This window comes from Arvicanthis niloticus, chromosome 2 (genome assembly GCF_011762505.2).
Source record: "Arvicanthis niloticus isolate mArvNil1 chromosome 2, mArvNil1.pat.X, whole genome shotgun sequence".
NCBI lineage: Eukaryota > Metazoa > Chordata > Mammalia > Rodentia > Muridae > Arvicanthis > Arvicanthis niloticus.
This window is the reverse complement of record NC_047659.1, coordinates 143,760,563-143,832,651: the sequence shown is the minus strand read 5'-3', so window position 1 is coordinate 143,832,651 and position 72,089 is coordinate 143,760,563.

Genomic DNA, 72,089 nt, shown 5'->3' with positions numbered 1-72,089 from the left:
CTTAAACTTTATGACGAGGGAGTGCCTCGCAGCTTTCTAGTTGAAGTAATAGAACCTTCTAGAATGTAATCAAACATCTACTCATTCTACTTGGGCTGTTTTATGTTGATCTTTTATAGACTAGACACTTGGAGGCTTTCAGGAAAAGTAGGCAGGGCTGGCACCAGGTCCCGAGGGACCAGTGGGTGTGCCCCAGCAATAAGGCCAGTCAGTCACATTGAGACAGAATGAAACACAGTTTCGAGGAACTTAGCCTGGGTTTCTACTCCAGGCCAACATGGGTACCCGTGCCTGACTCAGACAGCGAGCCTCCAGCCCCTCCACGGCCACTTTATGTGCTCAGCTCCCTCAGGCCGGGACAAACCACATTGACAGAAAATAAATATGGAAGCGAGAAAGAAAGAACACGTCTGCTTTTTCTCACCAAAGTAGCTAATAGGAATTATGAAACAATCTAACGGTTTAATAATTAGATCCAGGGCAACATGCGGTCTTCATTATGACAGCAAACACTTTTTAGTAACATGAGGGAAAACATGAAACTTAAAATAATTCTCGGTAATTTAATTAAGGCTGTGCTTTTCCTTGAGAGCTGCCTTGCCACGGAGGGACAGATGAGAGGCACAGACAACTCAGAAGCAGGTACCGACACCCACAGACACAGCTCCATGCTGTCCATGGGAGCCAGGGGCACACACCCCCATCTGTTGTCCTTGTTTTGTTTGGAGGAGGAGAAATACACACTGATACCCAAATGTGTTAATTTCACGAGCCCAGCGGTGTCTGAGCAGGTCAGAACCCATAACCATTTTCCATTATCCTGCCGCGAGAGGACTTGTATTCTTTCACTTCAGCTCTTTTGAGGTCATTGGACCGTCCATTAATTCTGAGGTTCCATGAAGCGAAATTAGTTTAATTTAGCTCAAATTTAAATTGAAAAACGTGCCCCATGGTAAGGGCAGAAGAGACTGTTGAAAAGGCCAGCCCTTCTCCAGGAATGCATTTGTCCCCTCTTGCCTGTCTCCTACCTCAGAATAAGCCACCGCTATGCCCTTTCCTCCCTCTTTTCCCTTCTTTACCCCTTCCTTATGGACCATTCTCCACCAGCAGGGGGTGCTCTTTCTAAAATGGATTCCTGACTGGCCTCCAGTTCAGCTTTGCCTTTGACCCTGCAGGTCTCTGGGCCCTGGTATGGACCCTCCCGCCTGAGTCTTCCATCCCCTGCTCTTTGTCTCCTGAGATCCAAGGTCTGTTGTTGCTCTGTCTCTTTGATGGAGTGCCCCCGACTCCTGAGCATTTGTATCAGTGGTACCCTTGTTTGCTGGCCCAGTGCTACCCTGTGCCCACAGCAGCTTCTCCTAACTGCCCAGCTGGAGCACTGGCTAGCGGCCCTACAGCATCCTGGGCTGTTTGAGCTGAAGACCCTCACCCCTGCCTGTGTGACCCTTGTGTGTCCCTTCATGTTCTCTGCAGTGTTCCTTCCAGCCTGTCCCTGCAGAGTAACCACGCCTCTATGGACAGGAGCTGTAACCCAGAATCAGCCAGGGCCAAAGGACCCTGTGGACTAGTGGACAGAGCTATTCAGGTCATGTTCAGGAGAAGGGGGCGCAGTTAGCAGGGCAAGGGTGCTAAGAGGAAATCATTACACCCCTGGCTCTTAGTGGGGCTGTAGCATCTGTGAAAGATGCAGCCATTCTCCTGTCACATCCCCATCTGGTCCTCTATCTTTTCCCCCATTTTCTTTCAACCTGCCCTCCCTCTATGTTACCTCCATTGGCCAAACCCAACAGGAAGCCCCACAACAAGAGAAGCCATGGAAAGAACCAAATTGGGCTTCTAGATGGAGGATTGTGGCATGGTGAAGGTGGGCATCAGATTCTGCAGAGATGTCACCTACAATTCCACTGACCAGGTGTGGAAAACAGGAACCTTGGAGGGTGTGGGGCACTTGGTTGTCATCCCAACACTTGGGAGGTGGAAGCAAGAGGATGAGAAGTTCTAAGCCTTTGTTACATAGCAGGTTTGAGGTCACCCTGGGCTACTTGAGACCCTGTCATAAACAAAACCAATATCCCGGGCTTATTGCTTGCAGTGAACACAGTCTGGGGATTTGATCCAGCTATCCCCGAATCTTTGTCACATCTCTACACAGAGGACATTGGGGTTACCCTGCATGCCTGCCTGAGGGCCCCGTTGAAGAAGTTGTGTTCCCTGGGCAGGCAAACACTGAGGAGCTGACTTTGCAAACTGGGGTCTGCGAGGCCTCTTGCAGATCAGAACTGGAATCAGATACTTGGACTGGGAGAAGAGTCAGCTCCAAAGAGCCAGATCATCATAAATCAAGAACACTAAAGCTGCAGATTCTTGGGAGAGTCCCTCATCGGGGCCCCCTGATTGCAGTTTTTGCCTGCCAAGGGAAAGAGGCCCTTCCTGCCCCTCTGCAGCCAGTTGCTCACTGTCTCCTCTCTCTAGGCCTCACAGAAGCTGGCAGCCAACGTGGACACATCTGCCTAATCACACATCACGTCCAAGGTCATCTGACTTTCGGGAAATCTGAGGACAAAGGCTACCCCCACCCCAAGCTGCAGCCTTCCACAGCCCCCCACCCACAGAAGAGCAGGCAGAGACCCCTGAGGCATCTGACCTCTCAAGATCACCAAGTTCATTGCTACAGAGCCCGGCCAAGAGCAAGGGTCAACGTGGCCTGCCAAGTCACAAAGACTGTACTGTGTATATTTTCCAGACTGAGTAGAAGAGATTCAGGTTTTTCCACCCTGACAAAGTGCTGTGGATTATTTGCAAGAAGTCTGGGAAATTCCACAAGTCTGTTTTCAAAGGATGCCCACTTGGCTGCAGAGCATCTTAAATAATAACACCTCATTCAGGTGCGAAGGGAGACACATCCTGCTGACCTGTGCATATTCTACACCCAGTGCAGGGAAAGCTGGAGACCCAAGCAACTCAACTGCAGACCTCAAATTCACCATCCACCCACTGTCCCCAGGCAATCAGCATAATGAAGGATGGAGCTTGCTCTCCCCAAGTCACCTGCCCAAACCTCACACCTGGCTTCCACCAACTCCTGCATCTGCTTTGCATTACTTTAATCCCAGTTTCTTTCAGCCTCAGCAACCTCCCCATCCTCAACTCCTATAATGTGTCTTGGCTCCTGAAAGTGGCCTCCAAGGTCAAATCAAAATTCCAGTTCAGGGACATAAATTGTTCATGTGATGTTGAGGCCCACAGCTGGTTATTTTTCCTGGAATTTGTAGCAGAACTTACTGACACGTTGAAAGGTTCTGGTTGCAGAGTTGGACTGAGCCCCTGGACTGTCTGCTGGTCGCTCCTGTTCGTGTTGACACATAGAAAGCAGGCCCTGATAGAGAAAGCCGATGCTGGGATTATGTGAACTTTCTGTGCCTGGAAACTTCTCAGAAAGATATGAGATGCAACTTGAGAAACACAGTATCAGAAAACCTAAAACCAAAGTTCTTCCATCAAATAATTTAGATTAAAACAGACAACAGCATATGAGATGTTGGCGAAGGACTGACTGGATCATTTTAAACAGGCAATGAAAGTGTCAATCCGAGGGTCCCCTGTGCGCTCACTCGCTCTCCGCATCGCTCAATCTTGTTTTGCTCTTGTATGGAATAATTTCTGGGTAAAGCATTTTAAACACAGAACTGGGTTCAAAAATTAATAAAACAAATCCCCACGTGTCCTCAGGTAAAACCGAGTCCTCGAGTCCTTGGTTTCTACCAAGAAAAAAAAAAAATCTGAGAAAGCCAGTGTGAGGCAGTTCTCTTTTCTTTTCAACATTTATTTTTTTTTTATTAATTTAAAATTGTGTGTGTGTGTGTGTGTGTGTGTGTGTGTGTGTGTAATATATCCATGTGGGTGAAGATGCCCAGGGAGTCCAGAGAGGGTGTGAGGTCCTGGAAGCTGGACTTATAGGTAGTTGTGAGCCATTCAGTATGGGTATGAAAAACTGGACTCAACTGAAACCTGATACTGTTGGTAGTTCTTTACAGCATTCCAAGGATCATCGTTAATAATCTTTTTGGCTAAATCAATAGAATTTTTGAATCAAGGATACTGAATATGGTTTGTTCCCTATCTCTGGACCCTTGTTCTAAGTGAGCCCTCATGTAGTCATCTTTCCCTAGGTAAATGTTATCAGAGGTGACACGGACAAAAACACAGCTCCATCCTGTCACCCACAGTAACCTTGGGAGGTCCCTTAATCTTGACTCAGGTAAAACTGAATCTATGATTTCTACCCAGGAAACAAATTTTACAGAGAGCCAGTGTGAAGGAGAGTTTACTTTTTTTTTTCTTTTCAAGAGTTATTTTTATTATTTTTAAAAATTGTGTAGGTGCTCAGGTCGTCTACAGGAGCGGTCTGTGCCCCCAACTGCTGAGCTTCTTTTCTTGTCATAGTTGGGGTTTTGAATATAAATTTTAAGCTATGAGGGCTGAGAGAAAGGTTTAATGGAAGGAAGACACACCCAGGAGCAGGATGCGGGCCCTCTGAGAGCCCCTCGGCACCATCTTGTATAGGGGTTTCGTGAGTTGGAAGCTGTTATCTTCAAAGGTGACTAAAGCTCCTCATGAGCTCACAGGGTGTTCTCGAGGGCGGTGTCCAGCTGATAAGGTTAGTGTGGATCAGAGGAAGCAGAGAAGCAGGCCATCTGCACTGTAACAAAGTTAACAGTCGTGTTTGAGATTCCCAGAAAATGTCTGGGGGATGGAAGGAGGCTCAAGGTCATATAGATTCAGGCCTTGAGACTGGATCATTGCTGTCTTAACATAAAATATATCTGCATGAAAGGAACGCTGTGTTGGCAGCCTTCACGGAGAACGATAATATCATTGGAATTCCTGCTTCTCAGCTGCCAAGGGACTTCATGTGGACTCTGGGGTGATGGGGTTCCTTTCCCTTCTCATATCCCCACAGTGTCTCCATCTTTCTGTCCTGCTGCCCACAGCATAGAGACAAATGTTTGTTCTTCAAGTGGCCTGCAAGTCAACATCTGGGCCTAGTGGACCACACGGTCTCTCTGTCAAAGCTGTTCAATGCTGTCCTCAAAGTTCCTGTGAGCTAATGGGCATGGATTGGTGACAGTCAGACTTTATTCACAAAACAGGCTTTGGAGGATAGTTTGCCAACTCCTGCTGTAGAATTTGCTGTGTGTGCATGTGTGCGCGTGTGAGAGTGTGCGCTTGCACCTTTCAGTTTATTTCATTCATTTGAACAGCTATAAGATATGAGATATAAGAATAAGAATTTTTTTTTTGAGACAGAGTTTCCCTGTGTAGCCTTGGCTGTCCTGGCACTCACTTTGTAGACCAGCCTGGCCTCGAACTCAGAAATCCGCCTGCCTCTGCCTCCCAAGTGCTGGGATTAAAGGTGTGCGCCACCACTGCCCGGCAAGAATAAGAATTCTTATATCTCGATATACTTGAAAAGACATATCTTGGTGAGCCTTCGAGTTACCATTAATATTCTTAAAGATCTTTGACATGACCAGACAGGTTAGATGAACTTCACACAGATACATTGGGTCTAAACCCACAGAGTTTCGATGGTCCATGTAGACTCAAATTTGGGGAGGACCTGATGGCACCAGAATGTGTGTGAGCCAACCAAGACTCTACGTTTCTTTTTGTCTTGAAAACTTGGCCAAGTATTCCATCCAAGTTTTCATTGTTTCTGGTCGATACTCAGGGACTCCACATTAATGTACCTACAGGATCCTGGCAGGTGGGGCACACTTAGGTGAGGCAGGACCCTAAATGAGGGGTGAGCAAGAGCAGAATGGACCAAAAAAAATACACATCCTACTTAGGCACACAGTAGCAAGTGCCACCTGAAGACATAGCCACTGTTGCTGAGTTCTCTGGCTTCTCAAGAGACATTGTTTATCTGAATTGTGTGTGTGTGTCTAAAACAAAGAGGACAAGGGTCTCTTTAGACTCTGGGTCTTCATCCTTTAGCCCATGGAGTACTAGAATTACAGGCATTCGACCCCATGCCTACGTCTTCCAATTTCTGAATGTAAACAACTCAGTGGAAGGGAGTAAAATGAGGGAACGGGGATTCCAGAGACGTTTTGACACCCATGGAGCAGATATGGTCCCAGTTTTCAACCTCTAGAGAGGAGTATAGAGAGCTCACAACGGGGACAGTACAGAGGGGTCTGTCAGGCTCCCACTGTTGTGAGCTCTTGGGAAAGTCAACCAGCCTTTGTGATGGGCTCCAGTGGTTTGTCCCTACCAGCTGGGCAAGGGGGCCTGGTGGTGTTGATCTGTTTACCAAGACAGAGGAAGAATTTATGATCATTGCCCAAGAAACCTCTGGAAAGCAGTGCAAGGAGCAATTCTTTCCTCTACCATGGTCCCATCTGCTTCATTAGCGAGTGTGTGGGCGGTTCCATATGTTGCTAGCATCCCTATCCCTCTGCTAAGCCCATTGGCCTCCTCCCTGGGGCACACAGAGTACATGACTGGCTAGGGATTCTTAGCTTTCTTGAACGGTGTTAAGTTCATTAAATCTTGTAGTTTTCCCCCAACCTCCAATAAATTATCTTTTCCCTTCTCCACTCCCCTTCTTCATGGGGAGAAGATTTTCTCGCAGTAATTTCCCATCGTTTCTCCTTTATTTTTAATTTCGTTAGGGGGCCCAGCCAGCTGTGCAGCCAGGCCACTTTCCCAGACTTGTGTGAGCATCATTTTACATAGTTCTGCTCAGGTCCAAGAAAACCAAACAAAGCCTAATCCTCCTGGAGAGCACCAGGCCTCCCCACAGATGCATGGGTGTCTCCCCCTGCAGCCTTCCAAAGGAGCGGGGGCTGCCTGTGCAGAGCAGCCAGGAACACCTCCCTCACTGCTGGTCTCAGCAGTTTCTTTCAAGGGTCCTGGATATGTGGCCCCCAAAGGAAGGCTGACCCTCAGACAGACTCCACTAGACTTCCCACAGAGATCATTGCAGCTTGGTGGTGTAAAAACAGACAGTAGAACAACCAGCCTCCACAGAGAGACCAAGCTCTCCTTCCCTCGGTGGTCTCTCCTCCCAGACCTGGGTCACCTTCCCTTCCCCATCCTCTGTCTTAGGGTCACCACAGACCAGACAGAGCAACAGCAGCAAACACCACAGCAATGAGCTTTCTAGAATTGATCTTTGTGTGTCTGAGGTTGTCTCACCAGAGGGTAACAAGAGAGGTAGCTAGCTAATTCAGTGCCTAAGAATGTGGACCCCACCCCAGTAAGGCCTCACCATAGACTTCCTGACCCAACACACAGCAAGGGAACAACCCTAGGTTTCCCCAGAGCCTGCTTTTTTCTTCCTCTCTTTGAATGTCTTTATTGGAGGTTCTGGGAAGCGGGTTCCTTCTACTCTGTGATCTTTTCAGTTTCCTCTCCACATCTATCCTCGACACTCATCTCTAATTACCCACAACTCTCCATAATCCTGGGAACATCTTTGACCTTGTTGGAAGCTCAACAGACAAAGTCAAGCCACCTTCAGGAACCCCAGGAGTTTCCAGGGTTGTACTACTCAAACCCAAAGCCAGTGAGAGCAAGGGATAAACCCTGGGAACAATGTGGACAAGACTTGGTAGTAACAGTCCCCATCATGGGCCTTAGACATGGATTGGTGGTAACAGTCCCCCTGTGGGTGTTAGATGTGGCTTGGTGGTAACAGTTGGTAACAGTTTTCCCATGGGCCTTAGACTTGGGTTGTTGGTAACCGTCCTGCCTTAAACATGACACTGTCACTTCTTGGCCTCTGAATAACACTGCAGTGTTTGGTGGGGAGCCACTAGTTTTCAAAACTTCCAGACAAAGGGGAAATCTCAATCTTGTACAGCTTTTATTCTTTAAATATTTAATTAAGTGTCCGTCTGGGGTTATATGGCCAGTCTCTGAAATACGACTACAGCTATAAAATTCTCCTAACAATATACTGCTAGATTAATTTGAAGAAGTTCTGTACACAATCACTTCATGTAGCAGGGTGAAGGAGCCCAGGGAAAACAACATGTGAAATTCAAGATAGTTGGACCAAAATAGCAATGGTCTCTAGAGTAGGAACCAAGGATACTTTACTATGTCCATACCACAAGTGAAGTATTAGGTAAGATTCCTGCCTTTAGCATTCCAAACAGGTTAGACTTGGGCACGGTCCCAACATGTCAAAGAATAATATTTGAAAGTCAAGGAAAAAAATGTGTTAGGAAGAGGAGTAAAGAGATGGCTCCAGTGACACCCTCAACCTGCCTTCGGGCCAGGGCTATGACCTTTAGTTTAAATAGAGGGTTGGAACAGGGAACAGGGGAGTGTACTGTTCATCAGTCTTGGTCTTGGTGTGGTCCTGCCCATTATTGCCTCTGCTCTGATCCTATAAGGTAGTTGACAAGCCAATAAGCTGTTACCATGTTAATCTCTAGCATTCCCCTTGTACCTGCAAGATGAATATTTGACAGGGTGAAGTTTCTTTATCATAGGTAAACCTTCTCATCTTGGTGGTACACAGAGTCTGCTGTATCTGGAGTTCTAGGTAACTTAGGGTTAGTAAAATACGTTTTTTCCAGGTATGCATTTGGCCTCCCAGGGAGATGAGTTAGACACTCCTTGAGTGACCCAGCATTCTTATCAAGGGTCAGAGTCTGACTCACAGTAACAAAGACAGACAACTCATTGAAGGCAAAGGTGCAGGTTCCCACCCATTTCTAGTGACGTCATGGGCCCAAGTGAGAAGCCAATGCTTTGTAGGAAAAGTGGCTGCCAGGTGCTTGCTGTCTACCACAGGCCCCTGGGAACACTTTCAGACCCATGGTTTCAGAGCTGTCTAGCAGAGGATTTCAGCACACATAGGAGGCATTTCTTAGTGTAAGTCCTACTCCATGAAGACATGTAGCCAAGGTTCTCCAGGGAAGTAGCTACCGTTGAGTCAACGCTCCTCAAAGTCAATCCTGGCTTCGACCCTCACAGAACTGGGTGTGTGTTCTAGAAGCAAGAGGGAACAGAGAGAGGTAGGGACCATGCAATAAGTTGGCAAGAAATGTTGCTCCTTTGGTGGCTTTGATGGCATCTCTTGGCTTTTATCTCCCATCCCAACACCTTTGATGTGATGGTTAATTTAACACATTGATCAATGACTGTAACAAGAAATACCTAGGATGTTAGTGATATGCATATTTGCTTGAGCCCATCAGTGCTTGTCTAGAGAGGGGCAAAGACCTGTCCTGAATGTTGGCAGCATTACCTGCTGGGCTAGGGTACTAAGACAAGTAAAGAGATTAGGATGGGCCTCCCCTTCTTAGCTTCCTGACCCACTGAGATGTTTGCAAGCAGCGTCACATACCCACTGCCATAAACCTGTCTGGTGCTGTGTCTACCCCTTCACACTGTGAGCTGCAATCAGCCTTTCTTCCCTTAATTTGTATCTCAGCACATATCTTTTCTAACCACAACAATAAGAAGAGACTATACTTGACCTCATACAATCTTGTAAAAGATGACCTTGAGAGCTCAGATACTGCAAGCTCCAGAAAGACATGAGGGGTGACGGATGGGGAGAGCTCAAGAATTCTTTCTAAGTGAAAGGACTGAGTCTGAGAAAGAGGCAGTTTTCAGGATTCTGTCTACAGAGATGACTTACAGGACTACAAAGTAAGCTTTACCATTTCCTCTACCCAGATCAGGACAGAGGCCCTGATAGCGCCTGTCGTTTCTCCACAGTTGCTCAGCAAACAAGCTCAAGAATCATAATCAGAACCCAGTCCAAGACAACACATACACCTATGCTAGAAAATTTAAAGCTAGGGAGAGGGTTCAAAGGTCAGCAGGACGGATGGGGGAACACTCATGTGGAGCACTCAGGTGGATCACTGAGGAGCTCTCCCACAGAGACTCTCTTCTGTGGGATGCATGGCATGACACACATGCCAAAACCTATAAGATACGTAACACCAAGATCCAGCCCTTTCCGTGACGATGGACTTTAGCTACAGTGATGCTCCAGTGTTGGCCATCAGCCACAACACTTTGTAAATGCAAAACATCAGCCCAAGGAAAACGAGGCGGGCGTAAGGTGTATGTGGAGAGCTACTATGCGCCATCCAACTTTTCTCTAATGTAAAACTGCTCTTAGAAAAACTCAAGTCGGGGTTGGGGATTTAGCTCAGTGGTAGAGTGCTTGCCTAGCAAGCACAAGGCCCTGGATTCGGTCCTCAGCTCTAAAAAAAAAAAAAAAGAAAGAAAAACTCAAGTCTTGCCAGGTCTGGTGTCACTTGCCTGTGACCCCAGTGAGTTGGAAGGCCGAGGCAGGAGGATTGCAAGTAATTTGGGCCACAGAGTAAATTCATAGCCAGCTTGGGCAATTTAATGAGTAAATAAAATAGAGAGTAAAAAAAAAAAAAAAAAAAAAAAGACTGGCCATGTGGCTCAGTGGTAGCGCTTTGGCCTTAGCATGCACGGAGCCCCAAGCTGAAACTCTAGTACCCTAACTACTACAACAGCAGCAGAAATCCAATCAAGTCCCTGAGAAGAGTCCTAGAGTCCGGCAGCTCAGCTTTGTTATCTCTGCTCCCTTCCAGGAGGCTCTTGTCTGGCTTACCACAGTCAACTATGCCATCCGATAAAACCTTACTCACTACCAAGCATGAAATCACTCCCCAGGCCCGACGTTGTGTTGTTCTTGACCCATGCACCTCCCTCTTTGGTCATTCATCTGTGAGTGGACTTCCCTAGTTTACTGTTTTGTTTGATCTAGTGATAAACACAGGCCACAGCCCAGCAAGACTAGTCATGTAGGCTTCGTCCCAGGCATACAGGGGTTTTTCAAATATGGCCCAGTGTCCTTGCTTACTGTTGGGGCCTATCTTTTGCCCTTTCCTGGAATGCATTACCAGGTTCTTGTCCCAGAGGTTCTTGGAGATGGCTGCGACTTCCTGTGCTACTTCCTGACACTCAACATGACATAGTCAGTCCTGGTGACAGACAGTGACAGTTTCTTACAGAGAACAACACGCAGGTAACAGAGAGCCTGGGACAGAAGGAAGGCTGTATCCCCAGCTGTGGTGAACTCCCTCTTCCAGTCAGCCATGCCTGACCCAAAGGCTCCACAGCCTCTCCAAAGAGTATCACCAGCTGGAAACCAAGAGTTCAAACACATAGGTCATGGACCGGTGGAGGGCATTCTGTGTACAAACCTAGTAGTCATCTCTGGGTGTCAGCTTGAATCCTACCCCCAGTGCTTGGATGAAAAGAGAAAACAGAATCTCTAGCCATTCAGCATCTGAGCCTGTAGAGTGGCCACAACAGCCCTATCCAGAAGGGCCTAGTGTGTGCTACTGCTGGGGACTTCAAAAGTCATGATAAGCTCCTCTAAATGTTACCATGCTTTGTCTCCTGGCTCTGCCACTAGAGTCTCCATAGCTGGAAACCTCATCCCTTCATTACCCGTATCACCTTCTAAGGGGGTCATGAGTCTCCTCCACACCTGTAAGATAACCACTTCCTGCTCTAAGACGGGTTTAAATACTCAACTTAAGCATTGGCTTTGACAGGAGAGTAGGTCTGGGGAAATAGCGTAAACATGAAGACCCTGCCCTCACGTAAGAAAAGAAATAGGTCTAGTGGTGTGCATCTGTGAGCCTAGTGAGGAAGTGGGGACACAGTGGGGACAGGAGCTTCCCTGGGGCTTGATGGCCTGCCAGCCTAGCTGAGCTACAGGTTCAGTGGGGGAATATCTCAAAAAATAAGGTGAACAATGAAGAAAGATACCTGATACTGACCTCTGGCCTCCAAAGACACACACACACACACACACACACACACACACACACACACACACACACACAGAGAGAGAGAGAGAGAGAGAGAGAGAGAGAGAGAGAGACAGATAGACAGACAGACAGACAAACAAACAGACCCATGAGACCCATCCTTCCTTTCTGGTGATCCAGTGATGAGACGTTTTAAACCAATTCTAATGTTTATAAGTAGCCCTTGTTAGAGAAGTCTTTACAAATCATTAACTCTGAGAATAAGGAACTAATCATCCATTGGAAAAGTCAGGATGGACTCGGGGTGGGTGGAGTCCAAGCCCAAACCTTAAAGTTGCAAGCTCCATGACAAACACTTTGCAGGTGTGACAAGGTCTAAGACTTCTTATTAGAGGCGGCAGCAACTGTGGGACTCTGATTTATACAGGCTGCACCCAGCAGTGCCTTTGAAGATGGAGGGCGGTGCCCTGGGCCTAAGTAGCAAGCAAGGAAAGGCTGGAAAAAGCAAAAGCAAACATTTTTCCTGAGGCCTCCAGGGGGCGCTCTCCTCTGTAGACACTTGGCTCCTAGGAACTGCGACCTCCACAAAGAGGATGACGTTGGCAGAAAAATAAGAAATTTGTGTTGTTTCAAGCCCTTCCATCTGTAGTTCTCCAAACTGTGCCATCAAGAGACCAACACATGTGTCTATTTGGGAGAATTCATTGATATACACTCCCAGTCTGTGGGTCTGCTTTCTTGGTCAGTGCTCTAGGGTTTTTCGTGGGGCTCTCTGGATACAGCAGGGTGTTCAGAACATCTTGGACACATAGTGAGCAGAAACCAGGCCTGTGGTGACCATCAGAAGTATCTTTAGCTTTTTCTCCATGTTTCCCAGAGGTACCTACTGCCATGTAAGTGTAGTTCAGAACAAAACATTAACAATCCTGTGAAATTATAAACCTTTCTGTGTTACTTAACTGTGGAACACACTCCCAGAGGAACACCCGAAATACTGTCTCCTTATAGGGGGTGAGAGTGGGTGCTTTCCTTAAGGGAGTCGGTTCTGGGTGCCTAGGCTGTGGTGTCCCGGGGATTCGGGTGACGGAAGGGGAAGTCTCCCCCAGTCAGGGTCCCTTCCCTTCCTCCCTTGTTAAATGGAAACACATGTCAGAGGCAGAACCAGCATAGTGGCTGCTGAAACCGGAGCCTGGTAAGTGAGGCTGAGCAAGGCAGGTCTGGGGGTGAGAGCTCTTGTGAGCCTTTGAAAGTTCCCAGGCAGAGGCTGCAGCAAGAGTTCAGTGTGGTTGATTAGCTGGAAGGAAAACAGAGATGAGGAGAGACAGCTTCGGTAAACAATGCATCTGGCCCCCTTACCCTCAAATCCTGGACTTATTTTCAGGAAACCTACCTCCCCTAATTACCTAATTGTTGCTAAGTGACATTCGGAGAGCTCAAAGAGGCCAGGCTAGGGGTGACGGAGTTAATTCTGCCTGCTTTGCAGGCAGGAGATGCAGGGCCCCCCACCCCTGGGGAGGCCCCAGGGTGGTGGGAGGAAAAAGTATGGCTCGGCTCAGGCGCCAGCTCCTGGCCCTGCAAAGCTTTCCCACTAGATGGGGGTCAGCTGGGTCTCTCAGGAATTCAGAGGGGAGCAGATGCCAAGCGCTGAAAACCAGGAGATGAGAATACTGCAGGCTGTGAGCAATTGCCCTGGAAACCGGGACTGGAAGGTTCTGGAACATTCGAATCATTCCAGTGCAGCATCTCTAGATGGCACTAGAGCGCTTTCACAAGCTGCCTGCTGCAGACACTTTAATGGAAAAGGCTAGATTCTTTATTTTTTACTGCGCCACAAACTGCCTTTTTTTTTTTTTTTTTTCAATGTTCTGAGGTTGTTTTTCACAGTGATGAAAAAAAAAGAAAAAAGAAAAGGAAAAAAGACCAAATGGGGCCTCTTACCTTGCCTGTGTGGGGATCACAGTTCTTCCTTTGCTTAGACATGAGTCGGGGGTTCTGTTTACCCCTCCAAGACAGAAAAAGCCCCCAGAAAAACAGAAAACCCAGGTTTTTTCCCTCTACCTCTCCAGCCATGAGCCCTGCTTTTCAAAAGCAGCACCCTAGCCCCCTTACACGGGTTTCATGGATGGAGAACTCTAGATTGGGGTTTGGGGTCATGCCACAGCATGTAGTCATTTTGTTTTCCTTCCAGGCTGATATTAAACCAGTACAACAGGCCAGCTGTTGGGAAGGCTTCCTGCAGGCTATTCAACAGACTCTCTTCCCGTTAGTGAGGCTCTCTCCTGGCCGAAGCCCCTTGGATGGCTTTGACTCCGCATTTGAGCAACAGGCTGAGGTATTGCCGAGGTGCCCTCCTGAGTTCTGGGGTGCCTTCTGTGCATCTCAAAGGTGACCCTTAACATGGCAGCAACAGATGTAGCGTCCGGAGTTGCCTGCCAAGTCTAGTAGGGAAAGGAACAAGGAAGAAACTGGCTCCATCAGGATGTTTAGGAGCTGAAGATTTCAGGTTATTAAATGTTAAAAAAAAATGTATATATGGAAATTCAGATGTTGTTCTTTTGTGCCCCCAAAAGGTGAGGTTTGTCAGGCTAAAAACCTTTCCTGAGTTTGCCACAAATTCCCTTGGCATCAATGCCAAAGGGAGTGTTTGTCCCCTGACCCTGGATTTTAAAGGTTTGCTCAAACCACTTGCTTCAGAGAACCAAGAAAATCCAGCCTGAGCCGGTTAGCTGTACAGGAAGCCTTTCTTTCTCTAAGGGTCTGAGTCAGCCATCTCAAGGCTGCCTCTGGCCCTGTAGAGAGGCGATGGCTGCTAAGATGAGCACATTCCAGACAGGTCCCAGCAGCCCTCTAAGTCAGAGTTCAACCTGGCCTGTTTCTCTTCAGATGTGTTCCTGAGCCCATCACCATACCTCTCCCCAGTCTGTAAAATGGGTTCATGATGCTCACTGTTGCCTCAAAGACCCTTAACCTCTACTAAGGGTGACAATTAAAAAATGTCTCTGTCACTATAGCCTGACTTATCAGGAAGCAGCCCCTGGAGCATTGTAAAGGGTCAGAGCACTGGTCTGAGGAACAGTAGCTTTAATGAGATGCCCTTAGGGTATGAGGGATAGCTCAGATGGCAGTGCATTCCAGGGAGCATGGGGATTAAGCTGGATTCCCAGTGGTGGTGGGATAGCCAGACACAGTGGTAAATTCTTGTAATTCCAGTACTGGGAGGTAGAGAAAGAAAGATTGCTGGGGCTTGATGGGGAGCCAGCCTAGCTGCTCTGTGATAGTTAGGATCAGTGAGAAACCCTGTTTCAAAAGATGAGGTGGGCGGCCAGGTATAGTAGCACATGCTTTTAACCCCAATCCCAGCACTCAAGAGGCAAAAGTCAGCAGATTTTTGTGTGTTTGATGCCAACTTAGTCTATGTAGCAAGTTCCAGATCAGCTAAGGCTACACGGTCAGGCTGTCTGTCTATCTATCTGTCTGGTGTGTGTGTGTGTGTGTGCGCGCGATCTCTCTCTCTCTCTCTCTCTCTCTCTCTCTCTCTCTCTCTCTCACACACACACACACACACACACACACACAACACAATAACAACCAACCTCCGCCCCCCCCCCCAACCCTCTAAAACAACAGCAGCAACAAAAACTAACTAAAAATAAAACAAAAAGCCAGAGTTGTTGAGGAAGACGCTGAACTCTACATGCAGGAAAGGTCAAAACCCACACAGACAGATAGAAGGAAAAACAAAACAAAACAGGTGGACAGAAAGAGAAAGAAGCCCCTGAGGTTGACAGTGAAGGGGACCCAGGCTTACGTAGAGTCCTTGGGGCCCTAAGACCCCTTACTTGCCTTTTTATGGTTCTGGAGGCAACCAGTCCAACTGCTCTCTGGGTCCTGTGTCTGCTCTGCACCCAGAATACCTGAGAGCAGTAGATGATGAAGACCAGTCTGTGTGCTTGAAGATCCTGTCACAGACTTGCGGCTTCACACAACCACCTCACAGGGCCATGGGTATGGCCTGTGCAGCTGCCCTGTGCTGGTATACGGGGAGGAAGGAGTGCTCCTCCTCACAGTTGCTACCTCCTCTGGGGATGCTCCTTTGCATGGGAGACGCTGCAACCTCCTTAGGACCCAGATCCCAGCCCAGGACACATGGTGGCCATTTCCATAGACTCTGTCATTTTCGGTCCCAGGTAATTTCCTCTTGGGGCAGTAATTAGCTAGCAACAGAACCCTCCCCAAACAGAAACCACAGAGTTTTCCCACAGGCCTTTACTCAGGCAAGGCTGGGGTGGTGATTCTGGGAGGGCCATAGCCAGAAGGTAGGCACAACAGCTAGATACAGGCATACCAAGGCCAGGACAGGAGAAGAGGGGTGAGTATCAGGGAGGACAAAGAAGAGAAGACTGTCCAGAGCTCAGTCTGCTTAGGAGACCATGTCTCATGCTTGGTTGACCCATTGTGGGTCAACACTGCCTCTGGCCCATTTCTGAGGAATATCCATATTCACCCCCATTTCATGATATGGTTGTTTGGTGTGAAGACCCAGATAGTCACAATTTGTGACGAATGTCTTCATGGGAAACTAAGAGGATCCAGCCATGCTGAATCAATTCCCAGAAGCAGGAGGTAGGAGTGGGGAGGGTAAGCCCCAGCAGCTGGTACAGCTTCCGTACTAGGGGCGGGGGTGGGGGTTAGAGAGGGCCCTTGATCCAGGCAACCGTGGATATGAGCCTGATTTCTCCAATGAGACGCAGTCAGCCATGGCAGGGTAGATACTCAGAGGCGTCAACTCTTCGTCAACATTTGGAAGCGGATAAATGAGCCGGGTGCTGACAGCAGGGGCAACAATGGGCAGGCCCCGCATGCTTACCTCAGCTAGCCCGCTGCAGGCACCGAGGCCCCCACCCCGGGGGCCGTGAATAAACACTAGTCAGCTTCTTTAGGGGCAACTTTATTTGCTGAACCAACATGAATCCTCCTGACAAGTTTTTTCTAGATTGCTCTTGATGGAGACTCGGGGCCTCTCAAACAATCACCGTCCACATTTACTCTAAAAGCCAATCTCTCTCCCTTTTGCCCTGGCCCCCACCTCTGTCTCATTAGTGAGACTTGGAGATAGATGTTGTGGGTTTTAAACTTTATTTGCATGAATATCTCAGAAGCCAATCTCAAGAAATACAAGGTCCTCTTACTATTTCCTAAGCACAGTGTTCTTACTTGAATGTGCTATAGACCCTGTTATCCACCAGGAACTTTATTTTATTCTAGATATTTATTTATTTATTTTTTGTTGTTTGTTATGGGGGGGGTCAGGGACCTACCACAGCATGTGTGTCAGAGGGCAACTTTATGGAGTGGTTCTTTACTTTCAAATTTATATATCTTCTAGGGACTCAAACTCAGGTCACCAGGATGCATCCTTACATGGAGAATGTCTTTACCCACTGGACCATCTCTCTAGTCCACGAGATTTCTTTCCCACTCCATTGGGTAATAGATTTGCTTTTTTCCTCCCTCACAGTTGGCAGAGGTAACAAGGTTTTCTTGTTTCTTTCCAAGCTCATCAAATCCTGTGATTGTTGGTGATCTAGAAGGTTCTACCCATTGCTTCATAAGGTGTCTGACAAGAGTCTAAGACACTATGCACATGGAGGTCTCAGTTGGAGAAATCTCTTCTTTCTGATAAATACATTTGTCTCCAATGAGCTCTGCCTGATGAAGGCTGATGGGGCTGGGAAGGATGGCTCGGTTTGATGTCAGCGCCCATGTAATATCTAGGTGTAGCAGTGTATGCAGAGACAGGTAGATCTGGAGTTTGATGGCTAGCCAGGGTAATCAAATCTACAAGCCCCAGGTTGCAGATTGGATGGAGTTTGGGGAATGGGACAGCACCTGATGCTGTCCCCTGGCCTACACACACACACACACACACACACACACACACACACACGTGTGTGACTGTCTACATATACACAGAAGCTTGTACACACAGCTGTACACATGAACACATCTTTCCCAAGACATGACTGGTTGGGTTGTTGTGTGAACTTCCTGGATCACTTTTAAAGATGCCTTAAAAACAACATGGTGCATGGAAAAACTGGAGTTGAAGTTGAGAACCTGTGCCAAGGTGTGCTCAAGCAATGAAGAGAGATGGCGGGTCATGGTTGGACCCCATGGGTGGACACCACTCCATTTCTCTTCTTCTGAATGAAATTCACATCCATCTTTGTCAGCTGTCTCATAATGCTCCTTCCCTGTTGGTGAAACAATGACTCTAGAGCTCAGATATTAAGAGCCAGAGGACCCTCTTCTGGAAGCATGAGTCGTCTTCCAGCCTGGAGTTAGGAAGCAACACGAGAAGACCAGAGCCCTGTATGCCTGAACCTGTTGTACCGAGTCACCCATTACTTGGTTGACAGTGAGCAATTGTGACCTTTTTGGCTTTGCTTTTATTGACAGCAGGCTGATGGATCTGGTTAAACTGAAGGCCAGCGAGGCTTGGCGATATTTCTCATTGCCTGAGGAAGTGAGGTTGGAGACAACCCCTGTCCCTTGTGTCTTTTGCCTGCTTCTGTCACCACAGACCCTTCATTCACATCCAGCTCTGAATACTACCACACCCTTGAGTCAAAACAGCTTGTACCCTTGCCACAGGAGTGCCACCCCCACCTCTGTCCTAGCTTCCTAGGTGGTATTCCAAGGCTGTGTGTGAATAATTAAAACAAGTCCTACGTAATTGTAACCAACGGAACTTCAGCCTTGTTCTAGGAGGCATTATTAGAGCCCCCCTCACACCCCCCAAATCCTAGATTTGAAAAACATAATTTTTTTCCACCCAGGCACCATCTGTCATAAACAAATAAATGTTATGTATGAAGACGTTCAATGCACATTCATGAACTTCTAAATTAAAGAACATTAGAAACAAAACCCCATGCAGTGCATTCAATAAATAAATAAATGCATATGTGTGCACCTGTCAAATGTCAGACACGAGGGGGGAGGGCAGGCAGGGCACCCAACTGGGCAAAGATGTAGAGGGAGAAAAGGATAAGCAAGCCAGAGACACACAGCCTCGTGTGTGACTGTTGTGACCAGTACAGGCGTTGTCACAGATACAAAGGTTCTCTGAGGACCCAAGTCAGGACTGTGGTTGTGATTTCAGGATGGAGCATGGACCCAGCATACAGTAGGCACTCAATCATTGCTGCACAATACAGTAGGCACATAGCCATGGCTGAAAACAACAGCGTTCTGTTTTATTTTGTAGCCAAATCAACAGCTGTGACATTTCACGTTGTCCCTGTAACAGAGGTCTGTGATAGCTCACCTCTGGGGGTTGTCTGTGATGGTGCTTCCAGAGATCCCTACAAGGGGTCGGGATTAAGAGATTTCATGCCTTGATGAATTCACAATATGACAGCATTGTTGGGAGGTGCTCAAAGGTAGGAGGTGAGATGTGGTTGGAGGAAGGAGGCCCATTAAGTCCTTGCTTGGGACTTGTGTCTTCTCTGGCTTCTTCCTGTATATCCTCTGCATCTCTTCCTGTCGGCTTTCAGGGATCCCCTTCGCAGCGGTGCTCCCTGTCCAGTGCTCCCTGTCCCTGTTAGGGAGCCCCTTCCATGTAGAGATAGGGAAGCCGAGACTCTGGAAGGCAAATAAATGGCTTGCTTCCTTGCTCAGGTAAGGAGAAAGCAGAAAACTGGAGCCTTGTCCGTGAACTTTTTTTTTTTTTGCTTCCCTTGTAAATCATCCAGGTCGGGCTCTTAGTGTGGGGTGAGGACCGGGGCGGGGCAAATATGTTATATAGACGTGTTAGACTCTTAGTTAGCAGCCTTACCTTCTCCCCTAAAAGTCAGGATTTGAGGTGAGCAACAAGCCTGTTTTCTTGAGTGTCTTAAGGAGGCTGGCTGAGCCCCGAGAGGCAGAGCCTGGTTGACTACGAAAGGAAAGGCTGATGGAAGTTTCAGGAAAAATCCATTACAGCCGTAGGAAAGAGTGTTTCCCAGGAAGAACGGCAGGGAGCTTGGCTCCGAACCTGCGGCTCTTTGGATGAGAGGACAGTCATCTCTGGGAACAGCTTGTTTGAGGCAGTCTGCCTGGTTGCAGTTACTCCGGCGGCCACGTGAATGCGCTGTTGTGCAGCGAGTGAGCGAGGCGAGTGGGGGTGGCGCATACCGTTGAGACTGCGGACCCTCTTTCTGCCTGGCTCTCAGTCCAGGTCTGCTGCAAAAGTTGTGACTGACAGCATCGCCCCCTAGAGAAGCCAGATGCTGGGGGGGGGGAGGGGGAGGGGGGGCTTGAGAGGGAGAGAAGGGTCTGTGAGGACCCTGCCCGACCCAGGCTGAGACCCCTTCCCCAATCTGTCTGGTGACAGCCCAATGTTTTTGGGGGGTACTGAACTGAGTGAATCTGAGCCTAGGCTCACTGCAGAGGAAGGGAGGTGGGCAGTGGGAGAGTCTCATTCCCTTTGCGCAGTGACATGTAGCAGGGAGGGATCCTTAGGGGACCATGCCCCTGTGGTCTTCTTGACACAGACCAGTTTCCCCCCTCGCCCCCTCTGGTCCAGTACTGTTAGGGGGGTTTGTAGTCAGGGCTCCGGAGAGATGTACTGCAGTCCCCTTGTGCTAGGAAGGTCACTGCTTACCGGTGTGCTGTAGTACAGGCTTCGGGCCTGGACAATGACGCAGTATTTTTTCAGTTGGAGAGAAAAAGATGTATGCGAGGGAGAGAGAGAGAGAGAAAAAGGGAGAGGGAAAGGGAGAGGGAGAGAGACAAATACACATAGACCATGGATGTGTGCGTGGGGGTGGGGCAGAGTGGGAGCAGGGTGTAGAAAACCTATATACCAGTTAGGAAAACAGGAGAGACCCAAGCCCCCTTCCCCTCCTTCTGAAGGCTCAGACCTGGGATTTGCAGGCTTCTAGTCCCAGCTAAGGGTTAAAGAAGCCCACACGTCTCCTGCCTGCCCTAGACTGCCAGTGGCAGGGGCCAATAAACCATGATTTTGTTTTTTTTCACCAGAGGAAGAGAGTGACAGGGAGAGAGAAAGATTAATTTTCCTCAAGGACACACACACACACACACACACACACACACACACACACACACATTTGTACATTTTCTTATGTGCAAGGAGAGCCAAACCAACACATCTCATGTATCTTTGTGCATACATAAAACACTGGAGCTGGAGACGGGAGTGTGTACGTGTGTTTTTCCAAGTTGATGTGTGTTTCTTGGCTGCAGCAGAGGAAACGTTCCCAAGAGGACATTTTCTGCCTAGACACACACACACACACACACACACACACACACACACAGAGGCAATGAATTCTTCGTCAGTTTCTCCGGAAGTGTGCAATTAATGAGAGGCCAGGGGGTCGATAGAGACCTGAGTGGTGTGTGTGTGTGATGAGAGAGACAGCAGAGAGACAGAACAGTGAAAGATTTTTTTTCCTCATTTAGAAAACAGTACCTTTCTCGTTTCTTGTTTCTTGTTTTTGTTTTTTCAGCTCATGGGAGACAGATCCAGAATGATATGTTTTGGTTAAAAACACACGTGAGCACACATGTCAGGTTTGTGTGCTCACAGCTCATGTGTATTATTTGGGGAAAGGAGAGTTACTTTGTCTCGGTGTTGAAAAGCTTTATCTGAGGAAGAAAAAAAAAAAACAAAAAACCAACAACCACAAAATCTATTCTGCCTGGAAAGGCCATGCCCGTGAGCTAGGAGTTACAAAGTACAGCTCTTCCAGTGGGGTCCATGCAACAACGAGGACACAGACTGACTGCCCAGGCACACGCATTTGTGTGCAAATGTCGAGGCTGTATGTGCTGCATCTGCACAGGCTCTGTGTACATGTTTTCCCATACAGACAAACAGTGCTTGTTTTTCTGTCCGCAGGAAGAGGGGTTCTGACACACGGCAGTGCCCACTCCCTGGTGCACACTCCCCAACGGTGGAGTGGGGTGTGAGAAAGCAGGCTTTTTTTTTTTTTTTTTTTTCTTTTCTTTCTCACAGGGGACGATCTGTTCTGCATGGTGATTTTTCAAAAGTGAATTTCTGAGTGAAAATGGAAATTTTTGTTTTGGGGCCTGAGATAAACATCTTTCAAATCTCTGCAAGCCGAGACAAGAGGCCCAGCCTGTTTGTTCTCCAGGTGGCACAATTGGAGACCGGTTATATGTCTGCTTGTGTGTGCACACATGTATGTTGGGTGTTTTGCCTTTCTTGAAAAATAACGTATTTTCTATATTCAGGGAATAAGCTCAGCATAGACTTTGTTTTCTTCAAATCACAACCACAAGCACAGGCACAATTCTCTCTCCCTCTCTTCGTCCCCTCACCTGTGTGTGTGTATATGTGAGGAGGGGGGAAGGGAAGGAGGAGGGAAGGAGAGAGAGAGAGAGAGAGAGAGAGAGAGAGAGAGAGAAATATTTTTTTGCCCTGACAGCCAACCTCCAGAGAGGGGCTTTTATGAAAGACAAAGAGAATCATTTTTGCCTGGAGAGACAAAACCCTGATCCAAAACCCTGAGCCTCATTGTCCCCAACTCCCCCACCCCCCTGCACCCCCAATAGCCTGCCTGTCTCACAAGAAGCTTCACTTCCTTGAGGGTGTGAGAGACAGAAAGATGAAGACATAGAGAGACCAAGAGACAGTGAATATTTTCTGCCTAGGAAAAGACGGTGTTTGGTTTGCAAAAACGAGAGACCACCAAGGAAGTATTCTTCACACACATGCATACACACAGTTGCCAGGTGTGGGAAGGGAGTGAGGTGGGGGCTGTCTCTCTTAAGCCCCCGCTCTGTTTGAGGGTGGCCTGCTTCTCCCAGCAATGAAGGGCTCCAGCAGAAGCCATTCAGGAGGGAGAGGTCTTTTCTGCAAACACTCCCAGAGATTCTTAGGAGCTGAAAATCAAAAGAGGGTCCATTTTTAATTGGTGGCACTTGGTGGGCAGGGGGACATTTCTCTCAGAGTGTTTGTTAATATGCATGGTGCATGCTCATGAACACAGAGGGTGGGGGGAAGCAGATACACACATGCACGCTGTTCTCTCGCTGTAAGCCTGGCAGGCTCTCGACCTCTGTGTGTATGCCGGTGGTTTACTCTGCCTCGTGACTGAGAGCTTCAAACGTGTTCAGACTGTGGGGCCATTTTCTGCCTGGATAGACCCAGGAGCTCCAGAGACAGGTGTGGGCTGTTAAGTGGGTCCAGTTACAGAGATAGTTTGTTAGTGTGGGTGGTTTTCAGCCTGGAGAAACACACATCTCATGTTTGTGAGAGGACAGAGACAAATGGATAGTTTCTGCTTTTATCCATGAGCAAAACACACACACACACACCACACACACCACACACACTGTCTCTTGACATACACACACACTCTTTTGCGTACACTCTCTCTTGCACACAAACACGTCTTTGCTTCTCACATACACACACACACTCCCCTGAGGGGTGTGAGGGGGGCTGCGGGGGGGAGATAAGCGGGCTTTCCTTTGGTGTGGGGAGAATTTTGGCAGGACTTGAACAGACATCCCAGAGAGACAGGTTGTTTTTCAGTTGCAAACATAAAATTTTCTATGAGCTGACATGTGGCCTTTCAGGCATTTAAGCCGAGAGACTTGTGTCTGCTCATGTGTGTGTCTGCTCATGTGTGTGTCTGTCTGCTCATCTGACATCTGACCTATGCTCTCTCAAGTGTCCTGTCAAAGGCAGGAAGAACTGTCATCCTGGACATACACACATGTGCACACACACACACACTCACATACACACATGCTCACCCCACACACAAACACACACTCTCACACATACACTTTCACATACACACATGCACACACACACACACACACACACACACACACACACACACACTAATCTTCTGTAACAGAGAAGCACTTCCAAGGTTTGATGGGGGGCTCACAGGATGTGGGGGCAATTCAGTAATATTCCTGCCTCTCTGCTATGCACACGTGTGTGTGAACATGTGCACGTGTATAATTGCTTTATTTTTTCACCTTGATGGAAAAGTCATGGGATATCAGGATGACAGACTCAAGCGTACCCTTTCCCCTTGAACACAGCAACAGCTCCTGAGTGTGGAGGAGAATGGCCTATGCCCTGACTCCAGACACAGGAAAGAGCTGAGGCTCCAGTCTGTACCTGTGTAAAGAGGAAGCTTCTTCCTGAGTGTATGTGCTGGCTTGTGTTTTTGAGACCAACTCTTCTGAGGACTGAAGTACACATAGTTTTCCTGTGCTTAGGAGACAAAAACAACCCAGGTCATAGGGTCTCTAGCCCAGCACAGCTGTGTGAAATGGTGCTAGATTATACCCCAAGAAGAGAGGATGGAGACCAAAGCCAACCTAATCTCTGAAGGACCCAAAACAACTGATTTCAGGGTCTAGTCTGCAGATCAGTGGTTCTCAACCTTCCTAATGCTGCAACACTTTAATATAGTTCCTCATGTTGTGATGACCAGCATAAGATTATTTTTGTTGCTACTTTGTAACTGTGATTTTGTTACAATTATGAATTGTAATGTAAATATCTGATATGTCATGACCCACAAATTGAAACCACTGCTGTAGAGACAGGAGCCAGGCTTCTCTTCTGGCAACAAAGTCTGAGATGAGGAGGCTGGACTTGTTGGATGTCTATAAGAATGAGGGGTGTGGGAGACAAAGAGTGAGAGACAGTGAAAAAAAAAAACCCAGACAGAGACACAGACATAGGCAGAGGCAAAGACAGAAAGAGAGAGATATACAGAGACACAGAGATGGGCAAAGACAAAAAAACAGAGAGATAGAGACAAAGACAAAGAAACCCACAGAGATAGAAAAACAGTGATACACAGGCACAAAGACAGACACACAGAGACAGAGAGACACACAGAGACAAAGAGAAGCAGAAAGGGGCAGAGACAGAGAGATATAGCAGAAGTACTAATAGCTGCCATGACTGGCAAAATAGTTCAATTGGTAGAAGCAATTGCCCCTCAAACCTGAGTTTGAGTATTATAACCCCCATAAAGGACAGAGAGAATTGACTACACAGAATTCCTCTGACCTCCTCACATGCACCATGGCATTCCCACCTCAAATAATAATAAATAATAAATAATAATAATAATAATAATAATAATAATGAATTTTTAAAAAGTTCTGAAGGATATTTGCTTTCCTGGGTCCTATGGTGAGGAATGGCTGCTCAGGGGTTGGCTGTAAGTCAGAGAATCAGTTCCCTGGTAAGTAGGTCCTGGTGGCGGGCAGCTCTTGCTTCATTTACACAGTCCAGGATCCCAGCTAGGGAATGGCGCCACCCACAGTGGGCAGGTCTTCCTTAGCCAATTATCTCAATCAAGATAATCTCCCACAGACATGCCTGCAGCCCCACATTTCACATGATTCTAGATTCTGTCAATTTGACAGCTAACACTAACAAGCTGTGACAAGCCGATTTGTGGTGGTTTAAACATGCTTGGTCCAGGGAGTGGTACTGTTAGGAGGTGTGGCCTTGTAGTGGGTGTGGCCTTGTTGGAGGAAGTGTATCACTATTGGGGTAGACTTTGAGACCCTCTTCCTAGCTCCCTGGAAGACAGTAGTCTTCTGTTTCCCTTTGGAACAAGCTGTAGAACTCTTAGTTCCTCCAGCATAGAACCATCCCTGCCTGGACGCTGCCATGCTTCCTGCCATGATGATAAAGGACTGAACCTCTGAACCCGTGAGCCAGTCCCAATTAAATGTTGTCTTTTATAAGAGTTGCCTTGCTCATGATGTCTCTTCAGACCAATGGAAACACTAGCTAGGATACTAACGAACTAACCAACTCTTCTGGAAGATATCATTTCTCCACATAAAAGTAACTTCATGAAGAGAAAGCTTGTGTTAAGAATGTGAGCTTGTGGAGCTGTGGCAGCCATCTCGTGGTTTTGGGGATGTCAATACACAAGGGTGGGATGAGTGTGAAGTTGGGCTTTATCTCTTGTATGTGACTCACGAGGCCCTGATGTTGGAGTCATGTAGACTTGGCTAGCTCATAGACTCTCAGTGGACATATCAGTCACATGTTATTATAACCTCTCTTCGTTCTGCAGGTGGGTTGATGTTTTGAATCAAGCAACAAACTGGTGATCAGGTACACTTTAGAGTCTTATCTCTTGTGCCTCAGAATCTAAATGCTAGGAAGAGCTGAATACAAAGCCCGTCCGTCCCTCGTGGGTGTTGGGTCTAAGCTCTGGGCAGTTGCTCCATGCATCTGTAGCAGTGATAACTCTGATGGGTCCTTTGGTGGCTAAGGTGACTTTTTTCATGACAACTGGTTCTGCTGAGCCTTAAGCCATGGCTACTCATTTCATAGCAGTAGACAAAGGCCCCAAGGGCATCAGTAAGCTACCCACAGCTATATACATACTACTGAAAATGTCACTGGTCAAGTTCAAGTTCCAATCTGTCTTATAGCCCAGTTTCAATGTGGCTGCTTGAGGTGCCCTTTAAAATACTACATGTCTCTATCTTGCATCAACAATGGTCACCAGGACTGGAAAGGTGTCAGCAGCCATTGGTGGATGCAGTCACTGCAGGGGTGAATATGGATGAGTTGGTCCTGAGAAGAAGAAACTGGGGTCAGAACAGTCTGAAAACAAAGGGAATGATCCCAGTTCCCCCCCACCCCCATGTTGAATGTCTGCACAGTGCTGTCTCTACATAGGATCACACACACAAAGTACTTCCTGTTTCACCCTGTGGACAGTTCCGAGTAGATGACAGCTTGTGATTGGTCCTGGGGTTCCAATTGCCCACGGGCATATTGAAGTTGAGTTCAATCTGTTCCTGGCTGAAGTTTGTGCCCTGCAGTCCACAGCCCCTAAGCCCCCTGTGGTGCTCTATAGTCCTATCTGACAGGCCCAGTCACCATGGGTCACAGTCTGAGATATTGGCATTATCCACATTGTACAAAGGGCAGAGGTGAGTCCTAAAGGGGTCAAGCTGCCCATTTGAGGCCACCCTACATATAAAAGGGAGAATCCAGGTTTGTCTATGAACCTTAGAGTTGAAGAGGGAGGAAGGAATAAAAGGGACGGAGAAAGGGAGAAAAAATAAAGAGAGGAAATGGAGTTTAATTAAGTTTGAATTTTAAATGAGCAATGAATTTTTAAAAGTATACCCTATGCAATACTTTGCTGAAAAAAATTATTGCTGTCTTCTAAAAATTATAATTTAATATTTATTCACTACCGCTACACACTCCAGCCTCCGCCCACAGGGACACGTGATAAAATACAAACCTTACCCAGGCTCATTCATTTGATTCATGGCGCCATTTCTCTGAAAGGCTTTCATTTCTCTCTGTCTATATCTTTCTTCCATTCCATTTTCCCGCCTTCATTTTTCACATAGGGAAAGGGATCAGCTCTCTCCTCAGTTGCCATGGAAAGCTTTATGGGCCTAGGCAAGGCTGCTGCTCTCTAGGGGACGGTGTGTGTACTTTCCCCTAGTTCTTGGCCAGCTATGTAACTTGTGAGCCTCTTAGCAATCTATCAATAGTCATTATGTGTAATGAGAACTTTGGAATTTTTGTTTCTTTAAAAAGCACAGAGATATTATAAGAATAGGTTTCCATTTGAATCCCAGGTGTGAGGTATGGGGCTGCTTCAGATTGTCCACAGCAGCTGACTGTGATTTGCCTCATGCTCTGGCAAAGGTGTGATTTTGCCAGCTACAGACAGTTTTTGCAATTGTGTGATGTTTGGAATTCTGGGGACTTTTTAGAGAGTATATAAATAAATGTTAGGACCCTGAGAGGTGGGACATGTTGTTGGTTGTTGCTAGTTGTGCTTTTTTTAAAGTCATCATACACAAAGAAGAAATAACAACAAGAAGAAATGAAATATCAAAGATCAAACTTGCCCTAAGGAACTTGACGCCCCTAACCAGCAAAAAGTAGTCTAATGATAATGTGGCCCCCTTCCAACCTCTGACTTTATTTAGAAATCCTTTTCCTCTCTCATCTAGTGTTAGAGGTTGAGAGGGCAGAAGAAAAGGAGTGGAGAAGGGTGGAAGAAAGAAGAACCCACAGAGTAGCTAAAGGTCAGCTATAAGACAGGCTATAATTATGCTCCCAAGAAAGATGATATAGTACAGATGGGTGGAGTGAGTAGGTTTGTTGGTAGGATGGGGGGTGTGGGTGAGTTTGTTGGTAGGATGTATGTCTATGTGGAAGAATGGATGAAGGGATAGATGGGTGGATGGGTGGGAGAGTGGTTGGATGGAAAAGTGAAGAGATGGATGGATGAATGGATAGAAGAATGGATAAGTGGGTGCATGGAAATACAGAATGTGTCTGTGTGTGTATAGATGGATGGGGTAGGTATATGGTGTATGTATTATGTATGTATGTATGTATGTATGTATGTATGTATGTATCCTGGCTGGTTTTACGTGTCAACCTGACACAAGCTGGAGTTATCACAGAGAAAGGAGCCTTCCTTGAGGAAAAGCCTCCATAAGATACAGCTGTAAAGCATTTTCTCAATTAATGATCAAGGATGGGAGGGCCCATTGTGGGTAGTGCCATTCCTGGGCGGATAGTCCTGGGTTCTATAAGAAAGCAAGCTGAGCAAGCTAGGGGAAGCAATCCAGTAAGTAACATCCCTCCATGGCCTCTGCATCAGCTCCTGCTTCCTGACCTGCTTGAGTTCCAGTCCTGACTTCCATTGGTGATGAACAGCAGTGTGGAAGTGTAAGCTGAATAAACCCTTTCCTTCCCAGATTGCTTCTTGGTCCTGACGTTTTGTGCAGGAATAAAAACCCTGACTGAGACAGAATGATGGGTAAATAGTTGGATAGATGAATGGTCAATGAATGGATGAATGGGTGGATGAATGGACAGGCAGCTGGGTGGAAGATGAATGACTGGATAGATGGATGATTGCACAAATAAATGAATAAACATTGGCATGCAAAGAGAGGACATTTAAAGTTGACCTTACAAGCTAAAGGATAGAGCATGGGCAGTAAATGCTAAAGACAGCAAGATCCCAGCCTCTCTTTCAGGGAAGCCTGTGGGTCTGGTGGCTTTGTGTTCCTATATCAGAAGATGCTCCTTTCCTCCCTAGGAGGGTTCAGACTATCCTTCAGCTTGAGTGCATTCCCAGGGGACCTGACTCCCCAGACCCTCTGACTGTCCTCTGCAAGCTCTGAGGGTTGCCGGCTGGATTTCAAGGAGAATCAGCAAGGCAGGCACACATGAACAGACTTTATCACATTGTCAAGAACTTAAAATTGCAGTCATTTGCATGACTTCACTTTAATTGCTGTAATAAATAATTTTTGGTTAATTAGGATGCATAAACTTATATATAATTTATTAACAAAAATAATTTGCAGGAAAAATTGATGTGTTTTTCCATTGAGCTTTCTCTGCAGGTCTTGCAAACCTGTATAAATAAACATTCACCCAAGCAGTGGCAAGAGGACCCAAGCACTTGACTGTGAAGTATTTTCAGACCTACTGTGTGTGGCTATGGGCTAGCTTAGCGACCCACTAAGAGAAGAAAGCAAGAAAACAATGAGGGTGAAGAATGATGCAAAGACCTTCCTGTCTGGGCTGGGGTCATCTTCTCAACCTTTTTGCTGTGCCTTTGGGCAAGTGACTTAAATGGCTCTGTGCAGATGGTGCCATGATTTGCACAGAACTCTCTGCGGAGGTGGCTCAGCACACATTTTCCTTTCTCTGGTAACTACATTCTGATGTTTATTGGAGACTTACTTCTCTTCCTTGGTCCCTGAGCTTTGAGCAGGACAGGGTAGGCCTTGCAATCTGGATCAGTTTGCATGGTCTTGAGCACCTGATTGGTTGAGGGATGGGCATGTGACCAGATTACTCTATCAGAGCTAATTCTGAGTTTGTTTCCCTCCCAGAGTCCTGTAGTGACACCAGAGCAGCTAGGTCCATCCATGTCTGAAGGAAGTCTACCGCTTGGAATTCCAGATCCACGATCTAATAATATCTGATGTGGACTTAAGCCAGCTTGATTTTTTTTTTTCTTTCTATGGGCCTCAGCAAGACTTCACTGCTAACTTTTGGAACTATGTCAGATTTGGGGGACTTGATAACTAATTAACATTTAAAAGGCAAAAAGAAACTGTAGTGAGCTGATGATAGCTCTGGGGCTAAAAGTACTGACAGTTCTTGCAGAGGACCCAAATTAGGTTCCCAGCGCTTACAGTGGACAGCTCAGAACTGCCTGTAAATCCAACTCAACGAAATTAGATACCTGTTTCTGGACTCTGAGGGCACCTGTACTCACACAGATACCTCCCTATATGTGTGTAATTAAAAATAGTAAAAGTAAATCTTAAAAAGCAAAACAACAGCAAAGAACAAAGACAAGACCTACCCTGAACCTGTTTCCTTGATTATTCTGCGTAGGACATCTCACCTTTTGGACTAGTGAGACATGTATGGGTTTGGTGACAATTTGTAGTATAGTACTACCACCTATGGAGTCAAATCTTGACAGTTGAGCAAGTTCTAAGATCTTTTTGCAAAGGGAAGGAGACCTTAGGACAGCACAAGTAGAAAAAGGAAGTGTACAGAGGTTTTTCCACACTGGTTTTTTTTTTTCATACTGTCTGCCCAGATCTTGGGCTGCAAGAACATACTGTGGCCACTGAGGTACTTGAATAACTCTAACAATGGAGATAAACTGCCATTATCCATTGCACTAAGGGACTTAGCACACAACTTTTCAGATAGTTCACTGGAATGTAACTTACATCCCAAGTGAGAAATATGCCCTCTGACAATAACGTAACAGAGACAAGTCCTCAGGGTATCCATCTCTTTCTGATCTCATGTACCAAAGCCCAGCTTCACAAACCTCCCCCCACTGACACCTGCCATTGTCCTTCTCAGAGGGGACAGTTCATTTGTTCTGACTGTACCAGTGTCCTTTGTGTGTGACCTGTGGCCTCTCGTGGCCACCAAGGCAAACACTCAATATGAATCTGGGCCTCCATTAGTAACTCAGCCAAGGCACAGGTTTTCCCTGTGTTCTCCCTCTGTTGTGTGCCTGTTTCCCCCAGGTTGGATGTGTCCATGGCTGTCTTGAAGCCAAGTGGCCATGGCGACCTACAGGAGGCCCTCACAAGATCCTTGTGAAGGTAGAGGGCAGCTCACAGACTCTCAGGAGGCCTTTAGAGGACCTCAGAAGAATCCGTAAAAAGTAAATAGCCAACAAGGAGGGGCTTCTGAGTGTGGCTGCCTGTGAGATCCTCATGTTCATGTAAGTAAGTCCACTGAACTGATTGGATCACAAGGTTGGACTTAGTCAAACCCCTTCTTCTGGCCCTTCTCTGAGTAAATAGACTTTTCTTCTCTTCTCTTCTCTTCTCTTCTCTTCTCTTCTCTTCTCTTCTCTTCTCTTTTCTTTTTGCTTGCTTGTTTTCTTGCTTTTGAGACAAGGGGTTTTACTATGTAACTCTAGCTGTCCCAAACCTTGCTATTTAGATCAGAATGACCTCAGACTCACAGAGAGCCACTTACTTCTGCCTCCTGAGTACAGGGATTACAGATGGACACAGTATGCCCGGAACATGGATTTCTTAATATTTCCCCAGGAAAAGTCATGCCATAGCATCCCTCCTACTGATGCCAGGGATAGAAAAGCAGTCACTGGTAGGAAGAAGATTCCTTCTGAGCTGGGGAGTGAGGTGGGGAGGGGTGAAGTGGCTTCTTAACCTTGCTGGACGCATTCCTAAGAACACCAGAAAGATCTACATAAATCCTCGGGGACAACGTGAAGCTGAGAGATGTTTCAACAAAGCCTGGGCACATGAATTGTCATGGTGGCTTCAGGGCTGCAAGCCAGCCCCATACAACTGCAGCAGCTAAGGGAAGTCTTCCAGAGAGCCTGTGGGGGTAAGGAGAGCCAGAACTGGCTACTTCTAGGGAACACGTCCACACAGTGGGTCTGCAGCTAACCAGGCATGCACATGCAATGTTCGCCCCGGGAGGCTCTTTCCAGGAGGCTCTTCTCCTCTTAAGTTTGGTCTGCACTCTGAAGTGATGCTTTGTATACAACCACCCAGAAGGGGATGAGTACACTGGGGGCTTAGGTTGTTGCCTGCCCTGCATATTCTAATTCTTGTTCCAGGGAAAATCCATTTCAGGATAACTGCGAACTTGGTTTACTTCCTCTGGGGCCAGTGTGATAGAAGATATGTGTGCACGGAAAAAATTGGGTCAACATCTTGTAGGGGTGCAGGAAGTACCAGAAGCCAGAACAATGTCCAGGTTTAAGGTTTTAGTCTCAGCTGAGAACCCACATATGGAGGGTTCCCATATGAAGGGCTGAAACGTGTCCTAAGAAACAGGCCTTTGAAGCCAATGGCAACAGAGTATACCTTTACAGTAGTCATTACCAGAGAAAAAGATCTGACGGCTGGATGGGGCCAGAGTAGGGATGCCTGGGGAGCACGAGGAATCATTCAACATAAATCTGATCATGGGTTTTCTAACTTGCTGTAAAACACCCCTTATTATTGGCCTAGGAAGATCCTGCTCCCTGAGGAGCAGCAGTTGAGCCATTCTGGTCAGATGCTGGATTCCAGCTGTGGGCAAACAGAGAACCCCCTTTCCCAAAGCCCACAGGTCTTGTGTAGACAGACATACACATGCTCGCGTGCACACATACACATACACATACACACACAGACACACACAGAGACACACACACACACACACACACACACACACACACACACACACACACACGAGCACACAGCATGGCTATAGCCTGATTCCTATTCAGATGCCTTGGTAACTCAGACAGCTGGTTTGTGCAGACAAGCGTGTGACCCATCAGCCCATCAGCCCATCAGCCCATCAGCCCATCAGCCCCCAGTGCGTGGGCTTCATCTCTTTCCGGAAGAGACTACTTCTGAGATATGCCCCTGTCGCATTCTCCCAACCTCCCTGTGCCAGGATCTTCAGTGCTGGAAGCGAGCTACTCAATAGAACATTTTGCAATTAATTTGGTTTCCAAAACACTGATCAATAAATCATGGAGAAGTCTTCCGGGAACAATTTGTTTCTCTCTCCTAAGGAGCAGGAGGATGACGTTGGCTTTGCAAGAGGAAACAAGTTCAGGTCCCAGGTGTCTGTGTGGCACCACCACCCAACCACCGCTAAGCCCCACTGTAACCACTCTTTATTGATTTATGAAAGTACCTAATGTTTTCCTCACAAAAGTAAACCCTTGGCCACGGAAAAGGCTGCAAACCAAGTAGTGCTACAGTGCTCTAACGGGCATGCCAAGCGCAGCAGGCACCTGCTGGGAAGAAGCAGGGTGGGTTGCACTGCCACCAGACCTAGACTCTTCATGGGACTTGCGTATTGGTTGGCTCATCTTTTCAGGAGAGAGGGTGGGTTTAAGATATCAGAGAGGTAGAGATGAGCCCCTGGGCACCCTGGTGGGACAGAGCTGTGCTGTGTCCCTTTCCGGGTCCTCGCTGCATTCTAGCTTCCTGGGCCTGAGCATTACTTTGTGTCTGGGATATGGGCCTTCTACTACCTGCAACTGTGGCACAAACCAAAAACCCTGGAGGCTGGAAGTGGCTCAGTTGATCAAGTTCTTGCTGTACAAGCATCAGTCTGAGGATACTCCCCAGAACCAAGTAAGAATACTAGGTACATGGTGCAGGGGATCCAGACGCAGGAATTTTGGGCCAGCCTAACTGAATCTGGGAATCCCGCTACACACACACACACACACACACACACACACACACACACAGAGAGAGAGAGAGAGAGAGAGAGAGAGAGAGAGAGAGAGAGAGAGAGAGAATCATTCTTGGCCAGGCACAGTTCCTGGGTCTTCCTGGGCCTCCACAGATCATTTGAAGATGAAGTGGGTTCTGGGGTATCCCTCCCTACACTTTTGGGCTTTCTCCATGATAGATAATGGTGGCTGCAGATGTCCTGGGGGTGTATCTCATGATCCCTAAGGGGGTACTCAAGTACCTTGGACTCTAAGTGATGCATCTAATGGTCCACTTTGCTTCTCCAAGCACAAAGGCTCCAGGAAATTCTTAAAGTCACTTTAAGTGACTTAAAAGATATGGTGACCAAGTCCAAGTACCAGGAAAATGTACTGCTGAAATAACTTTGAAGCAGCTGCTAAGTCTGTTTCCTGTCCCCATCCTGGGGCCTGCTGATAGCTTGTGTCTGTGATTACATGGTCAGCTGGGCTGGAGCTGCTTGATCCTTGCCCTACAGGAGATTGCAAGCTTGCTGAGGGCAGGAGGAGTTGCATCTGCCTTCCACCATCACAGACTACTCAGCTGGAAGAAGAAGGATTAGCAGCTAGAGGATTCTCGGTAGGTATTACAGGAGCTCTTTGGGGACAGAGATGGTTGGGAGACAGCATTTGAGAACTTCTGGAAGGTTCTCCCCAAACCAGGGAGGGCATATTAGATAATTCAAGTTCCTTCCAATTGCTAGTAGTCTAGAACTCTGAACACCAGGAGGCCATCTCTGTGCATTAGGAAGGAACATTACTCATTGGCCCTCAAGTTGTTAGGAACACTAACCAATGCTACTCGTGTGCTGGTAATGAGTGTGAGAAGCCATCAGTGAACTCCTTCAAGAGGAGCCACTAGGAACATAGTGGGGGCTCAGAACAGACACCACTTCCCTGCCTGGAACACTTGGTGCCCCGGGAAGGCCAGGCGCACAGAGCTGCTGTTAACTTTCTCCATGACTTTGCTGAGTTCTGATGATCTTTCTCGGGCTCATTTGAACTATTGATTAAAATCAGCATTTTCCCTGGTGCTTCATCTTTTCAATAATGCTAATTTCAGTAATTCATTAAGTTAGGCCCGACAGTGTCTCTGCTTCTAACATACACAATGAGGCAAGTCTTGAGGTTAGAACCTAGGAGAGCCAGTGCACTGCTGAAGGTACAGCTGCCCCGTCACACGTGGAACCCTGTAAAGACCCCACGTCCAGACCAGTTCCGACTCCCATCTCATTGCCAGAACTAGACAGTTTCCCAGGAGGACAAATGAGTCATGTCACTTTCAAAGGTCTGTGCATTAGAAAGGTATTCTTCTGCCTTGGCCCGTCTCATTCATTCTGGAATTTAATATCCTGAGACATCAGGAAGTCCTCCATGGTATCTAAATTAAATTCTTTCTTCTGAAGCACAGGTCCATTTCCTTCTCAGGAGATAGCAAACTGCCAGCCACACTGTCTGTGTGATAACCAGAGATACATCAATTCTTAGGATGACCTGACCCAACCTCTCTTCCAGAAGAAAGGCACACTTGAAGGTGGTTAAATGTTTTAGAAAGATTTCATAGAAAATTGTTTGCAGAGCTGGTTACAATGGGATAAGACTCCTGCAGACCCTTGTAGGACTCCCCCAACCCCACTTAAAGCCTACTCCCTGTGGCCTCCTACAAGGAGCCCAGAAGCATGATTGGGCAATGTCAAAGACGTGAACAGCCATGTCACAGAGAAGGAAATTACAGCCAGCTCTCAAAGTACAAAAAAGGGCGCTCAGATCCCTTCATAATGAGAGCGGTGCAAATGAGCCACTGAAGGTGCAACTGAGGCCTCCTTCAGGCTGACCACACCCTGTGCTCTCTCTGAGGGAGAAACAAGCAGACTTTGACTTCTGCAGAGGGGAGCAGAGAAGAGCTCCTGAGAGCCTTGGTGGTATCCCCTGAACTCTGAGTGCGAGTGCCCTTGGACTTGGGGACTCCTCTTTTGGGGATTTGCTCCGTATCATGCCTCACACTCGTCCACAGGCACAGAAAGCACCAGAAAGCACAGGTGTACAGCAATCTCCATGAACTGTTGTTCTTCATGCTCGGCCACAGGTCATCCTCATGAGCAAGTCCAGCTCCTCTGCTCAAACAGGAAATTGAGGAAACCAAGGTGCAGAAAACTGGGCATCAGATATAGCTACATGCAGGAAACATAGCAGTCTTCATATATGGTCTGCATGGATACACACACTCACATGCAATGCTCCTCGGAAGAGCAAGAAAGTGCTATATGTGGTTGCTTATCAGGAAGCTCTGAGCACGACAACACTTCCAGTCTCCTGTCTGACTTGGCCCTCAGCCCTTAGGCAGGCCACACCCTCTCCACTTCATCCTCTTTCTACCAGCTTCTTTCCCTCCATCAGCCCCTCAAGTTCCACCAGACAAACTGGCATGCCTACACCCATGTACACGGATGTTCCCCTTCCACGTTTGGTTTTTTTTTTTTTTTTTATCTGATATCACTAACACCACAAACTCATCCTTCCTTCTGGAGCCCACTCTGCCTCATTTCATCTTTCCTCTTCAGATGGCCTTTGAGTTCTCAGATAGAGACTCAAACATGGACCACCTGGGAGATCTCAGACAAGCTCGTCTCTGGCGTACCCACTTCTCCATCCATGAACTATCTATTGCTTGAGGGAGTGAGTCCAATGTTCAGTAAGTAATCAAGAAAAGATTAGCAACATCTCCATTACCATCCTCACTTCACAACTGATGGTTCTTAAACAAGCATGGAATGTCTTTTGTGGGAGCAGAAGGAAGCCACAGCCCTTTGCAGAGGTCTGGAAATATGCCATGTTACTCCTTCAAATGAGGGTAGGCCTGGGGCCTGACCTTTCCCCTTTACCTAGGAATATTAAAAGCTTGACACCCTTAGGTGTGGCTGGAGCTAGGGGCAGACTCTAGGGAGCTCAGGGGTATCTGTAAGGATCCATCTTGTGTTACAGAGAACTGTACTGATCTTGGATCACTCACAGTAATCTCCTGTACCACGGTTGTGATGCTCTTCTTGCTAGGAGGCTGCCATCTTGGTCATCAGAGGCCCACTCTTCACAAATGTGTCTATGTGATAAAAACATAAAGAAGTTGGCTGTCTTGTCCCTTCAATAGGGGTACTGGGGCTACTGGAGACCAGACTTTTACCTACAAACTCCACTTTTCCCCAGAAATGGAACCTCAGAGAAATATCATTCCATCCAAACAAGAATGACAAGGCTTAGAAAGAGCTGTGTTCAAGTGTTGGCAAGGACACACAGCAGTAGAAACTCTCAGACTCCACAGAGAGGAACACAGTGGCCATAATTGTAGGATGCTAAGTAGATGGAGGGACATCCACTTGAAGAAATATTAGCAAGAACACAACAGATTCCTGACTCTCTAGACATTATGTTGAGTAGGAGAATCCAGATGCAGGCAAGCACAGATGTATCTTTTGAGAAATTGAAGCAGAATTAATTATCACATTGGAATGAGAATATTGTTTGCCTTGGGTAGCCAGAGGAGAGGGGCGATGAACTTATCCAGGGGAGAGAAGAAGGCTCTCTGCTGGCCCATTTGTGTGGTTGTCTATGAGAACAGTGCTTTACAACGTTATTAGGTTGGACTCATTGGTGACCCATGGTCAGGTTGGTGACCAAGTAGATGTACACAGAGCAGAATTTATAGAGCTATAAACTTAGGCTCTGAGCAGGTTACTGATTGTAAATAAACCTTAAGCACACAGAAATCTGAAAGAAAACTCACCTTGTTCTGGTAGATCCATTGTCAATGTTTTTCACTTTAAATTAAACCCACTGTACATGCAAAGGCACCGTTGTTAGTGAATTCTGTATTCCCAATGTCTGTACTTAAAAAGTACATGTTTTATGCAGTTTATGGCAAAGAGGAAGGCAAGAATAATTTCAAGTTATCGTGAAGCTGCAGTTGACACATATGGAATTACTCTGCGTACAAGAACACTTCTGGATATTTTATTGCCTAATAAGGAGAAAGTTATACGTGCCATTTCTCAGCCTTGGGATTGCTGTCAGAGCAATATACGGAGGCAGAGGAGGGTCTGCATTATCTGTGGTGGAATTTTGTTTATGGAGAGACAGGTACCCTGGAGCCCGCCAGGGAGGGTGTGGGTAGCCGTCCAGGTGATTGATGGAATGCTTTAATTGCTAAGAAGCCTGCAGGGCTGCAGCTGGGTCCGGGCCTCCAATAGACAGCCCAACACCTCAGTGGATGGTTGGGCTGGCCTCGGCTACACATTTCTATTTCTGAACACTTTCCTCTCCTACCCAAGCCTTATCTTATCTAACACCCTTTAGTTTAATGGGAGATTTTCCTGGAGGATAGAACCTGGGGTCTTGTGTGTGTTTGGCAAACATTCTACCACCCAGGATACATCCCTAGCGCATCTCTCTTCAATTTGTTTGCTTGTGGAGGTTTTTATTTTTATGTTTGCATGTGTGTGTGTGTGTGTGTGTGTGTGTGTCTGTCTGTTTGTCTGTGTGTCTTTGTGTGTGTCTCTGTGTCTCTGTGTCTTTGTGTGTGTGTGCCTGTGTTTCTGTGTGTCTGTGAGTTTCTGTTTGCCTGCCTGCAGCCTTTGGCCTTGTTCCTCAGGTGCCATCTACATGGTATTTTTAAGACAGGGCCTCTCACTGGTCTGGAATTCACCAGTTCCAAGGATCCACCTGTTTCCGCCTCACTGGTGCTGGGATTTTGAGTATTACCACCATGCCCAGCTTTTTTGGGCTCTGGGGATCAAACACAGGTTCTTGTGTTTGTATGACAGCTATCTTCCCAACCTACATCCCCACCTCTTGACTGCTTTGCGGTCTCCTGGTGAGTTGGAAGCCTCTCTCTTTTTACCAGAGCCTCACAGTAGCCCTGGGAGACAGGCTTAGAGGTGGTCACGGAAGAACCTGTGAGGTCCATTCAGGTGAGACAGAACCAGATTATACCTCAAATGGTCCCTCCACTGTCATTGGCCCTGGCATTGTACAGCCCCACCCACTTTCCCCAGAACCCTCTGCTGATTGGTTTTCCAAACTCTCTTCCACCTTGCATTTGGCCAGGCCTTGAACCTTTTCCATGCAATACAACTGACTTTCCCTGATCCCAGAGAGTCTTGAACTGTGGGAATCTCCTTTGATGGAGCTCTTCACAGCACAGGGATCAGGGATGGACTGAGTGGGTAGGTGGCAATACAACCATAGGACATTGAATAATATGCACCAATCAACAGACTGACTGGTAGATTGTCTCCTGCCAGTCTTTTGTGGAACCCCTTGGCATATGACCCTCCTGCTTGGGCTTCTGCTCTATCCATTGAGGCTGAATGTGAGCTCATCATGTCTGTCAGAGACAGAACCTTAAGTAATGTTTAGTGCCTGCTTGGGGAGCATGCTTGCTTACTGAGCTTGGATCCCTGAGAGGTCAGGCTGGGAAATAGCAAACACCTTACTCTATATGGGTACTCGGGGTGGGCTACATGAATCAGCAGTCCACAAGGTCATCATCATTCTGCTCAAGACAGATGCACTGGGCTTTTGCTCAACTGCAAGGGTATTTGGCCTTCATCAATCTATCGATTGTTTTCAGCCCTAGAATTAAACAATAAAACGTGCTGCCCAAGTGAAAACAGAGCAGTAAAGTATCTTTATCCACAGGTGTATCTCTCTAGCTGTCAACTCTGAAGACAGGGTGGGGGGTAAGGCCAGGTGGTTCTGTCTAAGAAGTCCTGACCTCGTCTTGGGGACCGACTAGCAGGTGCTAGGCTATGTCATGATGGTATTGACTCTCTGTCCTCTTTTAGCCCCTCCCTTTTTTGTGGGTGTGTGGTATACCCATGTGAACTTGGGTGTGTATATGAAGGCCAGAGGTCAGAGGTCAGTGACTGGTGTCTTCTAGTAATGCTTTCCACCACCCTGTAAGCTACTTGTTTTCTCAGATGAGCTGGCCAGCAAGGCCCTGGTGTTGGTGGTCTCTGGCTACTCTATCCAGTACTGAGGTCCCAGATGTACACCACCACTGCACCTAGCTTCTGCATGGGTATCAGTGATCCAAACTCAGGGCCTCATGCTCACAGGACAAGTCCATTGCCAACTGAGCTATCTTCCCTACCTTTTCAATTCTTGCTTAATACTTTCAAAACTTCATATGCTGAGGGAATAGGCTGGAACAGACTGACATGTGGCAAATAAATCTGCTGGGCTGAGATGAAGCCCACCGTGCCTCAGACCTTAAACATCACCAGCTCTCACCAGACTTCCATCCTGCAAGAGTGCAGATGATCCACAGCTCTCTCTCACCATGCCAGGGCCATGATGGCAGCTTCTGCCTTGTTACTCATCCCTTCCTGTCCTAGCGGACCCTCGGGGAGGCAACAGGAGCGTGTGGTTCCAGCAGCCAACGTTATTAACTGCCTGAACTAGCAAATTGGATTTATGATAGTATAAATTAAAATTATGCTAACTCTTCTTTCAAAGCGCCAGCCCTAAACACAAACTTAAATTAAGATGTTCTTCACAGGGATGGTATAAGAGGAGCTGTCGTGAAAGTGGACCCAGTGAGACTGGGGGTGTGACATAGCAGTTCTTTTCAGCTCCAAGCCTGACCACTCCAGAAAGTCCTCAACATGCAAATGTCTGACCCCAGCAGAGGAGCTGGCATAAACAAGAGAGAACGTGCCTGCCAGCCGTGCCTGTGAACATCCGGAGCTTCCTAGTTACTTCAGGGGTTTAAGCAAGAGTCACTGTGAGGTAGGGAGATCTAATTGGGAATTTAATGAGTCTTTGATCCTGGACTCAGCCACACTCCCGAGGGGTGCTACAGCTTGCTCTCAACTCATCCCTAGAACCACTGGCCTAAGCTTTTTGCTTCTCCCAGCTGCCAACCACTGCTGCCTGTCCTCAGAAATTGGCTTGAATGACTGCAACATGGTCTGTCAGGGAAATTCTATGTCTCAGCTAACCTGAAGTCTGAGGCAGGGGGATTGTCAAGTTCAAGGGCAGCCTGGCTAACATAGTGAAATCCTCTTTTAAAGTGAAAGACTAAGATGGGGTTTAAGATTATAACTCAGTGATTGAACACTTGCTCTAGGTTCAATCCTCAGGAAAGCTGGACAGGGAGGAAGGAAGGAAGGAAAGAAGGAAAGAAGGAAGGAAAAAAGGAAGGAAGGAAGGAAGGAAGGAAGGAAGGAAGGAAGGAAGGAAAGGAAGGGGCAAGCAGGTCACATGAGACCTGTCAGAGAGAGTTGGGTGGTTGTCAAGGGTGGGGCTCCCTGTGATCCAGAACAATTTATTCAGCAACTTTGGCTAGAATATGACTCCTCCATTCATGGGTATTTTCTTTATCCATTCAGAACCCATCCCCAGAACACAATGTTTCTGAGCCAGGAGGCTTCTGGGACTTTGGAGATTTGTTCTACTCAGGGGTCCTGAGGAATTGCCCCTCCTCCCGAGACCTGGCTTTGAGGAGGTTCTTTTGCTGAGGATCTATTCAGGTGGGGGTGTGGAAGTCCAGCTAGCAAGTGAGGCCTACTGTGGAGAGAGTATTAAGAAGATATGCCCATGTAGGGTGCAAGGGGCAAGGGCAGGAGAAGCGTTAGATTCTTGTTCTGACTGGATAGATGGGGTAGGAATGATGTCAGCAAAAGCTACATCAGAGGAAGCTCTGAGGAAAAGAAGTCCAAGCTGGGGCTTCAGTAACGGAGGCCGTGAAGGAAAGAGGAAGGCTTTTTTTTTTTTTTTTTTTTTTTTGCCATGGTTCACCTGAAATTCACTGTGTAGATCATGCTGGCCCTGAACTCACAGTACTGGGATTATAGGCACATACTACCATGCCAGGCCTAGCTCTCATTTTGTTTTGTTTTGTTTGTTTGTTTTTTAAAAGAAAAAGCAAGAAGTCCGTAGTGGCTGCAGTTAGAGGGGGTGGCCCAACAGGAGGACTGAGATTATCGAGTGGAGGCAGACTGCAGACCCCTGCAGAACCGGGAGCCCCACTTGCTGTGTTGAGAAGGGCCAGAAGCCTGCTCAGTGCTCATCAGTTATCTGTTGATTGGATGACCAATACCTTCCTCACTATTCACACTGGCGATAGAAACCCTGAACTCTTGCTCAGAGGCTGCCAGTTCTGAGATATGGGAGATGACTCAGTCACTGCAATTCCTGGCATCGGGATTGAAGACCCATTCCTAGACCCCTAGTATCCACATAAAAATTTCAGACATGCCATGTGCTTCTGTAATCCCAGCACTGGGGAGACAGAGATAGGAGCAACCCTGGGGTTTGCTGGCCAGCAGGCTCAGTGATAGGCTGTCTGATAAAAACAAGTGAAAAATGACAAGACATCTGAGGCTGACCAAGTGGCATCTACATGCATACATACACAGATACATCTACAGGTGCACACACTAACAACACATACAGGCAGAGAGAACAGATGGAGCTGAAGTTCAAAGTCCTTTGAGGATGTATGCACTGAAGCAGTCTCCAGTTTTACGTTGGCGGAGAATAGCATCCCCTGCTTACGCCACCCTTCTGCCAACACCATTACTAGTCATGTCGGGGTGACCCAAACCTTTTGGATGGCATTTACTAAGAAGACACATGCGTCTTTGACCAAGGACACATAGAAGTAGCAGATCCCCAGAACCTGTTGTACATGTGAGTCTGGTACTAGCAGTGGCTGCTGAAGGGGTCATAAGCTTTGGAATGACTGGCCAGTGTTGCCGATTCTTGGTGGTCTGGCCCGTCATCACTGTGTGTTGCCATTTTCCAACACTGTGTCTGCATAGACATTTTCCATCAAGGCAAACAGAGGTGGTTATGGCGTTGGACTCCAGATCTGTGGGTTCCAGGCCCCCAGGAACGGCCACAAGCAGCTGCCTCTTTCATGGGAAACATCCTCAAAAATTAAACAAAGATGGTTTGTTTTGGCCAAGCCACCTCGGGAGCTGAATGCCTCACAAGAAAGGATGTCTGGTTTCATAGCTCTGGGTACAAGATTGTCTCCGGCCAGCTGAGGAGATCCAGGCCACCGTTTGGTTGTTCAGCTGTCTGCACACTCAGGAGGGCCGTGCTCCACCCCTAGGATGTGATTTGTGGTTTGGATCTTCAGCCCAGAGACTGGAAGCCAGCATGAGGAGAACCGGGGAATGAAGGAGGAACAGAGAAAACTCTGGACAAGGCTTTTAATAAAGTAGCCTGGGCCAAGAGTGGAGTGTTTGAGGAGGCGTGGGCAGGGAGGTGGCTCTCCCCACCTCCCACCTGTTTTTTTCTTGCTTTTAAGAAACAGCCAATGAATCTGGGCATGATGGAATGTGCTTGTAATTCCAGAGTTGAGGAGGCAGAAATAGACACATCCTGGGGCTCTCAGGCTACCCAGCCTAACCTGATTGGTGAATTACAGACTCAAAAATAAAGCATAGAGTTTGGTGCTTAAGGAATGACACCTGAGCTTGTCCTCTGGTTACTCCACCCACATTCACTGCCCCCAAACACACATATGCACACGGACACACACACACACACACACCCCCACACACACACACCCACACACACACACCCCAATGGAAAGCATTTTTATTCAGGAATGCATAGTAATCTTCTGGGCAAGGTGGGTGAAGGGGTGTTTAGATGCAGCCTCTTGGCCTCTGGCTTTCTACAGTGAAGGATGCTAGAGAGAGGCCTGGGCCCTCCTCTTCACATTTGGATACCCAAGTCTTCAGGGAGTGGAAGCAACATCAGCTTCTCCTTCTGGAGCCAACAGGGAGTTGAGAGAGGCGGGCTTCTGTAAGAGCATTTGCCTTCTACTCCAGAACCTGGAGCTCTGGTTCACAGACAAGCCACGTTTTACATCTCAACATTCATCCTGGACTGAGAGCTAGCTGCTGGTCCTCAGCATTCCTGGCCACACCCAGGGCCCCCTCGCCTTCCTCTGGACACGTGAGACATGCTCACCTCAAGGCCGTTCACTTATTTCTTTTCTAGCAGCACAGTCTTTAAAATATTGCTTTGTTTGTTTCTACCTCGGGTATACCAGTACTCCCTCCTGAGCTCACAGCCCTGCCTTCCAAGAGGGAAGAGGAAAGGACCATGGCTGTCTCATGAACAGGCTGCTTACATGTAGAGTGGACACTGGTAAACCAGTAACACTGTGGTGGAAGCGACTTTGAGATATATTACTGAACAAAACGCATCTCAAGACTGAGCTCTGGACAGTGTGCCTGGTCATTCATTTCTATTTGAAAGAAAAATAGCTCTGAGTACGAATATGTGTGGGCTCCTGGGCAGAGGCGAGCAGCTCTATGGCTGTCAGGTAAATGCAGACAGGGACATTGAGAGCTGGGAGTCCATCAGCAAAGGAGGAAGGTAACACCACATGAGTCTTACCAGTTCTGTCACCTAGTGTGTGACATTTGGGATGCTGCAAAGGCACAGAGGGAAAGAAAGCCTTTCCAAAGGTTCCAGCTTGCAGGCCAGGTATCCTAATAGGATACCACCTTTCCTCAGACAACTAAAGCTCTGGCAGTCATGTGATGTTGTGACTGACCTTTGACATGCCTGGGCACAGAAGCCAGGGGTGGAGCTTACAGTGGCCCACTCCAGTCATCATTGTTCGCAGTGAAACATTTGGAAGGGACTGTGCATTTTATGTTGGAGCTTTGTGGGTCAGAGATTATACCAATGACCCCATTAAACTGTAATCTTTTCTTGTTTGGGGACTACAGGGCAACAAGCTTGTAACTATGGCTTCAATGACTTAGGAAGCAGAGGTGTTACTCAAGGAAGGCAGGATTTGGAAAGGGTGGCAGAAGAGGGAGCTGACAGCTATGAGTCCAGGCAGAGGCCAGAACTGATGACCCTGGAGGGGCTATGCACTTGGATCAGAGTGGTGTAGAGAGACCAACCAGCCTTGTGAATGAAAGCACACTCTCCCCACAGAGGCTGTCAGTTTTAACATGTAGGACTTATGGTTGAGTTTCTCTACAGGGCTTGTCTGTGATCAAAGTTCCTTACCAAGATCAGATGTGCACCCAATGGCTGAGCCATGGTAGTCACCTCTTTCCTCAAGGGAGGACAATTTGAAGACGTCATGCACCAGAGTTGCCCCCAGGATTGGCTAAAGCCTGTGCTAGAATTCCATTATGGTTTGCCCCATCCCCAGTGATTGCTTCTTCCTCATTTTCCACAGGTGTTGCTTCTGAAGGCACTTCAGTCTTCTGTCAGGGCCCAAAACACCAGTGCAGAGTCTCCTGCCCAGGGAAACTGGTGTGGACACTAGCTGCCTGTAATTCATCTGTCAATTAAGTGTCTAATTGCCCACAGCTCAGCCCATCCAACCCTCTTTACTGACAGCCTTCCATTATCCACCTGGCTATGCCCATCCATCAGCCCATCTAACTACCCAGCATCCAAATATCTGTTCAATTATCCCAATAACAAGTACTCTATCTGTACCTGACAATGCACACATCATTCATCAATTTTACCAACTGACCACCCACTTTTTTGTTTTGCCTTTCACCCATCCTTCCACACATTCATGTGTGCACCCACCCACACATCCTTCTACCGCCCACCCACAAACATCTGGCCAACTCTCCACACATGAACCATATAATCATCCACACAGCCACCATGCAACTGTGAATTTTGCACCCACTACGGATCAGACACTGTTTTATGTAGAGGTGGCCAGGAGAGACCTAGTCCTTTGGAAGCATTTTTTTCCTCATAATACATTAAACAATTATTTGCTGCCAGTTTTGTGCCATGCTCTGGAGATACAGAAACAAAAGTAGCCTGAGCTGGCAAAGAATTCCTAGCCTAGAAGAGGAGACAGATGGAAAACAAGACCCTAAAATCCTGAGGTTTAACAGCTTTAGAATTTGAGTGCCCAGGAGACGTTAGTCAGTACGTGCTTGCTGTTCAAGAGTGGGGATCTGAATTTGGACCCCGTAGATTATAAGATCCAGGCTTAGTGGCAGCCATATGTAAGCCCAGTGCTGGGGAGACTAAAGTAGAAGCACCATGGAGCATATTGGCTGGCCAGCCTTGCCTGTTCAGTGAGCTCCGAGTGAGTGGGCAACTGAGTCTCAGAAGGATATCTCCACAGTTAAGAACACCTGCTGCTTTTGCAGGGACCCAGGTTCAGTTTCAGCATCCACATGGCAGCTCACAACTGCCTGTAACTCCAGTTCTGGAGGAATCGATTTTCTTCCTGACCTTCATGGGCTCCTGAACCCACAAGGTAAGCATACATTCTCAAGGATACACAGATACACATAAAGTAATATATATATATATTTGTGTGTGTATACATACATACATACATACATGCTATTATCACTTTTATCACTATTGCCAGCTGAGGGCATTTCATGCAGTATTTGTCTGGATACCACTTTGAAGGGAAAAATTTGTTCAGGGGCCAGAAGGACATGTTGCCTTTTGATGCCTCTTTCCCCATAAGACAGTGTTTGAGAGATGCCTGCAGGACTCACAAGTCTCTGAAGGACCAGTCTGAGTCCTAGTCTTTTGTCGGATGAAAGTCTGGAGGGATTGGCAGGGAACTGGGCCCCACCTGGCATATACACATGAACACATATACACAGAGAGAGACAGACAGACAGAAACAGAGAGGGGGAGGGGGAAGGAGAGGGAGAGAGAGCGAGGAGGGAGGGAGGGAGACACACACACACACACACACACACACAGAGAGAGAGAGAGAGAGAGAGAGAGAGGTATTGAAGCCCCAGACCTTTTCTACCTAGTTGAGGAAAGCCTTCCTGGGAGAAATGATGTCTAGGTTTTGGACCTGGGTGAAGACTTAGGACAAGCACAGACAAGTGCATCAATACACTGGCCACACAAGCATAGGGATGTCACTTGCAGGGTGACAGAGGAGAAGGAGAAGGAAATGGGCTTAAGACAGGTGCCGGCCATGTTTCTAATAGGACTAAAGGGTATTAAAAGACAGCACATATGCTCCTCTATAAAGTGGGAAGTGGTAACTTTCTCACAGGCTTGTGATCAGAATCACAACTCTTGAGATACTAGGGGCTGGTCACATGACATACAGACGCTACTGTTAATAAATAGTATCAGCTAACCGATGACAACATATACGACAAAGTACGATGCTAATAGCCACTGATGGCAAATTAGCATGTAACTTTATATTAGCATATAATTAGCATATATTAGCATATAATTAGCACATAGCTTTATCACTATTGCCAGCCAAGGGCATTGCATGTGATATTTGTCTGGATACACTCTGAAGGGAGAAGTTTGTTCAGGGGCCAGAAGGGCACATTGCCTTTTGATGCCTTTTTGAGAGAAGCCTGAAGGACTCACACGGCTCTGGAGGGCCAGCCTGAGTCCTAGTTTCATTGTTGGATGGAAGTCTGGAGGGAAGGGCAGGGAACTGGGCCCCACCTGGCAGGAGTGGGCTCAGGCTTCAAGAGTACGGCCCCCCTTTGATTTCTATAATCATACCATTATGGCAGCCACCCATGAATTCCTCTAAAAACCCTTTCGGGAATTGTTTATATTTTCAGATAAATGACCTCTTGGGATAATGAGTTTCCATAACAACTAATGGATGACCAGTGTGCTTCCGCCCAGGGCCAGGTTTCTCCTGCTCTCTGATTAAAATCAGCAATAGCGATGGGACTCAAGTGGTTCCTGTTGGCCATTGCCACACACAGTGGCAATTGATGGGGCAGGTGTGGGGCCCCAGAGCATCAGCTGCCCCTGCCACGTGCTAGCCTACAGGTGACAGTGGGCTTTGACTTTGCCCTGGCTACCCTCTAACAGGAAGCTGCCCCTGTGTAGGTTTAGGGGCTCTGCCCTGTTTTGGGACAAAGTAGAAGCATCTATCCAACTGCCATCCTAACAGCTGAACAACGGGACCTATTTGGAGCACAAAGAAATAACACAGATTGAATGGGATTTGAGTCCTTGAGGAGGAGAAGAGAAGGGAGGAGACTTTTGAACACTCTAACAGGTCACCAGGTGGGGACAAGGTATCAGGACAGAGCAGCTTGGCTCTGAAACACCTGGCTCACAGCCTTGGGAAGTCATAGCTTGACCCTATGATGCCCAGAACAGTTTACTGGGACAGGAAAGGCTGGGTTCAGTTTCCTTACAGAGCCTTCCCAAGTAGGGCCCCTCAGAAAGGAGGATGGATCAGAAAATATTTTAAATGCAGAAATGAGCTTTTAGGGAAAAGGCATAAGGGAAAACCTTGGAGAAGGCCAGGATCACGTCCCTGGCGGCAGAAGAGCTGCTTTGTCCCTGACTAGCTGCAGAACGTGCACAACTTCAGCAGAAGCTGAGTTCCTAGCTCCAGTCTAACTCTGATTTTGGAAACAGGAGGCAAGGTTTGGGGGCTGCGAGGAGGACTTCCAAGGTCATGCTGGCGTTCTGAGGTCTTGCCATTTGCCAGGAACACACACACACACACACACACACACACACACACACACACACACAGATTCGAGGTCGTCCAACAGAGGTGAAAACTCAAAGCGAATGACTTCCTAGGCCCGTCTCAATTATGCCTTGGCAAATGGGGAGGGAAGAGCTCAGTGACTGACAGAGGAGGGTCGGTGAGCTGCCTAAAATCGGGCTTATAAAAGGCAGATTCTTCAATCTGTACTGTTTCTGAGGAAGAGGGCTGGGCAAGGCCTGAATTATGCCTCTGGGCTATTTGGTTTGGCTTTCAAATCAGAAAATCGTAGATATTACATCCCAAAATTGATTGGCACAAAGGCAGCTGCAGGTCCACACCTCTGCCTTTGTCTGCTGGGACTCTGAATGGGGATATGTCCCTTTGGGACATATCCGCGGTGGTGGGAGAGAGGGCAGAGAGAGATGTGGTAGTTTGGCAGCTGGACTTTGACGCTTCAGAGCCATGTTTCTGTGGGTTTGCTGTACTGTGTACTTTTGATGTTAAAAGGAGCCAGTGGGGCCAGGCTGCCCCCTGCCCTCTGCTCCTCACTACAGGGGCTCCTCCACTGCAGGAGAAATTGCTCACTAATCCTTTTCAAAGCTCACCCTTAACTCCTCTATGCTTTGGCAAATAGCCCTTAACTCACAATCACCTGAAATGCTATTGATTTTTTTTTAAATTTAACTTGCTAGACGTTTCTGATCCCACTTCGAAGGAAGATTGCCTATACGCAAGCCAGAACCCACGAAACACCCCTTCTTCCATCAGAACACCCCTGTTCCCCAAGCCTCTAAAAAAGGTACCTTCCTTGGTGAACACTTGCATGAGGCCAACGTGCATTAGTTTGGTTACCTATTACTTGAAACCATCAGATGTCAACAGTGTTTCCTGTGCTGTGCTGGTCTAGTGACAGCACCTGTACCTCATGGTGAAGTGTGTTTCATTTGCCGGTGAGTCTTCCTGACTTGTGACTATCCCCACCAGGCAGACCCACGCTCTCAAAACCAATTCTCTCAGGCTGAAGCACAACGGCCCTTGTCTCCAAGGCTCACCATTCACCCGGCTCCATCAAGGTCGAGCACAAGCTGGGAGGCATTTTGTGAGTATCATATTCAGAGAAATAAATCACAAGAAGACATTTTTACTGCCAGATGTAGGTGTGTTTCTTCCAAGGGCTGTATTCATCTGCAAGTTGTCTTTTCACACTAAGCCCGTTCTTACCTCAAAGCACATGATGCCGTCTATCAGACAGCCCATGTGTGAATAGTGTTGAAAAGAACCGGGGCCGCAAGCTTGCACTGGGTTCTTCTTCCTAAGTGTACCTGTCTTCGTAGCAGCCACCATTCCTGGCCATTCTTGGAAGAAAGGGTTCTAGAGATCCTAGAGAGGAGGGGTCTGACCTCAGATGTAGCTTGCATCATGACTTGAATCAGAGATGCTCCCCATAGGCCCATGTTTCAAATATTATTCTCTGTTATTTTGAGATGCCTTTAAAAGTTGGGGTTGAACTAGCAGAAATCTGCAGCTAGAGGCGGGGCATTGAAGGCTGTTTCCTCTGCTGGCAGCCTTGTGCTTGGCTTTTTGGTTGACTTTGATGTGACTAGCCTCTGCAGTGTGCTCCCAAGTTCCATCGTTTCTCCCCCATATTAGTCAGGATTCCCTAGAGACCTGTATACATCATCAGAGGAGATTTTACTAGATTGCCTTACTACACAGCAAGGACTGGGTAGTCAGTCCAGTAACAGTCCACTGTCCATGAGGCTAAATGCCTTCATGGTCTCAGTTGGGCACAGAAGGTCTTAGGGGCCCTGGAGAGTCACTGGTGTTCACTCTACATTGGAAGGCCAAAGAAGCTAGAGCCTGGTGGCCATGGATGCTGGTTGCTACAGTAACAGGTACACTTAGGAAGAAGAACCCAGTGCAAGCCTGCGGCCCCGGTTCTTTTCAACACTATTTCACACACAGGCTGTCTGAAAGAAGGCATCATGTGCTTTGAGGTAAGTCATCCCCTCTCTAACCACCCTCTTTGTGAAGATCATCACAGAAACATCAGGTGATTTGCTACTTAGGTAATTCTAATTCCCTTCAAGGTGACAATCTAGACCAAGCATTGCGTCAGCCATGGAGATCTGAGATCATAGGCCAAAGTGAGTCAACTACACTCAACGTGTTCCTATCGGATGTTTTGGTCATAGAGACACAACAGTAACTGACATGCTTGGGTTGACCCCTTATTGGCTATACCAGGTGAGTTCCAATGTTTTCCACAGTCTGGGTCTCTCACCCATGAAAGAGGGACAGTGGTGACCAAGGTGCACACAAAAACACATCCGAACAGAAATGGTACTGAAAACGTGAAGAAGCAAAGAGCTAAGGGCAGAGCTACATCAGGGCTGTGCAGTTGAGGTCACCATGAGGGGAAATGCAAGAGGGGCACACACTGCCTGCTACTATTTCTACAATTTCCTGAAAAATCTATCTTTACTTCTAAATTTCAGTGTTGGACATGTGTGCTCACCTGTGTATGCACATTAAAGGTTGACATTTGCTGTCTCCATCAGTGCGTTGTCACCATGTTTTCGAGTCAGGGCCTCAGAACCTGGACCTCACTGATCTAGCTAGGCTGGTTGACAAGTGAGCACCAGGGATCCCCAGCACTGCGGCTATGGGTGTGCACTGCTACACCCTGCTTTTGTGTGGGTGCCTTTGCAACAAGTGCTTTCTCCACTGAGCCATCTCCACGGCTCCGATGTTGTGAGAGGTGGGTTGACGGGGATTGTGGATAAAGGGCACGATCACGGCACCCATTTCACACATTTTAAAAGGGATTTTCACTAGAGCTAAGTCAATGTTGAATGAGGAGTGCCCGGTTCGGCATCCGTGTGTACTTAATGAATGGCATTTATTCTTGACCCTTAAGTCTATTTATTTAAGCCACCGGTGATTTCTTTTCTCGTTAGGAGCATCCAGAACTCCCAAATGGGGTTTGTTAAAAGACTGTCTGTTGTGCTTGGCAAACACGCAACTTTTGCTTTGGGTTAGATGGTTTATTCTTGAGGCTAATTGTTGCTAATTTCACTGCTAGATTGCCAACGGAAATATCAACATAAACCCAAGTTACAGGTGCTCTCTGTTGACTGGCTGAGAGAGGTGGGCTGGAGGCAGGCCCTGCTGGCAGAATGTGGCTCACAAAACAAGACTTCTGGGAAGGGAAGGATGCTGTGCAGAGTGCAGGGTACAGTGCTCAAAGCCTTGTTTTCCCTCCAACCCCTTAGGACGGCAAATCTCTCTGGTGCCTTTGTACAGCCAAGACCAGTGTGAACCCAAGTGAAGATCAGGCTCTCTGGCAGCAGAGGGAAATGCAGTCCGGCTCCCAAGTTCATGGTGTAGAGCAAGCACCTGCTTTCTCCTTCAAAGCCTTTGGAAGAAGACAGGGCTTCATGCTGGCTGAGTGTCAGAAGCAGAGCTCAACCCCAGTGCGGGCTCAGATCCCAGCACTGCTGTGTGGCCTGAACCTCAGCCTTCTCTCCCACAGATGGCTAATGAAAACAGTTACTTCAGTAGAGGGAGCTGAGTGAGGGGTCTAAGAAAGGTTTGAAAAGAATTAACCCAAGAACATACTTTCTAGTGTGTATGAGGCCTGAAGGTGGCAAGTGCACAGAGCCTGGCTCTGTCACCAGCTGGTGTGCAGTGGAGGCCCACAGCTGGGTCACTGCTCTCCCCTTTGTTCTTCATAGGTGTTTCTCCTTTGCTACGTGTCACGAGTAAGGAAGCAGATGGACCCAGTGCCGACTGGCTATCGGGAACTGAAGATCCACACACATGAAAGAATGCCCTTGGCATTGGGAGAGAGGAACTTATCTCCCCTGGAACTGTAATCACATCCTTAAGAACAAGCCAGGGAGACAGCTGGATAACCACTCCCTACCCCCAACCCTTGCTGCTTCTCTATCCCACTGAGGGCTGGAGGCTACAACAAAGTGAGAGGAGGTGACTTTGGCCAGGAGTCACATCCTAAGCCTGCAAGGACAGGGAGCGGAGGCTCCTTTTCCTGTGTCTGGTCCGCTTATAGGTCACCTCTTTGTATCACTATAAAGCCGAAGAGCAAGGCAGACATGACAGCTAGTCTCCAGTCATTAAGGCAGTATAGATCCTTGACCATGTTTTTTTTGGGGGGAAGCGGGGAGTTGGCAGAGAGAAGGCATTTCAATTAAGCAAAGGGCGGGATACAGTGCAAGTTTGGAAAGAGGGTTGATGCTGGTATGCCTCATCCAAAGGCAGTTCTGTCCTCCTCCTGGATGTTGTAGCGAAGCAGGGCGCATGGAGGAGGTGCACAGCACAGAGATAAGCAGCCCCAGGCATGACCTCTGTTGTCTATTAAACAGGGTTCTCTCATCAATACTGGTGTGGGCTGCTGGCCTGCAGCGTGGACGTCCACTCAACAAAGCCTCCAAGTAAGGGAAATGCAATTCAGTCGCATAATGAGGCTAGGTAATTGGATGGACTGGGCAGAACATCCAGCTAAGTTTATTCAGTCTAGCGTATTCATTAAAATCCCAACACAGCCGACACCATTCAAAGGTGTCCATTCATTAATGCCCCCATCTGCCAGTCAGATGTAGTGAATGAACGATGCTTGCATCTGGATCTGGGGTAGGAGCATTCTTTACCTGGAAGTAGGAGCATTCTTTACCTGGAAGTTTAGGACATACCTGTCACTCTAGTGGAAGAGGGACTGGAGCCCTCTGCTGTATTATCTCATCTAAGAAGAAACCATGGTCTCGAGGTGTTGACCTCACTCAATCTCCATACTTACAGAGGCAGAATGGAGAGCTATCCCATGGACTCACCCAGGCAGCGAGAGCTTACATTTCTCAGAATGCACAAAAGGATCCCAGCCCAGTCATGAAACATAAGATACACAAACCAGTGTGTGGAGACATATATGGAAGTTTCTGGAAAATGTAACTTTAGGATGAACATAATGGATACATTTTTCTTTTTATTGTATTTCCTTCCTCTGTGATTAATTTGTAGATGTGTGATCATGAGCACACAGGGTTTCTTTAAACTTAGCTGGCGAAAGTCTAACTTTCAAAGTCTCACATCCAGCTCTATCTTTGATTCTCGTTCGTTTCTGCAGCAGCAGGGCTTTCTTCTTCTACTTTATGTATCACAGTGAACCCCACATGCCCCAAAGTTCAAAAGTCACCAAATACCCATCCCAAAGCAGCTCCAAGGACAGCTGGCTACTCAGCCCACCACAGCACAGCTATTTATTTAACTGATGGTTGCTGTCCTCGTCCCAGTGATGTCTGCCTTGTTAGAGATGAAGATGAACACCATTGGATCTGTCACCAGGACAAAGTGCACCTGTGTTTATCCTTCTGTCGCCAAGGCTGAGAGTTCAATATTTTGCTCATTAATTTTTAACACCTTTTTTTTTTTTTTTTTTTTTTTTTTAAAAAAAATGAGGCATCAGCAAAAGAGTGAGGGAGCAGTTGCTTTCCCAGGCTTGAAGCCTTCCTGCTTCCTCCCTCTCTGGGGACCCTGCTGGATACAGGGCAACAATGCACTCTCAGAGGACTTTGCTATTCAGAGGCCATGTTCCTATGAAGCTTAAGGGATGCACACAGGCTGGTGACTTGCTCACTGCCAAGGTCAACCTTCCTTATGCCTATCGTATGGCTCTAGTAGGAATGTCCTCTCAACCCACAGAAACACCCAAGGCATGTCCAGGTGACCAGGTGCTCCCCAGCTCGCCTGTGCTGGCCACTGGGTGACCAGATGATTGCTCCCCCAGCTCACCTGTGCTGGCCACCAGGGCCCTGCACTTATAGCTTTACTCCTCAGTGAACATCCAGGAAAACTCAGCTGATTCTATTTCCAGGAGGTTCTGCCATATCTTGTGTTCCACAAGTTTTGTCCTCTAAAGAATGACACAGTGGTGTCCTGACATCCCAGATAACAACTTCATTCATTCATTTTCACCCATTCACCCATCCATCCATGCATTCATGTATCTACTTGTCCATTCATCCATGAATAAATCCATTCATGTATCTATCCATCCATCTACCCATGCATTCATACATGTTTCCACCATCCACCCATGCATCTGTTGCATCCACCCACTCATGCATCCAAGCATCCATGCAACTATCACATAGAACCGTGAAAAAGCTAAGTTTTATCTATCTATCTATCTATCTATCTATCTATCTATCTATCTATCTATCTATCTATCTATGTGCCAACCTATGTCAGTTAACTGCTGAGTATCAGGCACTGTGATAAATATATCACACAGAACCTTGAAAGAGCTAAGTTCACCAAAGGAGCAACAAAAGGAAGAGGCCGGGCCAAATGAAGTCTGAAGGGACCTCAGTTTTATGGGTTGGAAGCAAGACAGTGCCAAGGGCACACCTGAGCCAGGACTCTGGAAATAGAGAAGGCTTCTGATAGCCTGCCAATGTCTGATTTCCTGGGCCACAACACAGAGTCCAGAAACACATACACAGCAAAAATGGTATTTGCCTTCCTCCGCATACACTAAATGATGTTGCTTCAAGAGTATGTAGAACTTGAGGGTCACAGTGTTGAAACTCAAGACAGGATGCCTTTAGGCCTCCACAAAGGCCATGTCACAGATATGGCTGGAGTGATGGGTGAGCTCACCAGCTCCATACTGACTAGATAAAAGTAGGCCTGTGCCCTGGCCCACCCTCTACCCGGAAGGAAAGAGACTTATGGAGCCTTCCCTGGTGTCTCTCCCCTGGAATCAGACCAACTTCACCCTCTGTAGCATCCTTGGGCCTCCACTTCCTTACTTGTCTGGAAATAGCTATATTTTTTGAGCATGGTTGTGTGTCCACATGTCTGAGCTCTCTCTGTGTTCTGGCTCTGATGCTCTCACTATGGTCTCAATTTACCTGTATAACACTAACAGGGAATCAAGACTCACACAGAGTGAGGGTACCCCCACCACACAGCTGCCATGTGGGAGAGCTAGGGTTTGATTTTAACAAAGTATGAAGACATGACTCTCCAGATGGAACAAGGCCTTACAGAAATACGGTGTGGCAAGGCCAGAATGTCACCTTGGAAGGCTCCATAACAGTCTCTTTCCTTCCTCGTGGAGGGCTGCCCAGGGCACAGTCCTACTTGTGTCTAATCAGCATGAAGCTGATGAGCTCACCCATCACTCCAGCCATATCTGTGATGAGGCCTTGGGGGAGGCTCAATAGGGCCCTGTCTAGAGTTCCAGCATTGTGACCCTCAAGTTCTTCAGAGAGCAATTCCAACCAAACCCACCTCAGAATCCCATGGGGCGTGTACAGGACACTCCACCGGAGGGAGGAGACACCCCAGTATTTCTTTACAAATACTCATCATTCCAGAGGCTAGTCCTGGACACAGGCAGAAACAAAATGGAGAGAAAGACCAAAATACACCGAAGAAGAGGACCCCATGGGGCTGAGAGGTGGGGAGAGGGCTACATCCGCTATTCAGACAATGGCCAGGAAGCCTGGGCCCTGGCCCCCAGCCCCCCACTTCCACAGTAGCAGAGCCTGCCAGGGGGCAGGGGGATGGAGGGTCAGGGGGCTGCTGAAGCATTTCCTCTTTGTCTTCCTGGATTCATTACCTGGTAAATGTTCCTGGGCCTCTCATCCGCCTGACTGCCCTGCAGTCTGCAGATAACACCTGTGACAATGGGGGGACTCTGGGGGGGTGGTGCCTTCCTTTCTATCCATGTGCTCTAACAACAATAATACTAAGCTATCAAATATAGCTCATATCAGCCTCCTATGGAGAGGTTGCACCGCCAATGTTAAGAGAGGTAAAACGCTGCCCAAGGCTCCCACTGGGAGGCGACAGAGCTGGACCCTTAGAGGCTTGATGCCCACCATCCTCTTTTGTGTTCTCTGATGAACCAACCCTCTTCCCCAGAGGTACTCACACCAGACAGGCTGGAGGCCTCTGCTTTCAGAGTGGCCACCTATTGAAGGGACCCAATGGAATCTGTAGACACGAGAGAGCATGCTTTTGGATTCATGGAAGCAAGAGGCCACCATTCGAGGAAAGGCCTGAGGAAGGCCTGCCTTCCCAGGACTCACAGGCTGTGAACGACCTGCTTGGCAAAGGGGCCTGTCTCTATTCTCAGCTTTACTTGTTAATGGTGACCTGGGCACAGTGACGCCGAGCAGAGAACAAAATGGGTGTTTGATGTTGAAGGTATCGATCTGATGTTGCTTGTTAACCAAACAATTCCATTTGTTTAAAACACAAGCTAAAAAAAAAAAAAAAAAAAAAAAAAAGCCCAGGAGGTGAGACACTCAGGAAGAAGCAGGCTGAGGTGGTGGGTCCTGCAGCAGAATTAAACAGGGAGGAACTTCATCCTAAGGACTGAGACTTGGTCAGAGATGTGATCCTATCCTCCCTGGGCAGGCAGAAAGACATGCCCCACTGTCTCGGCCAAGTCTACACATAGATCGAGTGTCCCCACATAGGTAAGAGTCAGGTCCAATAGGCCTGGGGTTTGGATTCTAGCCTCTCAACATGGTGTCTTCATGCATCAAGCCCAAGGGGATCTCAAGGTGCTCAGGAGGGTTTTGGGAAGCTGAGGTGGGGAAAGGGAAGCTTTGGCTTCTGCTCCAACCTATCTGACTCCAACATTACACACCACTAACAACTACAGGACGCGTGGGGGCCAGGCCTATGCCATGAGGAAAGAAGATGGCTGCCTCCCTGATTGGCATTTTGGAGCTCTTTCCTCCAAATTAATCCATTCCCTCCTGGAGGAAGGAAGGAGGCTCCTGAAGATACAGAAAGTAAATGAAACTTAAAAGCCATAGGAAGTTCCTAAAACTCACAAGATTCACAAGGCCTGCCCCCAGGATTATATAAGCAGTAGCAATTGCTGAGAGAGAAGACTGTAGCCCCATGGCAGAGCTGCCTGCCAGTCATTCAGGATGCTCTGTAGATACAGCTTTCTGGGTCACTGCCCATGTGCTGGTGGGCTTTTCAGGGGCTTTTACATCACCCAGGTTCTTGTAAATAATGCAGTCACTCTCTGCTGCACTAAACTAGCTCAAGTAGGATTGACTGCTCTTTGCCCTAACAGTGGTGCCTTATTGAGGCTGAATAAAATTCTGTTCCCACCCTCCCAGGAAAGGTCACAGGACAACTGGTAAGTCAGCTGGGACTACCGGGCCTGAGCCATGAACAATGTGAAGTATGAGATGAACCTTCTGCTCCCATGGTCAAGAGTCCCTCACAGCCAAAGGCTGTCTGGTCACATCCAGAGGGACACAGTAGTGTGATTGAATTTCACCTCCACATGTCCATCTGCCAAGAGACATGCCCTGAGGCCACCCCATGGCTGTTAAGGTGTGAGCAGGGCCCCTTCATCAGGAGTGACTTCTCTAGTTGGATCCACCCGTCCATCATGGTCACTCTAGACGTCTCTGACCACAAGATCAGACGTTGGCTTCTATAGGGTCCTGCTTGCTCCTCTTGATCTGTCCAACGAGGGCCATATGGCTTTCCACACGCCCGCCACTCTGTCCCTCTTTCCAGCACCCTGAAGATGTCCTGCCTTAGCTCTGTAACTGTTCCCTGTCACATGAGAGAAGTGGTGGCCAGGTAAGGAGAACTTGTCTGAAGATGTAACTGACCTTCAGGTATTCACTGTCGTCACTGGGAGACAGGGCAGAACGCCCCTGGCCAGTGTACAGCAGGTTTGCTCAAAAGGAAGGGAAGAGACTTTGACACCCCTGTCACATCTGTGACAAACACCTTCCTGGAGAACAAAGCATTCAGAAATAAAGGGGAGTAGCTTATGACTCTGTGTGGAAGGTATGTGTGTATGCACACATGCATATGTGTGTGTTTTGTGTGTCCCACAAACCAATGTTGGCTATCTTCCTCAGTTGCTCTTCAACTCATCTTTCTTTGAGTCAGTATCCCTCACTGAACATGTAGTTACTGATGCAGCTAGACAGGCTGGTCCAGAACCCCCTGTCTTTTCCCACCTCAGTATTAGAATTGCCACGCTCAGTTTTTATGTGAATGCTGAGGATCTGAACTCGGGTTCTCCTATCACACAGCTCCCCAGGTCCTCAAGTAACCATTCAAATAAATGGCCTGCCACACCTTCAGAGTCCAGAGGAAAAGAGAGGCTACATCAGGGCTGGAACAGAAGGTGCCAGAGTCTGCAATCTGTCCTTGGACAAACCTTAATGTCACCCAGACCAGAGGAAGGCTTTAGCTACTGCAGAGGGCCAGAGGAAGCGTCTCACCATCAGGGGAGTTTATCAGCTCCACCATCTTCTCCAGGGAGCAAATTATTCATGACTCAGATTCAGTCCGGCGATGCCGGCCCCAGTCCCTCCACCACTCCCACGCTGATGCCAAGGCAGGATGGATAAACAGCTCCCGCCTGGAGAGGAAGACAGTGTCTGCATCTTTCAGACAGAAGATTTCCAGATAAGCACCCACGTAGTTATTGCTACGCTCCATTAGGTAAAGAGAGTCTAAACTGTTCAGAGCCCTCGGGACTGCAATCCTGTCACAGTGGCAGGAGGAGAGAAAGCTTTTCTTGTTTGTTCCTTTCTCACTCTTCAAACTTAGTTCACCTGCTATGACCTCCTCGAAACTTTCTTGCTAGCAAAATGGACCCAAACTCCACAAACTGGCTTCTCAGCTACCCTGGCATAACTTTCCCCCGACTGCTGTGTCACCCGCACCCACATGCCCTCAGGACCATGGGCTCCTCCTCCTCTAAACACTAATCTTCTGCCACTGCCCTTGTATAGATGGAATAGAAATGCAGGAACTTTTTAAATTGTTGCAGAATGCCGCCCACTGCCCCCACCTCCTGCTTCACATCTTGAAGACATTTAATGATGTTTGGGTGGGTGAATGGATGTGGGCATGGGTGGATAGATGGAGACTTCACTCTCATTGACATTATCCTCAGCATCCCCACTATCATCTCCACTATCACTGGGATACCACCACCATCACCACCACCACCATCACCACCACCACCACCATCACCACCACCATCACCACCACCACCACCATCACCACCACCATCACCACCACCATCACCACCATCACCACCATCACCACCACCACCACCATCACCACCATCACCACCACCACCATCACCACCACCACCACCACCATCATCACCATCATCTTCACTATCACTGGTAGAACCACCACCACCATCATCACCTCCACCACCATCATCACCACCACCATCACCACCATCACAAGCACCACCATTACCACCACCACCACCATCACCACCACCACCATCATCACCTCACCACCACCACCACCATCATCACCTCACCACCACCACCACCATCATCACCTCACCACCACCATCATCACCTCACCATCACCACCACCATCATCACCTCACCACCACCACCACCATCATCACCTCACCATCACTAATTATCATTATCACTACTGCCATCATTGCCCTCACCTTCACTATCCCCATTATTATGATCATCATTACCACCACCACCATCATTCACCACCATTCACAACTATTATCACCATCATCACCACCGTTCACAACCATCATTCACCACCATCACCATTACTACATCACCAACCCTACCCAGACCCAGCATCCCCAACGCCATGATCATCACATGATCACTACCTTTGGTGTCATGGCCAGCAATAACCTCACCATTACCACAGTTGTTGTTAATGTTTTATAGAGTCTTTGCTGCGAGATTAGTATAAGTCAATCAAATCGATCCTCACAGGGAACCCTCTGTGGTGGTGCCGTGCTTAGCACCACATACTCCAGAGTGATGTGGAAAGTTGCATTGATTCTAGGCCTCAGGTCCCATAGGGCCACACTGGACAACTAGCAGCTCTGCCCTGACCCTCATTGCCCTGCCCCTTCTGGCTTACAGATAGCCGTGGATCCAGGGTCAGATGACCGATGTGTGTAATCTCAGAGCAGCTGTATACCTGAGTTCTCACATGGGGCCCAGACAGCCCTTAGTGAGTTCTTGAGATTTCCAGAGTCTTAGAGCCTGCCACCAAACTCTCCTCCAAGCAAGTTTTCCATTCTGGACTTCTGCTTCAGCTCCCTCTTGTGTGGCCAACGGCCATTTTCAAGGACTGCCTCAGCCATGCTCATTGCTGGTCCTGATGATACCCAAGCCTTTATCTCTTTAAGGAGAAGAGAAGCTAGATTCTTCACCACTCCACACACTGCAAGTTCTGTGTCACTTAGACCCCAAAGCAGGTCTGCTTGAGCCCAGAAGTTCAAGGATCAGTTACCACCATCCTGTTTCATTTGCATTCCTCAGTGCCCCACACTGCCCTCGCTGTAGCACCAGGTCAGGAGACCTTCAAGGAGAGCAAGAGGGAGCTGCAATGTGCAGCACAGTCTAGTTCTCCTCCTTAGCGGAAGCATCCTGTGCAGACTTTCCCCTGACATCTCCAAGAAGCCAGATTCTGATGCCCGTTAACTTACAGAGTAAGAGAGACCCCAACTGCAAGGACCCAGCTCTCCAGCTTTCTACATGTGAGACTGAATAGACAGGGAATCTGAAAGATGATCTTGACACATTGTGGTGGGAAGTTTTGATTAGTGAACCTCACTGCTGGAAGTGGCTATATGAGGCTTTTCCTGAGAAGTTGAATTGGAGAAGGAAACCTTACCTTGAAGGCGGGAGGCATCATCCAATGGGCCGGGGTCTTAAATTGAAGGCCAGTTGAACACAGGTGTTCTCCTTACTCCTGTTTCCTTGTCTTCAAGATAAGAAGGGTCTCCATCACATACTGTGCCACCGTTAACACTGTTAACACCTTCGCTGCTGTGACAAACTGCTCTCTCTCACACTGTGAGACAAAGAAAACCTATATTTCTGAAGTTGCTTCTTTCCAGGCATTTGGGCACCCGAGAAAGCCAGTATACAGCCAGAAAATGCAGAAAGTACTGTTGGATTGTTCTCCCAAAATAAAAGCTAATACTTGGAAATGGTGGCATGCAGTCATTGAATAAATGAATATGCAGGGAGAAGACGCATGGCCCCCATGTTCTCTGCGCTGTGTGCGGATACTCTGCCCCCAAGGATGCGGAGACTAGTTTTTTCCCCACGATGACCTTCTTCTCAGAGGACTGACCTAATTCAGGCCAGATCTTAGGTGAAGGCCTGTCTGGCTGTGTGTGGCCAGAATGGAGGGGAGGGTGTCATAGGCTCGTGGAGCTGAGTGGGCTAGGACAGAAGCAAGGGCAGAGTATCTTGTAGAAGCAGCATCCAGAGGACCAGGAACATGACTCAAGACAGAAAGTACGGCAGAACAATGGGGGAAAGATACCAGTGGGAACATACCCATGCATAGGTGTGAGGTCTGGCTCTGGAAACCATCAGACAGCCAGGCTCTGGGGATAAATTACAAGAGATCCTAACCCTTCTGTGGAAGAATTGAAGGAGAATTTAGCACCCAGCAGCTCTCCCAAGAGATGGCAACACTCTTGCCATCTCTTACATATGACAAGCCCACACTTGGGCTCATCTGACAATAAGTTGCTTACATGGTTTATAATATCCCGATTTTATATCATCAAATATCCCGATTTTTATTTGTATTTCAACCCCAGTGGCACATCAAATAGCTGGTCTTCTATTCTGAAGGCTACCAGGAGCCTGAAATAAGACTTGTAGGTCAGCAAATCTATCAGGCCTCAGTTACTTGCCTCTCTGGCCCCAGTGTTGCCTGTACATTGGAAACTCTGCCCCACACCATTTCTTTGGGCTTTCCAGAATCCTGAAGATGTAAATCATGTCTACTCCTCCTGGCAACCAGCCAGTGTTTGTTCCATAAAGTTTGTCTTGGGGAAACTAGGTTGTCTATAGGGCTTGTGTGTGCGAGAAGTTGCCTGCAGGAGCATGGGAATCCAGAAGCAGCCACACCGCAGCCTTCATCCATTAGGGAGGGCAGCTCTCTTCCTCTAACCCTCCCCACACTAGCGTCTCCGGAGACCATCAGGTCATGGACAATTAGGGCAGCGTTTTGTACAAAAAGCTAAGAAGATGTCTGCAGTCTCAGGTGAGGATCCAATGACCCCCCAACCCCTTCCTCTGAGGAAATGTCAACAGTCAACAAGTCCAATCAATCATGGTGGACTCTGGCAAACAGCCACAGCAGATCTGATGCTGAAGGCGGCTGTTGTGCTCGGAGGACCACATTCCGCAACACATGGAAGGGCAGCAGAGGGGGCTCAGACTCTACGTGGGAGCCTCTCTGCTTCGAAGTCTATCATCCAGTAGGGATCCTGGGCCGCTGGCCTGTCCACTTGCCGCTTGACTCGATGCCATTAAGAAAGACTCTAGATGGATCATTGTTTGGCTGGCTCTGGAATCCAACAGGCTCTGACCCCACATCTGGAAGCTGTCAACCTACAGCTGCCCCACCCCCAATCTGATCTCATTAATCTTGAAACAACAGGGGAGGTGAGACCATCTGTCCCAGGATGGTTTACATTGGAAGTTAATTCTCAAAAGCATAGCTTTTCTGACCACCAAAGGATGTATCATAAGAAGTCAGACAAGGGCTAAGACAAGAGACACTCACATCTTATTTGGTCTAGGGACCCTGCCCCAGGCATTGTCAGTCACAGAACACACTGTTATTAAAGCCCCTTTGAACAGATAACCCTCTTCACAGAGTAGGCAGGTATGTGAGACTGATGTCAACATGTCCTTTCTTTTGAACCTTCATCTTAGGTTCAGCCATCACCCTGAAGCAAGAACCCTAGATCCTAGAACAAAGCCCTCATCCTGGCCACAAAATTACCTCTTTACTCTTCCACACCTGTGAGTTTTATTGAAATCTCTCCTGCATAGCTGCTCCTACATTCCATGGTTGCACTCTGACCCCTTTCCATTGCTTGACTCACTCCCCCACCTTCTACAACCGTCAGGCCACCCACACTTCTGTCTCTGGGACCCCTACATCATAAATACTCAGCAGCATCTAGCCTGTGTACCTCCTGGCCACAGGGCTTTTACACCTCTTGACCACAGGGCCTTTGCACCAGCTATTGCTGCTGCTTGGCACCTCTGCCCCTCTTGGCTGCTTTTCCAGCCACAAAGACAGGGACATCACTTCTACTGTCTCCCTTTCTCTAGACCCTATGCTATCACATATCTCCAAGAGCAATCCTTATCACAATGGCCATCTGGTGGGAAACCCTTTCTGCTAAGCACAGATCAGCAGGTATGCACATGCTCTCTCATAAGCAGAAAAAGCTACTGTGTTTGTAGGTCCTGTACAAAATGAAAGTGCAGGGAGCCTTTGCCCAAGATTATGGAGCAGTAAATATTATGATGGAGAACTAGCCTAGTGTGAACACACCCCAGGATCAGGTTACCATATGAATGCACAGGTCACCCATTCCTATGGAACCACCCCTCAGGGTCCTAATCCTTAGCTGTGAATTTAGGTCTTGTGACATCAACATTTACCTGGGCAGCCTAACACCTTGTCCAGCCTTTAATGGCTTGAAGTAACAGCCAGTGAAGAATCTGCTCACACTGTGAAGGTCACAGTCCACATGAACACTAACTCAGTGTCTCTCCAGCCCTGCTGTGATGCTCCTGGAGGCTGCTGGGAGGACTGAGAATCTGAGTATTCTATCTACCTGTGTCAGAAGACTGCTGCTGGAGTCTTTGTTGGCAGTCTCTTAGGGCCTTGGTCAGTTTCTACCTGCTGTCTGTAATTCATACCCATGGCCTTTGTCTTCAGAGACAGAATAGACACTGTCGAGTGTCAGCCCTTCCTCACCTTTCAGACATCTTGTGCACTGCTTCTAATCTCTAATAGAGGTGAGTGGCTCAGGGTAAAGCCAGACAGCAGACAATGCTCACACCCCCCTGTGATGGCTAATCTTGGCTATCTATTTGACCACATCTGTAATCAACTAAAACACAACCCCTGAGCACTGCTGTGAGGGACTTTCTTGATTATATCATTTGAAGTGGGAAGACCCTCCCTAAATGTGGGTGGCACCACATGTGGCAGCCCAGATAAAATGGCACCAAAAGAAGGAAAATTTGCTTTTCCCCTGCTTGCCCTCATTCTTGCTGGCAAGTTCACCTACTCTGTTGCTGAGCCACTCCTTAGCTAACATTAGAATTAACTTCTTGGAGATTCCAAAGTAAGCTGAAGAATAGCAACTCTCTGGGAATCTGTCATGCCTCTAGCACCAGGTTGGGACAGCTGAGACATCCAGTCTCATGGAGTAGACACCTCAGCCTCTCCTGTGTGAGACAGCCATTGTGGGACAACAGGAACCACAACCCATAAGCCAACCCAATAAATCTCATTTCATTATGTGTCTTCGTCACTGTTCTACTGCTGTGAAGAGACACCATGACCAAGGCAACTTGTAGAAGACTGCATTTAACTGGGGCCTTGCGTAGTTTCAGAGGATAACTCCATTATCATTGTGACAAGGAGTATGGCAGCCAGCAGGCAGGCACAGTGCTGGAGCAGTCGCTGAGATCTTATCTGTAAGTTGAAGGTGGAGGGAGTGAGACTGAACCTGGTGTGGGCTTTTGAAGACTCAATACCCACCCCCATTGACACCCCCTTCCTCCAGCAAGGCCACACCTCCCAATCCTTCTAATCTTGTCAACAGGGTGGCTTCCTGTTGTCTCAGCATTCTAGTATGTTAGCCTCTGAAAACCATTCTTACACTACAATGCTATGTAAGGAACCTGATCCCATGTGGTTAGCCTGAAAGTTTCCCTGGGCCTTGGGATCCTGGAAGACATGTGTTCTACCAAGCAGGGTATGCTGACACTTCATTTAGACCTATTTTGGTCTCTCTCTCTCTCTCTCTCTCTCTCTCTCTCTCTCTCTCTCACATTCTCTCACATTGCTGAAACCCAATATTTTTGTTGTCATGTCACACTCTACATGTCAGACATGCCTAGATGTCTTCTTCCTGCTCAGCTGGGGAACTCAGAACTATCAGAAGAAGCTCTGGCCACACAGTCAGGACTGGACGCTACTTTGTTTCATATGTTAAGGTTACTACCCTGGCTTCAGTATCTTGGGAATGACTTCATCAGGGTCAGGGTCTACATTCAGGTACCACACTGGTAAAATCAAGTGTGTGTGTATGTGTGTGTGTGTGTGTGTGTGTGTGTGTGAGAGAGAGAGAGAGAGAGAGAGAGAGAGAGAGAGAGAGAGAGAGAGATCAGTGAATGGGGGCAGAGGCCTATTCCTCCAGAGAAGCCTGGAGAAAAGTTCACTATTCTTTGGACCTCCATTCAGTCAAAATGGGGATTTGTGATGTCACCACAGAGAATAATTACAGGATGAAGCACGACACGCATGTTGGAGTCCATTAAAGATGGTTTTAAAACACAGGTCTTAAGCACATAGGGTAAGATGGAGGGGGAAGACGTGTATGGGATGGGAGAGTCACATCAGACACCTTTTCAGTGGTATACATGAGACTTTGGTAGACATTACAGTTGTCTAGTGTAATGATAACAGAGCTGTCTACACTCCCTGACAGAATGAAGGAGGGGAAGGCACAATCCTCTTATCTGTAATACTAGCTACCAGTCCCTCTTGCCCAGTCTCCCTCACACCTTTCCCCCACTGCAAGTGATCTCAGAAGATGCTGGAGTGTAGAGTTGTTGGGGGCAGCCCTGCTTATACACTGAAGGCCTAAAATCAGCCACATGCCTAAAATCAGCAATAAGCCTGACATACATGCCTGCTAGCACAAAGTCTTGGGTCTCTGTGGAAAAACACTGAAACAGATGGCTAGAAGCTATTGTAAACAAGCAGCTTTGGTGGAAAATTGTCAGCCTGAATAGTCATAGACCTTGTAGATAGGTAACCTTGGTGGATAGAACCAACTTAGATAAGGACAAGTGAATCATAGGCAGAATCATAGTGTTCTGTTCCCTGGACCTTCACCCAGCTGACACTCTGTTCTGGAAGATATCTGTACTCCCCCTGAACACCTACACTCCTGTGTCATCCCCTTCCCCACATCCTGCCTCTATGTGCATATAACCCCTGTGTGAAAAAAGTAAAATCAGCGGTTTGATCAGACTATAGACAAGCTGCTCGTTCTTTGTGCCCCAGTCCTCCAGTTCTCTCTTCCAGGTCTTCTGATCCCAGTTCAATGCCCTGTGGGACTGAGGCATTCTGGCACCTCGAAGAGGGACTCTGGAGATTGAGGGTTTGATCTTTGGCACTGAAAAACAAAAGGAAATAAAATCGAAAAAAATATAGCCCCACCTAAAGCCAGGGAGTAGGTAGCCTTGTCCTCATGAATAGCAGGGGGGATGGTTCTTGGTCAATGACTTAATGATGCCTGTGGTGGTATGAATAAGAATGCCCCCCATAGGCTCATATATGTGAATGCTTTGGTTTGAAGTTCTTGAAACTATTTAGGGAGAGATTAGGAGGTTTGGCACTGTTGGAGGAGGTGTGTCATTGAGGATGGGCTTTAAAAGCTCCACACCCACATCAATCTCTCTCTTCCTCTGCCTCCAATTTGTGGATAAAATGTGAGCTTTCAGCTATTGCTGGAGCACCATTCCTGCATGATGCCATGCTCCTTTCCATGATGGTCATGGGTTTGCCCTCTGAACTACAAACAAGGCCACAATTAAACGTTTTCTTTATAAGCCATGATGTCTCTTTGCAGCAACAGCAAATAAACTAAGATTTATATGAATGAAGAGACTGTATAGTATCTTCATTAATTCTTTGAAAATATTCAAAAACTAATACTCACCAGCTTTGATGTGTGTTGGTTTTATGACAGTGGCACTGTTAGAGGCTAAAGATGTGGCTCTGTTGGCAGAACACTGCCCTAGCATGCACAGGTACTGGGCTCAATTCCAGTCACTGTACAAACAGGATGTGATGCTGTGTAACTACAGCACTTGGAAAGTGGAAGCAGAAATATCAAAAGTTCAAGATCATCTTTGGCTATGTAGGGAGTTCAAGGCCAGCCTGGGTTACATGAGACTGCATAAATAAATGAATTAATGAATAAACAATCATGCTGTCTGTTTCATAGCTGGGTGCTTTAATACAGGCTTCAGATTTTGTCATTCAGGAAGTAGAAATCCATAATCAGGGGGCAGGTGGAGCTGCTTCCTCCTGTGGTTCTTAGAAGTAGACTCTCTTGTCAGCCAGGTATCTCTCCATTCTTGGGGCTATAGCAACCCACAATCTATACCCTCCCACCCAAGGCTGCACTACTCCAGTCTGCCTCAACTTTGTGACTGTATTGTGTCTCTTCCTTTTCTGCTAAGAACACAGCATCCTTCAACATAATTGTATGCTCTTGTTTTGAACAGTGGATTCTACCCAGTTCAGGATTTTGCCCTGTGGCTGGGGCGAACAGCTTTAGACAGACATTCTCAACCTCAAGCACTCAAAGATCCTGGACTTTTGTTACACTCTAGACCTTTTTTGACAGCAGGACCTGAATGTGACCAAGGCTTGAGATAATGACACGTGAAGGTGCTGGCAGCTGTTTAAACAGCTTCCAAAGGCTCACCTTGAGCTTAAATGAAACAAAGCCCAGGTTAGATGGCCATAAGCAAGAAGAAGGGCCAGTGTCCAGGTGACCTTTGTTTCCAGCTGGGCCTTGGCAGGCAATAGATTCTGAGAGCTGTCAGGACATTCATGTCTGAAAATAGGCTTGAACAAAAAGAGGAAGCCAGAGACATTCAGTCATCTGAGCGTCTCCCTAAGGTAAAGGTTTTAAACTGCCATGTGCATTGCTTCAGAGGGGACATTTGGCAATGTCAGGAGAAAGTTTTGGATGTAACAGTTGGCCAAAGATCCTGCTGAACAACCTGAAGAGCACAGGACATCCACACAGTCTTGAGGTTGGGCTGGGGGACTCTGAAGGACAGAAGCAGTGAAGTCAAGCTAGTGGGCTCTTAGCTTCATCCCATAGGAATGAAGATGTTCTAAAGAGACATGGGTATCCCTCTCTTCCACTATTAGACTGTTGAGATAATGGACCACCAACCCCCAAATTGGAATTTCATCAGGAACCTCGTTCTGGGAGAAGGGAAAGGCTAAAGCCTGGTACAGATCAGAGGATGAGATTTTGAGGATGTGATTTCATTCAGTTCTGGTAATTTGTCAGACTATCTTGCCGGAAAAACTGGAGCCAAGAAAATGACAGGTCAATGATGGGCAGGACCTGAGACAATGACAGGTCAGTAATGGATGAGACATACCTTGACCAGGTCCATAGCATCTTTGGCCTCCACCATGGCCTTATGTAATCACTCTGACATCAGACTTGGTGAGGGCCTGTTGAGCTTTTCATTCATTCATTCATTTTTGCAATGTGACTGTGTAGTGAAAAATTATAAAGGCCATTTTATGAAATATGTGTAGATTTCTTTGCCCTTAGACCTGGGCAGAAAAATGCAGGTCCCAGAACTTGGAACTGAAAATAAGATTTCAGGCCTTCACTACCCCCAAGACACATTCCGAGTGAAGGACATTATGGATTACATTCTTCAAGCCTCAGGCGGTAGGCCCACCTATGGGTGGGAGAGGCCCAAGGCAGGAAGACACATTCCTGACCACAGATAAAGATGCAAGCCACCTAGGTGGGGCTATAGTCAGAAGAAGTGAAGGTAGTTAATCTGAAATAGTTGGTAAATGACAGGGTGGGACACAGTGACATGGTAAAACCACATTTTTGAGAAAAATGATTGCACTGAGTAATTTCCATGGCTATTAACCTTTCAGGGTGGGTTTCTCTGGAATGTTTCACTATTCTTATGGTATGTATCCTTGGCAACCCCTCACCCCCTTCCCACTCCCCTGGTTTGTGGTTTTTCCCTTTAAAACCCTCCTCAGATTGGTGGGTGGGGTCGAACACTACTCCTGCGCGAGCATGTAATCAGACCGATGGCTGCCAGCTTTCTTCCCTAATAAACCTCTGCTGATTGCATCCAGGTATGGTTTCTTGTGATCTTTGGGTGGTCGTGATTTCCTGAGACTTGAGGAAGGTTCTCCCGAGTATGGGGTCTTCATGGCCACATCAAATAAGTCTCTTTTATGTGCTTTTCTCTTTCACTTACCTCAGTAGTTGGGCTCTTCAGGACCGACAGATGGTTAAGACTGGCCTGTCATGTCCCCCCCCCCCCCCCCGGGGCTTCTACTGAAAAACTTGGGGAAAATGAGGTCGAAGTGTTGAAGGTCAAAGGCAACCTGAGATGTTGTCCTGGGTTTCTTCACCTGCAGCGTGTACAGAGTACATATCCCATGGCACGTCAGTGGGACAAGAGCCATTAAAGCCAGCGGGGGCTGTTCTGTAGAGCTGTCTCCAAGCCTATACCCCAGAGTCTGCTCCCCATATGCAAGACCGGATGACAACTGTCCAACACAAAGCAGATGCTGGTGCCACCACCACCGCCACCCTGATGACACTCCCAAAGCCCCTTGTCCTCATTTTTCTTTCTCCACATCACATCCATCTGCTGGGGGTGGGATTGGCCCAGATGAGAGGAAGCCACAGACAGAACCCAGGCCCATCTGCCGGAATGTCTACAACTTCCTCTAAATTATAGCTACTCTGTCAGATGGCAGGCTCATTGTCTCCAAGAATGCCCCAGTGGCACTTTACATGACAAAAGAACATGGGGGGCTCTGCTTGATGAGACTCTAGAGTCTTCTCAGACACACTGTTCTCTGAATACACCCAAGCTCAGTAGCAGCCAAGGTTCCCCTGCAGAGACAGGAGAGTCACCAGCCATAAATCACTCCTGAAGAAGGCTTTTCCTACCAGCATGTTGAGTAGATGGGAGGCCTGGCTGGGGCAGCCTGTTCCTGCTCACAAGTCCTGGCCACCTCCTGCTTGTCTCTGCTATTGTCTTGCAACTCTGGGGACTCTGTGTGACCCCACCCACACCCCTAATGTGGATTAAGGTCTGTTACTGAAGTGTTAACCTAATTGTCACCTTCCCACTGGGCATCCTTTGCTTTGAAACCAGGCTTGGCTTCCCAAGACCTTTCAGAGAAGTCCAAAGCCCTTCTCACGGGATCCCATATGGTTGTAATTTCCTGTCCCCTTTGTATCCATCCATCCATCCATCCATCCATCCATCCACCAATCCATCCATCCATCCACCTACCCACCAACCCATCCAACCATCTAATCATCTATCCATTCATCCATTCATCCACCCACCCATCCATCCACTCATCCATCCATCCATCCATCCAGAAGACAGGCAGGTACACACATACACACACACACACACACACCTTCATCCTTAAATTCTAGGAACACTGGCTCACACACTCTGCTCTCCCTCTGTGTGAATTCCCTCCCCTACTCAGACACAGCAGTTTACCCTGACTTTTCAGTCAAGATTTCCATCTTCCAAGAAGCTTTCCCACCTACTTCCCCGATAACAAGACTGAATGATGGTACTGAGGAGGCAGTTGCTGCATTATCTCAGAAAATCCACAAAAAAGAAAACCAGAACACTAGGAAATTGAATAACCTGCCTTGGCCATCAGGCATTCACCATGGAGCCAGGGAATGTTTCTGGTCACACTTTCCCTTGGCCAGGAGGCCCCAGCACAAGCTGTATGGTCTCAAGAATTCTTCACTAGGGCACTCGTCACTTCGTGATGTCTCTCAGAGCGGGTTTTTTTCTGCCCAGAGGCCTATCTAGACACTTCCACCCAAAGCACCAGATTCTTAAGAAGGGCTGTCTTCAGAGTGCTGGCCAAGCCCTAGGTCTGGCACCCAGTATGTTTTACATAATTGTGGACAGGAGGTCCTTTGGCTGTGGGTCCTTTGAGCTGTCGGAAGATTGGCTGGAGGACTTTCTTTTCATCAGCATCCATTTCTCCAACCACTTCCTGGCCAACACCCTGTCCTGCCATGCTGAGTGCAGATGCCCTTCTCCACCAGCAAGGCTCTCCCGGTACATGTGCCTTAACCAGATGCTAGTCAGTACAGGTTCACAGCCCACACTCTTCTGCAAATTCAACTGCTTCAGGAGTCTGCTCTGACCTGGGGGCATTCCCAAAGCCCAGAGAGCAATCCCACAGCCAGACCTTGTTTTCTGGGCTTCAGGGGAGGCCATCTTTTTTTTCCACTCATGTTTCACCGATGCCACCCCAAAGCACCAACACACCGTATTTCACACAGATGGCACAGATCTTGTGATACAGGAAGCCCAGTGAGTAGCTATTGTCTATGACCTTACTTATGGCAACATCATTATTTTTGGTGTCATTTAAATGCCGTGGAGTATGTACATATTCATGTGGGTGCACACACATCAACTTACTTGAATAGGCCAGAGGTTAATGTCTGGTGTCTTCCTTCATTGGTCTCCATTTTACTTTTTGACAAGGTCTCTCACCAAATGTGAATTGCCCACACTGGCTGACTGACGAGCTTCACAGGTCAGCTTGCCTCTAACCCAGTCAGTGGGGGTCTTTACAATGCCCGTGCACCCTGCCTGTCTTTTAGGTGGATGATGGGAATGGACACTTGGGTTCTGGTTCTTGGGATGGTGGGCATTTTATCAGCTGAACTGCTTCCCCAGCCCCGTGCATGGCTTTAAAACAGGGACAAAGAGAAAGCCACCCACCAGAGGACTCACTGGCAATTACCTTATTAATTTATAACAGAACAACAGATGCTGCGGATGGCAGGGAGGGAGCTTGTTCCAGTAAGTGGGCATGTCCCATGCAAGCAGGATGAGGCTCTTAATTTGCTTTTTCATAGATAATTCGAAATGATGATCCAGTCTACGCCCTGTCAGAACAATTATAAACTCTGAATTTGTGGAACCCACATCACACTGTTGACCATTCACCACTGCAGGTGCAGAGAGTGACATCATAGGATGGCTTCATCAGCCGCCCCTGGAAACAGGACACATTCTGCTCTTCCGGGCTGTCATTCCT